At 47.6% G+C, this 72,089-nt stretch overlaps 1 protein-coding gene across 1 annotated transcript; it reads right to left on the bottom strand.

Moving 5' to 3' along the window:
• Positions 1–35,959: 35,959 nt before the first annotated feature.
• LOC102857952 (cytochrome P450 3A9-like) lies at positions 35,960–61,387 on the bottom strand. The gene is made up of 13 exons (XM_006889745.1): positions 61,317–61,387; positions 57,782–57,875; positions 56,116–56,168; positions 53,658–53,757; positions 51,933–52,046; positions 46,812–46,900; positions 46,192–46,340; positions 44,715–44,842; positions 43,233–43,317; positions 42,128–42,288; positions 38,948–39,174; positions 37,009–37,171; positions 35,960–36,046 (listed from the first exon to the last, which is right to left on the bottom strand). Exons 1-13 carry the CDS (start codon positions 61,385–61,387, stop codon positions 35,960–35,962), a joined length of 1,521 nt encoding a protein of 506 aa, XP_006889807.1.
• Between the last annotated feature and the right edge of the window lie 10,702 nt (positions 61,388–72,089).

The raw sequence follows: 72,089 nt of genomic DNA, 5'->3' as shown, positions 1-72,089 counted from the left end.
ACTGACAACCCAAAGGCACATGGTTCAAACCCACCAGCTGCTCCGTGGGAAGAAGATGGGTGGTCTCCTTCTGTGCCGTTTTCTAACTGAACACCGGCTGGAGAGTCAGCAGTGAGCCAGGTTCTGACTTGACGACACCGTCACCATCACAGCAGCAGTGAGAGGTGGAGCATCGTGTCCACGCTGTGGGGAGTCCCTTCCATCCTGTTAGGGTTGTGATGGGATTAAGCGGTGTTGCATCCCACCCTCCACCCTTTTATATCCATTCAATGTATCAGATCATGGAGAATCAGGATGTAGATTCCACATTCTGTCATTACGTATGAGTATTTTAGGGGACATTATTATGAACAGTACATGTGTGTATTTTACATGTAAAATACACATGTGCATTTTAGGGGCTAGTATTCAAACATAAGCAATAACACCTAAAGTCACAGAGAAGGAAATTCAGAATTTCTACCAACTTTTGTAGTCCTAAACTGACCAAACATGCAATCAAGATGCATTAATAATTATTGGTGACTGGAACGCGAAAGCCATTGTTCAGTAAGGAAAGAGTGGTAGTCAGAAAGCATGATTTGTTGTTGTTGTTGTTATGTGCCGTCGAGTCGCCTGCGACTCATAGCGACCCTATGTACAACAGCCCTAAACTCCGCTCTGTCCTGTGCCAATCGCACTGTCTCTGACACTCCCATCCCAATTATCCCAGTCACTGAATCAATCCACCTCATAGAGGGCCTTCCTCTCCTGCGCCGTCCCTCCACCCTCCCAAGCATGATGACCCTCTCTAAGGACCGGTCTCTCCTCACAACATGTCCAAAGTATGTTAGACGGAGCCTCAGAATCCTTGCCTCCAAGGAGCCACCCGGTTTAACCCTCTCCAGGACAAATCTGTTTGTTTTCCTAGCAGTCCATGGTATTCTCAATACTCTTCTCCAGCACAAAGGCATCAATTCTCCTTCTATCCTCCTTGGTCATTGTCCAACTCTCTGATGCATAACAGGTGATTGCGAAGACCATGGCCTGTATCAGACGCACCTTAATCTCCAGAGAGCATGGTTTACATTAAAACAAAAGCATGGTTTGGGCCCAGGTCTTGGGAACAAGAGCTCCTTTGGGTCCCTGGTAACAAACTTTCCCTCAAAAGAAAAAAAGTACAGTCTTGGTGACATAACTGAGACTGGGAATTGAATGATTGAGTTTTGTATGTTCAATAATTTATTCCTCACAAACAACTTTTTTAAAAAACACAAGCTTGTGACTTTCCCTATGGACCTTATCTGATAAACTGCACAGGAATCAGACTGCCTGCATCTGGGAAGGAATCGCTGGAGAAGCTCAACATCAGTAGTCAAAACCAGGCGAAGTGCTGATTGTAGAGCGGACCATCAATTACTTACGAGCGAGTTCAAATTGATGAAAATGAAAACAAGTCTACAGGACCCAAAATACAGCCTTGAGTCTATTCCTCCTGAATTTAAAAATTATCTGCAGAGTAGACGGGAGGTCTTGAGCACTAGTGATCCTAGGCCAGATGAATTATGGGATGACATCAGAGATATTCATGAGCACAAGGTCGTTGCAAAGACCTAAATGGATGTCAGAACAGACTCTAGAAATCTCACTAGAGTGTTGAGAAGCCAAAACGAAGGGAAGAAATGCCTCAGTGAAAAACCAGAGATTTCAAAGAAAGCTTGAGAAGACAAAACAAAGTACTATAGTAGAATGTGCAAAAAGCTGGAGTCAGAGGAAAAAAATAAAAGGGAAGGGCTCACTCAGCATTTTCTGACCTGAAAGAACTGAAAAAACCCAAATTCCAAAGCCTGAAATTGCAATACTGAGAGATGCTATGGGCAAAATCTTAAGTGATCCAGGAAGCATCAAAAGATGAAAGGAGTACATGGGTTAACATCAGGAAGTGTGTGTGAGGGTTGTATCTGTTCTCCATACCTCTTCAATCTGTATGCTGGACTAATCATTTGAGAAGCTGGACTCTTTGAAGGAGAATGTGGCATCAGGAAAAATTTTAAATTGTCAACAATTTCATTTTGCTTAGATTCTTAATCAACACTCTTGGTATCAGCAGTCAGGAGATCAGGAGATAGAAATACATTGAACAAGTCTGCTGTCAGACACCTTTACAAACTTCTGAGGAGCAATGATGTCAGTTTGAAGACTAAGGTGCACCTGATTCAGGTCATGATCTTTTCAGTCACTTGCTATGCATCTCAAAACTGGACAATGACTAAGGATGACAGTGGAAGAACTGATGAGCTGTGATTTGGGAGAAGAGTACTGACTATCTCACGGACTGCCAGAACAACAAACAGATATGTCCTGAAGAAGGTGTAGCCAGAGTTCTCCTTGAAGACAATACCAAAGTTTCGTACCATATACTTTGGGCATGTTGCTAGGAGGGGCTGTTTGTTGGAGAGAGCCGTTATGCTTGGAGAGGTGGAAGGTCAGAGAAAGAGAAGAAGGTCCCCGACAAGATGCTTCGACACAGTGAATGTAGCAATGGGCTCAAATGTGCCAGTTGAGGAGGATGGTACAAGACAGGCAGCGTTCAGACCTGTTGTTCATAGGATCGCTGTGAACCATCGCTGGCTCTGTAACACCTAACAAAAACAGCAACAACAACATTTCAGGGGAACACAGTTAATTCCACGACACTCTGTTCTGTAAAACATGGTGTCCAAGATCCGGGTCATCTTGACAGCAAGCGACATCAAGGGAAGCATCAAAGGTGGAGTTCGGGGGTTTTTAAAAAAGTGAGTCAGTCCTCCACGTTTCTATGCATCTTTTCCCACAAATCATTTAGTTGAAAATTTGTAATCAAAATAATCATAGGGTATAAAAAAAAATCTTGAATCCCTGAAGATTTTTAGCAAAATGCGATTATTGAAAATAAGGTCTGCAATCAAGAAGGCATTGAAATTTGTCCCTATAAAAACGAGGTGGAAGCAAACAAAGTAAATGTTAAGAGTTCAAGCCATATACAAGATCTAATCTCGTAATTCTAAAGCTGTGTTCAGGAGTACCTGGTCTCATTGAAGACTCTTTTGAACCAGCTGCTATTTTTAATTTAACAAATTGACATTCGGTGCTCACAATTTCTGTGATTGGCAAAACATTCAACAGAATCATAAATGGGGCAAATTTATTTCACAAGTTTTTTATTCATGACCATTTCAGGAAGGGAAGGTATTCTGAATGGAAATGAAAAGACAGCATCTGGGAAGACACGGGTGGGGATGTTTACACGGTTTAACACAAAGAGAATAGAATAGATGATAACCTCCAGTTAGCAAGATTGCTGTGAGCTTTCTTGGAGAGAAAAATGTGACCCCAATTTTCAGTGATCCAAATATCATATTTAAATAATACTAAAGAATGCGTATTATATATATTACTATGTTTATAATGCTTTATATATATGTATTTCGTTGACATCAAATCTCTTCAGACTCACAGCAAACCTGAGGACAGAGTGGAGCTGCCCCATGGGTTCTGAGGCTATAAATCTTTATGAGGTAAACTGCCTCCTCTTCCTCTCCGGAAAGGTTGGTGAGATCAAATCATTGACCTTTGGTTAGGAGCAGAATTTTTTAACCCCTGTACCACCAGGTATATGCTATCATAGATGATGCATATTTATATATGGTGTTGAAACCGCCTCAAATTCATTGCTGGCGAGTCTGTCCCACTTAGAGCTCACCATTCAGTAGATTCCCAGGTTTGTTGATCACAGACGAGGGGCCACAGCCTTCTCCCACTGAGCCACGGTGGACTAGGACCGTCAGGAAAGGGGGTCTCGGGCTAACAGGCAACTTGCCACCAAGTTCATGCCACCAGAGTTCCCTGTTACAGAAACAGATACCAAAAAAGGCTTATTTTTTTAAATATATATTCAGTCATTTCAAATTGCTTTAGAATGATTTAAGTATCACGATTAACTGAGAAGAATCAACACACAATGATAACTATTTAAAATTCTTAAATATAGAGCAATATTTTAAGAAGATTTCAGGCAGTTTTATAGGAGGAAAAGTTTGGCGTGTGTGGGTTTTTGTTTTTTTTTGTTGTTGTTTTTGGTAGTTCTTCCATCCCCAGAACTACCAATGATGTATTAAAATTAAGTGTAGCTAAGAAATGGAAAGATACAAATATAGGCCAAGAAAAATTGTTCCATTTACTATTTTCTATTGTTCAGATAATTAATATGAAGATTTTTTTGGTTTTCAAATAATGTGTATGTAAGTTTAGATTATTTCAGGAACTTTTGGAAAAATTAGACCTTGAAAAGAACTATTTTATAGATTTGCTAATAAAATTAACCCTTTGTCAGCCAATCATTTTCAATTATACACACACACACACACACACACACACACACACACACACGTATGTGTATGTTGTTGTGTACCATCAAGTCAGAACCGACTCAACTGACCCTCCAGTGGGTTTTCAGAGGTTGCAAACTACATAGGAGGAGAGTGTCCGTCTTTCTTCTACAGAGCAGTTGGCGGGTTTGAACCACATGCCTTTGGGTTGGCAGCCCCAATTCCTTACCACGAAGCCTTCTTTTTCCACAAGAAAATTCAGGTGACATACCAAGACCCGGGCCATCCCAGACGTTAACTCACTAGATCGTTCTGGTGCAGGCAGGGGGGTCTGGGAAATTGGAGGCTCTCAGGTGGAGCGCAGAAGCAAGGCCTGGCCGCCTGCTTTTGAAAACCCTGTGTGCACTTCCACTCTGATACACACGGGGGCACCACACAACAACTGGTTTTAAACCTGATTTCATCTTTGTCTTGTTTAAAGTTGAAGAGACCAGCTTTTCCTTCTTTCCGTCTTTTTACTTTTTATCATGAGTGTAAGTTTGTCGAGGAAATCCATTTCCCATGCACAAATGTATCCACAGTTTGTTTCATGACACGGCTGAGGCCTCATGTTGTAACAACACTCATCCCACCTCCTCCCTGTATTTCTTGTTTCCTCACCACCTCCTTCTCTATTCCTTCTGCACTTTATTCCTGGGCAGCTGCTGCCCTGTCGGTCTTGTATCGTTGATTTCTCTATAGAATGTGTGTCTCCCTGGGGTGAGCGGTCAGTTTATAGGCCGGTCTGTTGTTTGGATGAAAGTTGGACCATAGGGGTCGGGCCTGGGGTCAGATGACACAAGCTCAGTTCCAGGCATGGAGGGTGGTTGAGGACCTTAGCCTCAGTCAGGACAGTGAGTCTGGTAAAAGAACCACTTTCAAGTCAGAGTGATTTCAGCTTGATTAGCTTTTGTTTCTATTAAAATTGTTGCTGATGTGAGGTGGACCATGTCTCAGACCTCATGACAACAGACCCAAACCCTGCCCTGCCCTCACTGTCCTCGTCATCTGATACACTTGAGTCCAGTGTTAGAGTCACTGGGGGCGTCCTTCCTGCTAAGAGTCACTCAAGGATGGGCTGCCTCTTCCCACGGAGGCTGCGCCCCAGCACCTTGATGGGGGGCGGGGTCACTAAGAGGTGGGACCCACAGCAATGAGTTTGAGTTTGATGAGTTTTGAGTCTGGTTGACCTTATGAACTGGAGCCAATGGTAATGAAGGAGGAAGTGGAAGCTGCATTGAAGGCACTGGCAAAAAAATTAAAATAAGGCCCCAGGAACTGATGGGCTACCAATTGACTGTATCAATTAACAGATGCAGCCTTGGATGCACTCACCAGTCTATGCCAGGAAATTTGGAGGACGGCTGTCTGGCCAATGGATTAGAAGAGGTCCATGTTTGCTCCCATTCCCAAGAAAGGTGATCCAACTGAATGTGGAAACTATTGAACAATATCATTAATATCACAAGCAAGAAAAATACTGCTGAAGGTCATTAAAAAATGGCTAGAACAGTGCATAGACAGGGAACTGCCAGAAGTTCAAGCGGGATTTAGAAGAGGCCGTGGCACCAGGGATATCATTGCTGATGTCAGATGGATCCTGGCTGGAAGTAAAGAAGACCAGAAGAATGTCTATCTGTGCTTTATTGACTATGCAAAGGCATTTGACTGTGTGGATCATGACAAGTTGTGACTGACATTGAGAAGAATGAGAATCCCAGAGCGCTTGATCATGCCCACGTGGAACCTATACCGGGACTGGGAGGCTGTTGTGCAAACAGAGAAGGGGGTGCATCAGGGTGGTATTCTCTCTCCATTCCTATTCAACCTGTATTCTAAACAAATTATCTGAGAGGCTGGACTTTTGAAGCAGAGTGTGGCATCAGGTTTGAAGAAAGACTCATCAGTAACCTGTGTTATGCAGGTGACACCATCTTGCTTGCTGAAAGTGAGGAGAACTTGAAGCACTTGCTGCAGAAGATCATGGAATTCAGCCTTCAGCATGGATCACTTCTCAATGTCAAGAAAAAAAGATTCTGACCACTGGACCGATAGGCAGCATCATGATGGACGGAGACGAGATTGAAACTGTCAATAGCTTCACCTTGCTTGAATCCACCACATTCTTGGTACCAGCAGTCAGGAAGTAAGGTGACAGACACATTGCACTGGGAAAATCTGCGCTTAGGAACATCTCCAAATTATTGAAGAGTAATGATGTCTGTTTGGGGACTAAAGTGCATCTGATTTAGGCCGTGGTCTTTCCAATTACTTGCTCTGCATCTGAGAGCTGGACAATGAGTAAGGATGACAGAAAAAGAATTGACGTCTTTGAGCTGTGGTGATGGAGAAGGGACACTGACCATCCTGTGGGTGGCTGAGAGAACAGATATGTCTTGGGGAGGGTGCAGACAGAGTGCTCTTTTGAGGCAAGAATGATGAGGCTTGGTCTCACGTACTTTGGACATGTTGCTAGGAGGTGCTATTCCTTAGAGAGGCAGATGATGCTGGGAAGGGTGGAGGGTCAGTGAGGGAGAGGAAGCCCCTCAGCCTGGTGGATTGATACGGTGACGGCTGCAGTGGGCTCTGGTGTGTCAGGAAGTGTGAGGACACAGCAGGGTTCAGATCTTTTGTTCACAGGGTTGCTATGAGTCATTCAACTCGATGACACCTAACAATAGCAACAAAACAAGAAAACCCTATGTACATGCATGTGAGGTGCTTAAAAAGACTCAGTGTTCCTGAGCTCCTCCCACAGAACACAGTGACCTGATAATCCGTAAGGGCATTATGTTGCTTGGTGCCTCAGGTTGGCTATGACTCACAGCCACAGAGGAGCAGCAGGGTGAAGTTTGCCCTAATCGGCACCATCTTCACCTTGTTAGCCTGCGCAGGCCCATCGTTCGGGCCACTTGGCCTTGTGAGCCGCCCAAGGGTCTCTGTCACAACCACTTCAATGCATTGCCTTCAACAATGGTGCTCACAGATGGTGTGTAACAAATGAGCATGGCTGGGTTCCAATAAAACTTTATTTACAAAAAAATGAGGCACAGTTTGCTGATTCCTGTTTTAAAAGACGTCGTATTCAGACATTGCATTTCTCTCAGGACTTGTTCTGTTACAAGTGAGACAGATTTATCCACGCAGGGCGGGATGGCTGCAGGAAAGGTACCTATGACTGATCTAAGCTTTATTTCCTAAACCTTGAACTTTAGCCCAAATGAAGAATGATGGCTTTCTTTATGGTCAGGTACGACGCACTGTCTTTGAGGAAAAGGCTTCGAGTGTGTTCATTTTTATTGCTCAAGAAACTCTTTCGTTATGGTGGCTAGCTTTCCCATTTATGAAATAGATACGGTTTTTATTACACTGGAATAGAAATTCATATATATTTTTATGATTGCCCAAATGTCGGCAAAAAAAACAATAACTTGGAACCTCGTTTAGTGGCAAATAGAAAACACAATGGGGCAGAGACTCAGTGACAATTGCATGACCCTTCGGAAAGCCCAGGGACTGGCTGTGTCTGTGGGAGGGGCCGCAGCTGTGCTTGTTGCTGTTGGCAGTGGGGGCTGCCCGGTCACCTCCAACTCAGAGCCACCCTCAGGACAAAGGAACAGCCCAGTCCCGCCCGTCCAGGCCTGCCCTGTCCCGTCCCGCCCCATCCTACACAGGCCTCCCCGAGCCGGGCACGTTCCCTGCCTTGTCACACACCGTCCCGCCTTGTCTCCCAAGGTCCTCACACATTGTTGTGCTTGATCACACGGCTGCAGCCATTATGCCCCGAGGGTCTTTGTCCAGCTGTAGCAACACCAACCCAGGCGATTGGAGACCAGAAACAGCACATTTTTTTGCAGCAGCCATTAACCACAGTCAGTGGAGTCCTTGAGCAACACAAGTGGATAAGCGCTTGACTCCTCGCCGGGAGGCTGGCAGTTTGAACCCACCTGCAGGCACATGCATTCTTGTCACCAGTTTCTAAAGGTCACCACCTTTGAAGCCACGTGGAGCAGTCTTCTCTGTGCACGTGGAGGTGCCACGAGTTGGCATTGTCTCAACAGCGACTCATGACCATAAGCCCTGGGTGGGCGCTGTCGTGAACATGGAAGCTGGAAGGGAACCGGGACTTACCCTTGGGCACGCCCATGTACATCCCCAAAACCGAACTCACTGCTATCAAATCAATTTCAACTCATATGACCTGATCGGTCAGAGGAAAGCCACCCCGCATGGCCTCCGCAGCTATAGGTGTTTACAGAAGCTCACTGCTCTCTACCTTCCTCTGTGGGCCGGCTGCTGGCCACACACCAGTGACCCTCTGGCTTCCAGTCCAGTGCTTAACCCACTGCCTCCCTTGCTGAAGGTAATTTCAGTATTTCCTTCAGGGGTTTCCAGTTGCTGATTATGAAGACGCACGCTTCTGAAGAATGTCCTTTCTACACTTACCTTTTAGAAACTTGCTTTGAGGATCTCTTTCAGCACCAGGAAGACCAGGGAGACTCTGGAGGTGTCTGCACAGGGAGCTGTGGTGCTAAGACAGCACCCCTCAAACCTGGAGCTTTGAGTCCACCAGCACTTTGTGGAAGAAGGCTGGGCAGTCTCCTTCTGGGTGATTTACTGCCTCAGAAACCGCCGGAGACCAGCTGAGTCAGTTAGGATTGGATGGAGTTGAGTTCCAACGTGGGAAACGGTTCCTCGAAGCCTTCGGTACGGGAGCTCTGGTGGCTTAGGGGTGAAGAGTTGCACTGTCGACCCAGACGCACGTGGTTTAATGCACCAGCTGCTCCTTGAGGGAGAGACGGCAATTGATCTCCTCCTGTGTCATTTACTGACCCTGAAAGCCCGCGAGAGGGTCTGCTGGGAGTCCGTCTGACCCGATGGTGTGTAACAACAACACGAGTCTATGCTGTTAGACGTCTTCCCCTAGGATTGGCTTCCACCTCCCAGGTACCCCAGGAACAAGAGAGGAAACCTGACCTGATCCCTGCCACACGCATGGTCATTGATGTGCCTGGGCCCACTGCAGCCGCTGTGTCAACTGTCCCCTTCCAAGTCTATTGTAGGTCAAGTGCATACAACCAGCCAGGCTGGGCTACCTGCATCAGTCCCCTCCAAGGGCCAGACAGTATAGGAAGCAGAGGGAAGCATTTGTAACTGGAGCATTTAGGAGCTGGTCTAAGCTCTAGTGACCCGTCCTAGGTGGAGGACTCCAGCACGGCAGGGGACCTCGCTGGACTCTCAGTGCTGTTGTTCACGCTGATGGGTCTGTTTTGACTCAGGGATCTCATGTGTTATAGAATCGAACTGCCTTATAGAGTTTTTAGGCCGTGACATGGAATGGGGGTCCTTGTGGCATAGTGGTCAAAATGCTCACCTGTTAACCAAAAGGTTAGTGGTTTGCAGCCACCAGCTACTGCTAGAGAGAAAGATAGTCTCATTCGGTAAAGCTTCAGAGCCTTGGGGACCCTGTAGGTCAGGGTTGCCCTGTCCCACAAGGCCACTCAGAGCTGGAGTCATCTCAGCAGCAGTGGGGTTTGTTTGGGGACCTTAACAGGATCAGATCGTCAGGTTTTCTCACCGGCAGCTGGTGGGGAGGTTTCCATCGTACCACTTAACTCAAAATAATGTTAAGAATGAAATAGACTGTACTTGCCGGTTACCTCACACACAGTTGACTTGAATCGCGACGCCACAACTCCTATGCACGTCACAGATATGACCACGTTGTAGCATTTAATTACCCATAACGAATCAGTTATAATAAATTGTCCGTCTTCCTCTCTGGGCACCAGTGCTCCGCTGTCACACCTGCTTTATCTCAAAGGCAGGGGCTGTGTGTTATCTGCATTCCTGTGCCCGGGTCCCCACCTGTCCTTGTTGCGCGTACTGTGGTGGATGGTGGAGCTGCTGAACACCTCACCAAGAGTCCTTCAGTGACCAGCAAGTCACCCCTGCTGGCAGGTTTCAGTGGAGCTTCTAGACCAAGACTAGGAAGAACGGGCTGCCAGTCGACTTGTGGAAAAGCCAGTGAAACCCTCTCAGATCCGAGAGGACTGGTGCTTGATCCCAGACTCCAGCCACCTTTCCCCTACAGGGAGCAGAGGCAGTTTGAAGACAGCTGATGGGCCCCTACCTTGCTTTGTCTGTTGCAGGCGTACATAAAGACATGTATGCATGGAGGCCGAATGACCGTTTAAATAGCAATATCTACTTTGAGGAAAATAAAGGGGAATAATGAGGTAGGGCGAGAAGCAGAAATACGAAGAACTCCAGCTGAAATACAAAATAATATTTGTAAAAAGCTTTACCTAGCTACACTGGAGACTAAGCGTTTCCCCCCAGAACCAGGTAGCCCTCTAATTGAAAGCGATGCTGTGACTTGGCTCCCCCCCTGAGAGCGCACTTATTCGCTACTGGAAATATTCCTTTCATTTAAACAAAGTTTCCGAGGCTCTTCTACTCGGCGGGAGAACGCCTGGTGTAGCCCGATTTCCGAACTCATTTCATTCTCATTACTCACTTAACAACTTTTGTTTCCTCTCCCCCAGGAGCCCTGCTAACCACGCAGGCACCTTTTTGACGATTTCCTTCCGCTCTGCTTCTTGATCCTGTGATCCAGCTGAGTACTTCTCTGGGGAGTTGGTTTGTATCCATCATTTAGAAGGGGTGTTGTGAGTGCCCACAGTTGTCAAAAGAGGAACACCGTGCTCGCTTCGGCAGCACATATACTAAAATTGGAACGATACAGAGAAGATTAGCATGGCCCCTGCGCAAGGATGACACACATATTCATGAAGTGTTCCATAAAAAGAAAAAAAAAGAGGAACACCGCTGCCCAGACCCACAGACCCCTGTGCTGCACAGCCGCGCCCCTGGTCCTGTCGCTGCTGCTCCGGAGAGGAAGCTCTGGGGACTCCTCTTTCAAGCTGCCCTTCTGACTCTAAGCCGCATCTCTCTGGAGGTTCTAACCCACCAGCCGCTCAGAGGGAGAGAGGGGCCTTCTCTTCCCTCTGATTACAGCCTCCAGAACTCAGGGGAGGGCCGGCTCCCGGTGGGCTCTGACCCAGCAGCCCTGAGGGTTTGTAATTGTCCTGAAGAGCCTGGTGGTACAGTGCGTGGAGCATTGGGCTGCTAGCCAAACACTCTGAACCCTTGGGTGCTCTGCAGGAGGAAGATGAGGCAGTTTGCTCCGGTTTAGATTTACAGCCTCTGAAACCAGGGGAGGGTCACCGTGGCAGTGGACTTGGTTTTGGGTTTTGGTACAGCTGTCATAGGAGCCCTAGTGGTGAAATGCTTAGGCAATCAGCTGTGAACCACAAGGCTGGGGGTTTGAATTCACCCAGCAGCTCTACAGGACAGAGTTCTGGTGACCAATCTGCCATCACAGATAACACAGCGTAGGACACCCTTTGGGGCAAGTCTCTGTCCTACGGGTCTCTCTGAGTTGATAGTTGACTCCAGAGCGCCTAAAATAATGGCATAATTGCTCTCCATCATGTCTGCATTTGTTCAGTGTGGGAACCTGTGTGTGTGTGTGTGTGTGTACACGCACACACATGTGCACCTATGTCCTTCCATCTTTCTGTCCTGAATCAGATCGTTCCCGTAGCTGACCCTCCACTGGATCTTTGGGAGGCTGTAAATCGCACAGGAGGAGATTGCCCATCTTCCTCCCACGGAGCCGCCGGTGGATTTGAACCATCGGAGGAGAGGTGTCATCTGCGGGTTGGCAGCACAACTCTGTGGCCTGTGCCACCAGAAGTCAGTGCAGATGGGAGTGAACAATGGAACAGTCATGAGGGAAAGCAGTTTGGTGGCTCCTTAAAGAGCTGAAGATGAAGCTGCCATGTTGTTGTTGTTGTTGTGTACCGTCGAGTCAGAATTGACCCAGAATCTAGCCTCCAGTGGGTTTCCAGAGGCAGTAAATTGCTGGGGCTGGGAAGAGGTAGGACGGGGAGAGTGGGAGTTGCCGGTTCTCCTGCAGAGCAGCTGGTGGATTCAAACCTCCTGCCTCTCGGTTTGCGGTGCAGATTTTTACCACTGGGCTACAGAGAACTGAAGGCAGGAACACAAAGACCCACCTGTACATTCATGTTCCTTACAGCACTCCTTACAAGAACCAAAAGGTGGGAATAGCAAAAGTGTCATCAACAGATTAGTAAATAACATGCAGTGTGTGCACCCCCCACACCCACACCCACGCCCGTGGAGTATCACCCACACAGAGCAGTAAAGTCCCGGTCCAGGCCACCACATGGGTGAGCCTTCGAAATGTGTGCAGAGCACAGCAGATGCAGAAGGCCGGTGATTTTATGATTTCATTTGTATGGAATAGACAGATAGATACAACCGAGAGCTGATTAGTGGTTACCTGAGATGGGAATAGATGAGGGAAGGGGGAGTTTTCCCCAGGGGCGTCAAGTTCATGGTGGTGGAATAATTTGGAGAAGGATGGTGAGAATATTGCATGACTTGATGACTGTAACCAGCGTTATTGAATGGACTATGTAGAAATTGTTGAGATGGTCTAGGTTTTGTATCTATTTTCATCCCAATTTTTAATAAAAATCCATGGTGGAATGAATGCTAGAATCTCTCAGCTGGAATCGATTTTATGAAACATCCTCCTGTCCTTCCAACTATTGCTGTCGTCCTTAGACAGTGTCCCTGCCACGTGTCCAGCCCGTGAACTGTCACAGGTGGACCATAACTGGGAAGGACCGTCCCTGTCAGAAAGCACCATCCTTCAGTCCTAGCACTGCCTCTGCACGCTCCTCTCATCTCGCCACATCTGCTTGTTTGTTTTGCTTGTGGTGTAACAGCATTAGTAGGCACCACTGAGTTGGTCCCAATTCACAGTGACCTTATGCACAACCGGCCAAGAACTGACTGGCCCTGCACCGTTCCATCATTGCTACCCTGTCTGAACCCATTGGCACGGTGTGTCAGTCTCACTCGTTGAGGACCTTCCTCTGATTAGGGCGGAGCCTCTCCTTTATCAAGCACGGGGTCCCTCTGAAGGACCGGCCCCTCTTGATCAGGTGGCCAAGGCTGCAGGATGAAGTCTGACCATGCTCACGGCCAGGAGCCCGGCTCGGCTTCTCGGACGTGCTGCTATCATCTGCCGCAGCCCCAGCAGAGGCACTCTGCTTCGCCAGAGTCATCTCAGAAGCATCAATTCTTCCCCATCTTCCTCCTTCATCGTCCAGTGTTCACACGGCTATGAGGCAAGAAAAGCTTGTGCTTGGGGTCAGATGCACCGTCGTCATGTTGGGCAAATCTGCTGCAAGAGACCCTTTGAATGCGGAAAAATAGACATAAAATCTGCTGTTCCTCTCCCTGCAGACAGCCCCACACATAAGTCTCTGCTCCTTCCACCATTGCAGACCCCTCAGCTGTACGGAAGCCCCACACAGATAGGGCCAAGCTACAGAGGCCTGATCAACGTCTCCACCTCGTCCGACATGGACCGCAGCTCCTCCCTACCGGGCATGCCTGACGGTAGCCAGGTGTCTAGCAACATGAATGATGTGATGTCCTTTTCAGTGACCGTCACAACCATCCCTGCTGGCCAAGCTAGGAATCCCAATAGCCACGGCCAGACCCTTCCTGTCCAGGCCTTTTCCGAAGAGAACAGCATAGAGGATACACCTTCGAAATGTTACTGCCGATTGAAAGCCATGATCATGTACAAAGGGTGTGGTGCTTTCTGCCACGATGACTGCATTGGCCCCTCTAAACTGTGTGTCTCCAGCCTTGTCGTCCGGTAATGGAACCAGAAAGATCACACTGTAAGGGGAGGGGAAGGGAAGAGTGGACAAGCTGTGGGTTTTGGGGTTTTTTGGTGTCTTTTTGGAATCACAGAAATAAATGCATAGGTTTCAACTGTCTGAAAAAAAAAACAAACCAGCATTTGCCATCCCCACCATTTCTGAGTTACAATGCAAGCATCGCCAGGATCTCTTTTCAAAGCAGTTCATCACCACAGACAGAAGCTCTGCACCTGCTCCACCCTCCACCTCCACGGCCTGATGGTGAGAAGCTGCACCGTGCTCTCGCCGGGTTTTCAGAGTCACTATCCCACTGAAGCTGTGTTTGTCAAGTTGAACACCAGAGCCGTGACGTTCAAGTCAAGGTCGGCTTTCAGGTCTCACTGGATTTGGTCTCTTCCTTTAGATTCCAAGATGCGGCTTTCTGTTTACCTGCCTCCCTGGCCGTCCCTTCTCCTCTGCCCCATGCCTCGTCTCCCGAGTCTCCCCTCTCCTACACGCCCTCTCTAACAACATCCTGCAGATTCGTGACTTCACACGCCACCCACGTGCTGAAAGCTCCTCTCAGCCCCCTTTCCAGAACCTCAGCATCGGAGCCTCGAGCTTTGTTCCCTCGCAGTAACAAGGTGACAGCTATAGCACCAGACATAGGTCCTCACTGGAAGTAATGGGACAGGGAGCTAGGCCATCAGCAGAACGTCCCTTTCCCCAAGTCTTCTCGTCTCTTTTTTCTAGAAAAGACACCTTCATTCTGCATTTATTCTTGGACAGCCTTGTGATGTTTTCCCCAATCACTATACAATCAATAGACATGATACTGATAGTTTTTTCTTCACCTTTAGCTTCCAGAGTCCATTGTGACATTGTTTTTCAGTTTCGTTCTTGTTCTGAACATCAGCATGGCCTTAATTAGGTTAACAGAAAACTTCACGAGGACATTTTATGAAGATAAAAAAATGACACACTCATCTCCCGCCCCCATTTCTATTGTGTGGAAACAGATTTAATAGAACATCTGCTATTTCTACCATTTTCGCATGTACAGCACAGTGATATTAATTCCATGCCCACTATGTTTTAGCCGCGTGTGCACCTCAGATGACTTAGAACTTTATTCTTCCTGACGGAGTTCTTGCAGTCTCTGCCCATCTTTGATACCAGTCCCCATTACATGGTCTACTTTTTCTCCCTCTTTGTATCTCTTTTAAAAATCAGAGCTAACGAGCACTCCCTTGTGCACGGGCCCGTCACGTGGACTTCTGTAGACACATCTTCACTGCGATTTTCATTACCTGCGTTTATAATTGCGTAGCCAGAACGTGATCACTTAGACATTTCTGTTCCTACCAAGTGACGGGCTCTTTTACGGCGACTCCGGATGAGAGCCTGCTTACACACAGTTCCAAACTTCAGAAGAAAACGCCCCCAGTTCTAGGCTGTGTGGGCACGGTGGACCGAGCGCCTGCTGCCCCAGAGTCCAAGGACATCTCTTCTGGTCCAGTTTCATCACATTCATTTCAAATTATTCACAATGCTATTTCTCAAATGGAAAAAAAAATTACCAACTCTGATAGGAACCATCACAAATTGACGTGTGCTGCCCCAAATACATGTATATACTGAGGTAATACGGACATTTCCCATGATTTAATAAACCGAGAAGTACTAAGAGGATTACGGATGGGACCTGCCACGGCTTAATCCCGTCTCAGACTCGACTTGAAGTAAGAGGAGTCTCTCAGGGGTGTGGCCTCTTAAAACATTCTTTCTCCTAAGAAATAAAACGTAAGAGGATGTGCACAAGTGTGGGGCCTCAGCGCCGGGAAGGAAGCCTCTGCAGGGGCGCAGCAGGTCTGTCGGCTCACAGAGCCCTGTGCCCGGAGCTCCCCGACGCCAGGAGGGGCCAGGGCAAGTGCGGATCTGCGAGCAGCGCTGGGCGGGCAGGTGCTGAGGGAAACGAGGCCTTCCTCCAGAGCCAACAGACAGTCTTCTGGCGCAGACACCTTGAATTTGAACTTCCAGCCTCGAGACACTTTGCTAAACCCTCCCTCGTGGCCCCACTGCTGGGGCAGCACCAGAGAACTAAGCCGTGGGGGTCAGCGCCCAGTGGCCAGGCAGAGGCGAGCTCACCAGCCTGCTCGGGAGACGCTCCATCTCCTCCAACCTAGAGCACCCGGAGGGGCAGCCCTGCTCTGTCCCACACCGTCCTCTGTCAGTGTGAGCCGGACTTGCTGTGATGGCAAAGGATTCGGTGCGGTTTGATAAATGCACTGGAAGACATTCTCTGACTTTCCTAGGTAAGGAGGAAAACAAACCACGACCTACACTTACATAGAAGATTACAAGTGTGCAGCCTGTGCTAGGAAACTCCTTGTCCGGGCGGCGGTTGTCAGGCGCGGCTGGGTCGGTTGTGACGCCCAGTGACCGGGCACAGGGCAGGATGTGCTGCTGGGACCTGTGTGGTCTCACAGCTGTTTCCATGTGTGAGCCCATCGCCATCACCACGGTGTCGCCCCTCTCGCCGGGGTCTTCCTTTCTGTTGCCCACACTCTGCTTTACCCTCGTAGGGTCTCTGCGAGAAGAAAATGAGATATCGTTTTAAAATTTAGAAACAGGTCTGAGACGTGCTTCATTCACCGAGGTGCTTCGTTCACCACGGCTCAGGAAGAGCTTCCAGGGCTTCACGTCCGCAGCGTCCTGGAAACGTGTTGGATTCTCACCTTCTCCTTCCAACCCCGCCCCACTCTGGACATCTGTCTGCGCGCTCGCTCTTTATGCTTCTTCCCTTCACCCAGGTCCCGCTGCACCGCACATCCTGCCAGAAAGAGAAACGCTGTGCGCATGGCCACGGAGCAAAACTGGAGGCTGTCGTCTCGGAGTGGCGATGGACGTGGGCCTGTGTCCAGCTGGCTGGGCCACGACTCAGTACCAGGACAGGTATGACACACCTTGGAGGTCATGCAATGCCACCTGGTCCTCGCTCATGGTGACATGTAGGATAAGGCGATCGCCGTTCGATGAGGACGGAGACGGGTCGTTATCTCCCTGTCGTGAGCAGCCAGTGGGCTGAAAGGGAGGCGATCGATCTGCATCCTTGATATCTCTGTGTATTATCTTCCCGACAAGCCCCTTGGCTTTTTGCTCGGTCTGGATCCTGCATCTAGCTGACTGTCTTCTGATACAAATCTTGATACTGAATCAGCTGCCGCTCAGCCAATCTTGGGCTTCACCGACTGCGGCCGGCCGTGAGCTAGCGACCTGCCCTCTGTCCTTCCAGTCTTGCAGACATCAGCTCCTGCGCCGAGGCAAGTCAGGGGGAGCCTTAGCCTGAGGTCTGACTCACCTGCAAATCAGTGTAGTTATTCCCTTGACGGAAACCTCTCCCTACGTGCACATACGTAAGCTTCACTGGGTTTGCTTCACTAGACAACCCAGCCCCAGACAGACAGATGCCATTAACTTCCTTTCCTGCGGTTCTCACTGGCAGGTGCTGGAGTCCGGATGTCTGCAATGGTTTTCCTGTCGTTCATTTGATCCTAAGCTCTCACACCTGTAAAACAGAGGTGTTAGGTAGAAGAGGGAAGCATGTCTGGAAGAGTTCATCTTGGGGTGTAAATCAGTCGATTTATGGGTGTCCATTTTCTTCCTCAGCAATTGTGCATGAACTAATTCCTTTTCTAATTTTTCTAGGAATGATAGTTAATGTACAAATGTTGTTGTTGATTGCCTTCGAGTCGAGCACGACTCATAGCTACCCTATGGTCAAAAGGCCTGAAGCCTCTACAATTATCAACATTTATCAAAGTTCATAGAGTTTCCAGAGGCATGTTATTTAGGAAGTGGATGCCACTCCTGCTTCCGAAATGTACAAATGCATTTTAAAAATATTCTTGATAAAAGAACTGCTTATGTTACTCAAAGAATCAAGATAGACCCTTTATCGCACCTAGTCATTATGGCTATAGCTTGTAGGCGTCAAAGGTTTCGGGTAAGAGGAAAAACAAAACACAAACTGTACTCTTTTGAAGCTCCAGGCAACCCCATCTCATAGACTGAAGACTCTATCCAAGTTCATGATCAATGGGAGGTTGGGCATGGTTTAGGATTTTCAGTGTAACATTCAAATCCATTTTAGGACTGTGAGAGGATGTCAACTGTGTGTGTCTGAAGGGTATAATTTCCATACCAGTGACAGCTGAGGGAAAGCTGCTTAACAGGGGAAATAAAAATAGTTCTGTAAATCTGACCAGGACTCTAGAAATGCCATCAACGACATACGTATGCACTTAGACGTTTGTTGCCAGGCTGCAAGCCAGGGGAGTCATAGTCTTTTATAGCTATTAACTCAATGCTTCCACTTCTGAGAGTTTCTGTGTCAACTCCTCCACACTTTGCTGTCTAGACCACCTGACCAAGCAAAGACTGCTATACAGTATGCCACATGGATTTTTAAAATTCTCGAGAGAGTATAAAAGTTATGTTGATATTATTTTGTAGTCTAGTAAGTGTACAATAGCATTATGAAAAAGTCCAAGGTATTTCCAGAATGACTAAAATGTGACGAGAGACACAAAGTTAATGTATGCTGTTGGGAAAATATCACTGATAGGCTTGCTTAGCATGAGGTCATGACAGATTTTTTTATTTGCAAAAAACAAACAAAAAACTCCCCAAATCCAAAGTAACACAGTATATGTGAGGTACAATAAGCAGGGGTGACACAGTGAATGTGGCCTTTCTAGCTGTGGTCTTTGTAACTCTCAGTAGATGACCAAGTAGGACTATGCAAATGAGAGGTGGTTTTTGGTTCAGAAAAAGGATTGGATAGCTTGTTCATAATGCAACTAACATTCTTGTGGGTGGGGTCATGCAAATAAGGTATGTGAAACACTGGTTTAAGTATTGGGCCATTGTACCATCTTTCTTGGCTTAAAACGAGTCATCCAAGAGGTATAAAATGGGGGTTTCTCATGGCCATCGAGAAAGAAGAGCCAAGATTGTGAACGTAACCTTCTGGGCCTGAGATCCCAGAATGGAAACATCCTCAGTCCGAGACATAGAAAGACCCTGATCACCAGAGGATGACGGGAAGAGGAGGTGAGAAACAGCAGTCAGAGAACATGGCAACCAGCTGGAAACTGGGGGCGTCCAGGTCCCAGGAACGAGAGGCCTGAGCTCCTCTAGACAGGAGCACAGATAATGTTCAGAACACTTGACTGGACAGGGCAGAGGCCAAGGCTATGAGGCTGAAGGTCAGACCAAGGCCTGTCTGTAGGCACATCTGAGAACATGCTGTGCTGAAGAATTGGAGACTGAGTCCTTCTAGATCCATAATTGCAACCTGTTACTTTTCTAGTAAGTCCTGTAATTGTGAGTATAACGTGTGGGGTCTGTGTGGCCCTTGAAACAAATTCTTAAACCCAGCCAAAAAGTCAGCAGTGGCAAGAGGGGGAAGGCTGGTGTCAGAACTGGTCCCAAGGTTGATGGGCAGAGGCAAATCTAACTCCATGGGAATGATTCTTGGACTGATGCCATTGATAGTAGGGGTTTTCCTGCACCATGAAGTTAGAGGGGGTCAGTTGATGACACCCCCATTTTTTACTGCTGCTATTTTTACTGGAGAAATATGCTGTTTTATAGGGTTTTCTTCTTTTCGACAGTAAAGAAGTTTCTCGTACTACTGTAGACTAGTCCTTCTCTCAGGAGATTAAACCAGGACTGGAGAAGCCAAGGGCATTCGTATTTCAGAAAGGTTCATAGCAGCATTCTTTAAGGGAAAAAGTGCGTGTGGTGTGTGTGCGCAGCCATGCTTTTGGCAAAAGTTTTCACAGCAAATTAGGTTCCCATTTAGCAATTTCTGTACATACTCTTCAGTGACATTGGCTAGAATTTCACAATGTGTCATCGTCCTCATTATTTCCACTCTGCGCGCCCTGTTTCTATTAATTCCGCTCCTCCGCTTCCCCCGCTCTCCTTATCGTACCATTTTTTCATTAGGGTAAATGCTGACCATTTGGTGACAGGTTCATTCTTATCATTTCTTTTTTGTTAAAAAAATATGCGTTTTTCAGCCTGTTCATTTTCTCACTAATGTGTGCTCTGAGAACACTCTCTTCAATGTTTATTACAGGGTGACATCAACCCTGTCCCCCTAGAAACCAACCCAACAAGGAATTTTTAATAATACAGTAACATGACAGGACTAGAAATAAGGAAGTAGAGAGGTCGATCTGTAAACAAAGCCTACAAAACAAAACAAAAAGAATAATTGATACAATTACCTAATTTCCAAACAGAGAGGCTATCTAGATAGAACAGGCTGTTTGAGCTGTTTGTTGCTTTTAGGTGCTATCGAGTCACCTCCAACCCTTCGTGCTCCCCTGGACAACAGAACGCTGTCCAGTCCTTGTCAGCCTCCCACTCACCTTGCTGAGGACCTTCCTCTTTTTGTTGACCCCATATCTTACCAAGCAGGATGTCCTCCTCCAGGGACGGGCCCCTCCTGATAACAGGAACAGAGTGTCAAGGTCTCACCCCCTGACTTCTAAGGAGCGCTCCCAACCTCAGTTTGATTGTATGTCTTTCAAGACAAATTTGTTTAAATTTATAACAACAACAATAACGTATAGCTGCCACTTCAGAATCAGCTTATAGCTGACCCTCAGCAGGTGTTGGGGGCTCTGAGTCGCCCCGGAGGACACTGCTGGCCTTCCTCCCACAGAGTGGCTGTAGAATTAGAACCACTTGCCTTTGTGTTAGCAGAACCACTCCTTGCCACTTGACGTGGATGAAAGGGTCCCTGGAAGAGTGTGTCGGAGGAGATATTCAATCCAAACCACATGTTCATTTCTTAACCAGATGTCGCTATATCAATAATCGAGCTCTGGCCTAGTGGTAAGAAGCTGCACTGCAATCCCTAAGGTATACGGTTCAAATCCACTGGCTGCTCCATGGGAGAAAGATGGACTGTCTCCTCCTGTGCAATTGGCTGCCTCTGAAAACCCACCAGAGGGTCAGCTATGGTTGGTTCCCCGTTGACGGTTCTCAACACAGGAACATATCGGTAGTTAGGAGCTCAGGGACCTTGTCCTCGGGGAGTCGAGGGGCTAATCCCACTGCAGTCTGAATGGACAATCTCCTCTCCTGCAACTTATAACCTTAGAAGCCCACAGGAGGGTCAGCGATGAGCAGATTCGGACCCAACGATGACGACTCCTTCCAGCTGACTCTTGGCTGGTTTCCGAGGCTGTAACTGGCCTGGGAGGAGATTGTCTCTCTTTCTCCCCAGGTGGATCTGACCCACCGGCCAGGGGTCACCTAAGTTGGCAACACAACTCCCCGTGAGTGAGCGGAGGGAGGGGATGGTCTGCGAGCCTTTACAGTTTCAGGATTCCACGTGGACTCTGTCCTGCAGGATGACCACGAGTCAGAAGGGACTTGATGGCAGTAGATGGGGATCAGCTGATGACAGAGAGCCCGGAGGGTGCAGTGGTTAAGTACTTCTAACCAAAAAACCTGGGGTTCAACTCCACCAGCTTCTTCACAGGAGAAGGATGTGGTCGTTTTGGGTCCATCAAATTCCAGCTTGGAAGCCCGGTGGGTACTTCTACTCTGCCCTGCACGCTCAGAAGGCCGGTGAACGGGCTCAACAGCACTGAGTTCAGGGTTCGGATAAACTACCAGGATTAATTATGTGTCTTTCATTTCAAATGGATTAATGTTTTTTTTTTGCGAGGTCAAGTTGATTATCATCTTTTCCTGTCTTTGGTTTATCCTTGAACATTATAAGCAACTTGACCAAAGTTGCTTATAAATAAATACACTTGTGTTATAAATACCCTTAGGAGGCGAATGTCGTTATATTGCATATTCCTGGTGCAAGCACAGTTTTGCTTTCAGAGTTGAATCAAAAGTTGAATTTATACAATAGGGATTTTCCCCCCAACACTTAAAAACAGACATAGAAAGAATCAGTGAGTTCTCTCTGAGAGAGAAAGCTGAGCAGGTTACGACCTTGTTCTCAAGCAAACCGTCCAAAACATTCTAATTGGGGAAAACAGCCACGAGGAGATGGTGTTCCTGGCACAAAGGTGCCCCAGCAGCACAACTCTTTGTTCTCACCTGGTCCTCTCACTTTCGAGGACGTGAGGTGCACTGGGAGCAGGGGCTTTGAAAAGGCAGAAGCAGGGGCTTTTCTGGGCGTGAACGTGCCTGGTGCTAAGAACAAACCCTGTGTATGAAGCTGGAGCTCCCCGCTGGGGGCAGTGGTGGCTCAGTGGTAGAAGCCTCACCTTCCACACAGGGGAGCCTGGTTCAATTCCAGGCCAAGGCACCTCATGCCCAGCCACCACCTGGCTGTCCGTGGAGGCTGTTGCAGCACTGTGACGCTCACCAGGTTTCAGAAGCTTCCAGTCAACATAAACTGGCGGGAAGTCTGGCAATCACCTGAAAAGAAGTCAGTGAAGTGCAAAGGCTCACACTGGCCCCACGCACAGCCGACCGTGGGCATGTGACTGGACAGCTTTCTTTTTGGTTAATTTGTGTGGTGTTGTGTGTGTATTGTTTTGCTTTGTTTGTTTTCTAGAAACTATGCAGAAAATGTTCTAGAAATTATTGATAGTGAATGACACTCAAGAAAGGCACTGATTGGAAATTTGATTGGATTTTCTTTGACAGTTTACCAGTTTTCTGGAGCAGGGTTTGAAGGTACTTTTCAAGTTGAGGGGAACACACATTCTGATTCATACATCCATGTCACACACTCACGTAAACATGCTTACATATACATGCAGGTATGATGCTGTTGTTAGGTGCCATCGAGTTAGGTACGACTCACAGCGACCCTGTGAACAAAAGATCTGAACCCTGTTCTGTCCTGTGCCTTCCTCACACTTCCTGACACACAGGAGCCCGTTGCGGCAGTCACTGTGTCAATCCACCTGGTTGAGGGTCTCTCTCCTTTGCTGACCCTCCACCCTTCCCAGCATTGGGTCTTCCTCCAAGGAATAGCCTCTCCTAGAAACATGTCCAAAGTATGTGAGTCAAAGCCTCATTATTCTTGCCTCCAAAGAGCACTCCAGTTGCACCCTCTCCTAGGTATATCTGTTTGTTTTTCTGGCTCTCCATGGGTTGTTCGGTGCTCTTCTCCAACACCACAGTTTGAAGGTATCAATTATTTTTCTGTCATCTTTATTCACTGTCTAGCTTGCAGATGCAGAGCAAATGATTGGAAAGACTATGACCTGAGTCAGACAGACACACCTTAGTCCTCAAATGGACGTCATTACTCCTCAGTACTTTGGAGAGGTCTCTAACTGCATATTCCCAGTTCAGTGCATCTCCTGATTTCCTGACTGCTGGTACCAAGGGCAGTAATTGTGGATCTAAGTAAGATGAAGTTGTTGACAGTTTCAATTTTTTATCCATCTGTTGTGATGTTGCTTATTGGTCCAGTGGTTAGAATCTTTGTCTTCTTGACACTGAGATGCAATCCATACTGAAGGCTGCATTCCTCGATCTTCTGCAGCAAGTGCTTCAAGTCCTCCTCACATTTATAAGTAAGGTTGTGTCATCTGAATAACACAGGTTATTGATGAGTCTCCTTCCAGTCCTGATGCCACCCTCCTCTTCACAGAGTCCAGCTTCTCGAACAATTTGCTCAGCATACGGATTAGAGAGGAATGGAGAGAGAACACAACCCTGACGCACTCCCCTCTGAATTTTAAACCACGCAGCGTCCGCGCTCTGTTTGCACAGGAGCCTCTTGGTCCTGATGCACGTGTACAATCATAGCGGGTTTTACAGAATTACACACATGGTCTTTCTTCCAAAGTGTCTGTGAGGGACTCAAACCATCAACCTTCCAGTTGCCGGTCAACAGCATGCATCGTCTGGACCACACAGGTTGGCGTGCTGGTTGTCACTGCGGGCTCTGGGGAGTCCACTCCACCTCATAGTGACATCTCACACAGCAGAGGAAGCGCTTCCTGGTTTTCTACGTTTGCACCCGTGGTTGCAGCCACGTGGAGGTGGACCCATCTGGTCAGGGACCTTCCTTTCCGACTCTCTACTTTTACCAAGCGTGGTGTCCTTTCCCAAGGACTGGTCCCTCCTTATAATACATCCAAAGTTCACGAGAAGAAGTCTCCCATCCTTGCGTGAAGAAACATTCTGGCTGCGTTTCCACATCGTGTTTCTATGGATTGAGACCATGCTTGATGAATAATATTATTAACGATATGAAGTTCTCTTTCAAGTGCTGCTTTGGTTTCTTTCTGGAGACCCCAGTGTCTCCCATTACTACACCTGTTAATGACAAAGCAGCCGTTCTGGTCACACACACAGTGGCCAGAAACGATGGCTGCTTTATTTCCACTGACCTCAGGTTCAGAAGACATTCTCGTAATTATTTACTTATATATTCACCTCCTCTGGTGTTCCTAAAAGGGATTTGGGCACCACCGAGCACTGTACCCTCATAAATTAATGAAGGCCTTATAAATGGGTGATGTTAAATCTTTAACTATAAACCATAAGACCCTGGGGCAGGTTATTAATTTGATTTCCTTTTCTTTCTAACACTGAGACCAGAGAATAATTCACGCTGGTAAGAGCCAAAGGTGGCCTTGCCAGTTTTCTCGTCACGCACCCGCAGGTTCTGACAAAGTGTTGACAACTTATTTCCAAAACCATGTCCTAATCATTGCTGGGTGCTTTCCCCGCGAGAGCAAATTATTTGAGAGCTACGAAGATCACCGAGCTCCAGGCTTACACGCAGGACAGCGCACAGCTACAGGAGACATTCGGCTATGAGCACGCATTCCTTCAGAAGGTTTCCTGCCACCACTTCTGCCTCTGTGTTAAGGCTGTAGGAAATCACGCTGTGATCTGTCTCAGGACCTTCACATTGCTTTCCTCCTCATCAGAAGACTTGAGATTCGCTCTTCCTCCCCCTGCAGGTCCTGCTCTGCAGCACCTTCCCTGACCACTGTGGTGTTTGCCATCAAGTTGTCTCCAATCCCTAGCATCTCCACACACACAGAACAAAATACAGCCTGCCCTGCTCCGTCTCGCCTCTGCCGTGCTCGAGTCTATGCTGCAGCCGATAGGTCAGCCTCTCTCACAGAGGACCTTCCTTTTTTGTGTTGACCTGTACTTTACAAAGCATGATGTCCTTCACCAGGGAGTGACCTGTTTGGATAGTGTGTCCAAAGTACGTGAGATGAAGTCTCACTGAAATGCTTCCGAGGAGCAGTGTGGCTGCACTTCCTCGAAGACCAATGTATGGATTCTCCTGGCATTTCACAATATCCTCAATTCCTCACCAACCCACCATAATTCTGAGGCATCAGTCGGATCGTGAGAAATGGAGGAAACATTTCACAAGAAGAGACCATGGCTTCATCTTCTTTCTTTTTCTTCACAACAAGTTTTGTAAGCTCTTTCCTCCTTTTTCTCCCGGAATCCAAGTCCTTACTGGCAAATGTTACTGGTCTAAGTCTCCAGGCCTTGAGAATACCAAGATACACAGGAAGACGCGTGGAGGGATCCTACTCCGTAAAACGTGGGTCGACAGGAGGTGGAGCAGCCCGGAGAGGCATCCTGCCCCGTCCTTTCTGCACCCCTACCGGATTCAGGATGTCGAGACTTCATTTCACATACTTTGGACATGTTTTCAGGAGGGCCTCGTCCCTGAGAAGGACACCACGCTTTGTAAAGCAGAGGGTGAGCAGAAGTGGGAAAGACCCCCAGTGAGCTGGACTAACCCACGCACGACGACAGGGGCCCGGATCCAGCAACGTGTGGGCCCCGCAGAGTCTCAGCACAGGGTTACTAACGGTTACGGCATCTAACAAGGTGTCCTCTTCAGAATCTGAACTTCCCCTGTTTTCTGCCATTTTGTTCTGAATCTCCTCATTCAAACTGGGCTAAAAAAATTTAATAAATTGGGGATGCTTTTTCTCCATTGCAGTGGGCCTGTAATGTGCTCCAAGGTCATGTCCGTAATTGTCACTCTGCTAATTGAACAGATGGTAGCCACCAAGTCAAAGTGTTCCCACCAGTTGGCATCTCTGTAGCTAATTTGCCTTCATGCCTGGACAAGGATTCTAACTAGATTATAGTTTGTGAGAGCCACTTGGATTCTTGGCATCTCAGGGTGCCCGAGAAGCTGGGTCCCTGTCCGACCTCCAGAAGCTGTGGAGGTTGCCATGGACCCAGAGTTCTACCTGTAGCCGCTTGAGATATCACGGTTGTCCTCAACCACCTTTTCACTCAGCCTCTGTGCATCTCCAACCACTCCGCCACGGTGCAGAATAAAAGCCGTCTGTCATCAAGCCAAGCCCATCAAGTCGATTTATAGAAGGAGCTCTGACGGCACAGGGTTAATGCTCACCGCTAATAAGGTTGGCAGTTCAAGCTCTCCCAGCTCCTCTGCAGAGAAAGAAGACGCCACCTGCTTCTGCGAAGACTGGAGCCAAGGAAACACCACAGGGAAGGTCTACCCTGTCGTGGGACGTCGCTGTGAGTCAACTCAGTGATAACGCACAGAGCAATCTTCAAAGAAGCAGACTGTCGGGTGCTCGGTGGTGCCGCACTGAGGGCGCACACCAAGTCATTCCCTCAGCGGCTGAGTGCGGATCACTTGTACCCTGAAGGGACCCTCCTACTTGGGGAGTAGGTTTATAAGAATCATAATGGGGCTGCCTGCACCGTGACAGTCTACCTCTCCGGGAGGCCAGCCATCCACATTAGGAGTTGATTACCTCATACCTATTTTTAAATTGGCTTTCATGCAGTCATTAATATACATTGTGCTTTGCTCCTATACATGTGGGTTTTTTTAGTTATTTTTAAAAAATTTTTATTATTTTGTGAGTGTGTGTGTGTGTGTGTGTACCATCAAATCAGATCTGACTGGTTCAGGAGGAGATTGTTCCTCCTTCTCCAGCAGAGCATCTGGTGGATTTGAACCGTGCACCTCTGGTATTGCAGTACACCTTCTTGCCACTAGGTCACCAGAGCTCGCCCCTATACATGTGTTTTATGCTGTCATTTGTAAACCTTGGGCTTTGGATAATCTATTACTACTGACAATACCTTTGATGTCCACTCACGTGCTGTTTTATACACTCCCTCACGTACCTTGTGTTTGATGTAATTAATTACTATTTCCCCTCCCTCCTAGTGTCTCCCTTCTCCCCTTTCCCTTCTATACATGTCTTGCTCCTCCTGTTTGCTAATTGCAATACTCATATTGTTCTTTGATCAAGTCTTCCCAGGTTGGTCCTCTCTTGTTCTGATCCTTTACTCATTCACTGTACATTGTATCCCTGATCTTCTGATTCTGCCCACCCCCCTGGTCACTCTCATATTTCTGCAGTAATGGTCTTATACAGTAGTTGTCCTTCTGTGACGGAGTTACTTCACTCAGCATGATGGTCTCCGGCCTTGTACATGTCGCATGGTGTTCTGTAAATCGGTTGGTCCTTAGTACATGACTGCACCGTCATTTCTCTAACCAATGAATGGGTTCTTTCTAGTGGAAGGGATTTGGGTTTACTTTAAAGATGACACAGAGAGGATGGTGACAGCAGCACAGAATCACGTAAAGTGGAGCAGATCCAGGAATGGACATGCTATTGTGCAATGGATTGGCAGACATCCGACTAGGTGTGCCCCCTAATGTGATATGATATAATCATCTTCCACAGCCTGTTTTGATGTGAACAAGCCGTCAGTTGACAGAGCTCTGGTGGCTTAGTGGCAAGAAGCTGTGCTGCAATCAGAAGGCACATGGTTCGAGGCCGCTGGCTGCTCCATGGGAGAAAGATGGACAATTTCCCCTCGTGTGATTAGCTGCCTCTGAAAACCTGCTGGAGGGTCAGCTATGGGTCAGTCCTGACTCTAAGGTGCACAACAACATATAAAGAGATATGCTGTCAATGTCACCCCCCAATCCTCTCCCCTTCCCTCCACTTCTCTCCTCCCCCCGCCTTTCTTCTCTCCACCCTGCTGTCCTCTCTCCCTCCTTCAGTTTTACACTCGCCATAGTCCACAGCCTGCAGAAGCTAAATTCTAACCATTTTGCTCCACATTAGTTACAGGCCAGTGTGTTCTCCTGGAAATCCTGGGGGGTCAGTTATACTTTGGAATCTCAACTTTAGGTAGTTAACAAATGGCAAACATCTTAACAACCAGAGGGACTCGGGGCAGAATCCTGTGATCAAACCCATTAATATCACTGCAGCAAAATGCATGAATATTTAGATGAAGTGGAGAAAATAATGATTATAAATGGTGTTTTATCCATTTGGGTCAAGTTTTGCAGCCAAAAAAGGTCAAAGAAACTTTGTACATGCAAAACTTTTGAATTTTGGAGTTGCTTGTAAGGATTATGGGCAGCCTTACTTGCATATGAATCACAGAAAATGACAAGTTGTCAAAAATTAAATGGAACTCTTGAAGATCGATCACCTAGGCATTAGTGAGCTGAAATGGACTGGCTTTGGACAGTTTTAGTCTGACAATCATGTGGTCTACTAGGCCAGGAATGACAAATTGAAGATGAATGGTGTCACATTCATTGTGTAAAAGAACATTTCAAGATATATCCTAAAGTCCAGAGCTGTCGGGGGTGGGGGTGGGGGATACGCCTACATACTCATACAAGGAAGACCGGTCAACACAACTGTTACTCAAATTTATACACGAACTACTGAAAGTAAATATGCAGAAATTTAAGATTTTTAAGAACTCCTACGATCTAAAATTGATAAACCAAGATGCATAAAATACTGACGGTGATTGCAATACAAAAACTGGAAACAAATAAGAGTCATTAGTTGGAAAATACAGCCTTGATGCTGTGGATTTCAAGACAGAGTTTTGCAACGCTAACAACTTATCAGCTGTTCCTATTTTCAACAACACAAAGGATAGTTACACATCTAGACCTCACCATGCAGAATCCATAAGAATAAAAGAAACATTTTTCTATGAAAGGAGAAAATAGAGAAGCTCAGTATTATTGGGGACTGCAGAAACAGGCCATCAGTTGCTCATGTACAAATTCAAATTGAAGCTGAAGAAAATGAAAAATCCATGAGAGCCATATTTCAGCCACAGATATATCCTGGTTTAATTTACAGTCCAACTTAAGACTAGATTTGACCCACTGAACGCTAACGACTGAAGATCTGATGAGTTATGGAACGACATCAAGGATAACATTTGCAAATAAAGTAAAAGGTCAGTGAAAAGATGAGGAACAAAAATAGAATGGATATCACAAGAGACTGAAGCTTGTTCTTGAGCATGCCGTAGCTAAAGCAAGAAGAAAAAGAAAAGACGACCTACAAGAACAGAACAGAAGGTTTCAAAGGCAGCTAAGAAGCCAGGGTAACGCATTACAGTGAAATGTGGGCGGAAAACCCCTTGAGTTAGAAACACAAAAGGAAGAAATCACTTGAAAATCTTAAAGCTGAAATAACAACGTAAAAATTCAGTCCTCAAGTTTCGGTAATAAGGGATTCTACAGCTAAATAACTGAATGAAGCAATAAGCACCAAAGAAAATGGAAGGCATACCAAATCACTTTACTCAAAATACACACTCAATCGTAAAAATAATTCAGGGGGTTGTTTATGACCAAAAGCTGATGGTGTTGAAGGAAGTTCAAGTTACATTGAAGGTATTGGTGAAAACAGGACTTCGAGACTTGGTGGAAAACCAACAGACATGCTTCAAAAATGGACACAATACTCACAAGCCTATGCCTGAAATTTGGAAGACAGCTATATGAGCATCTGACTGGCAGAAGTAAATATCTGTGCCCATTTCAAAGAAAAATGATGAAAAAGAAGACAGAATTTATCAAACATTGTTATTACTATAATAGTCAATTAAAATGTTACATAACTCAAAACTGCTGTGGTTGTTCATGGACATGGGCTGCTAGAAACTGGACCCAGAAAATGACAAAGAATGAGGGATATTGCTGAAACAGAGAATGTCAGAAACATGTCTATTACTGTGCAGACATTCAAATGTGTTGTGTTGTTAGATGTCATTGAGTTGATTCTCATTCACAGCAATCACATGAACAAGAGATGGTAATTTCCGCCCTAACCTGCACCGTCCTGAGGCTAAAGTTCATCGCTGCAGCCACTATGTTAATCCGTGTTCTTGAGAGTCTTCTTCCCTTGATCCTCTACCTTCCCCATAATCGTGTCTCTTTCCAAGGACTGGCCCCTCAAACCAACCTGCCCGAAGCCTGTCAGACGAAGTCTCATCATCCTCGCCTCTAAGGAGCACCCTATTGCATTTCTTCCAAGACTGATTTTTTGTTCTTTCAATATTCCATGGGATATTCAATATTCTTAGCTAACATCACAATTCAAAGGCATCAATTCTTCTTCAGTCTTCCTTATTCATTGTCCAACTGTCAGATGCATAAGAAGCAACTGAAAAGACAATTGCTTGTGCACCTTACTCTTTAAATAAACATCTTAGCTCTTTATAACTCGGGGAAAGCCCTTGACAGCAGATTTTTCCAAGGCACCACAGCTTTTGCTTTCTTGACTGCCGCTGCCATGAGATTGATCGTGGAGTCAAGTAAAATTAAAGCATCGACAACTTAAATCTTTTCTCCAATCTCATGGTGTTGCCTACTAGTCCAGTGGTGATGATTTTTGTTTTCTCGATGTTGCAATGCAGTCCATATTGAGAATTGTGTTCTTTGGCCTTCTGTAGTAGGTGGTTTACGTCTTCTTGACTTTCTGCAGAGTTGTGTCACTAGCACAACATAGATTATTGAGGAGTTTTTCTTCAATTCTGATGCCACTGTGTAGATCATATGATCAACTGTGTGTATTATAACTAAACACAGATCAAATTGTAAAAGATAGTAATTCCAGAATGGTGCTCTTGTACCATTTACACAGATAAAGAGGCAGTCAGTAAATTTTTTTTCTAAAAGAGGCTATTTCATGCTTTAAAATAAGAAAAAGGAAGTGTGTGTTAGAGTTGTATCTTTTTTTTTTAGAGTTGTATCTTTTTATCATACTGTCTGAGCAAATAATTCAAGAAGCTGATGCTGTGAAGAAGAACATGACATCAGAACTGGAGGAAGATTAATGGTCATTGATATAAAGATGAAGCAGTCTTTACTTACTGCAAGTGAAAAGGGGACGCAGACCCTGCTGATGAATATCAGATAGTGCAGCTCGCAGATTTAACCAGGACGGTTCCTAACTGGACCACTAAGCAAATATCATGACAAATGCAGAGAAGACTGACATTGTCAAGGGTCGTATTTTGTTGAGATAAACCATCAACATGCAGTCAAGAAATCAACCTATTACACCAGGCAAACTGACTGTAGAAGACGTCCCTAGATTTTTAAAAGGCAAAGGTACCACTTTGATGACCCAGGTGCTACTGATGGAGGCGATGATCTTTTCAAGCGATTCATATGCATGCAAATGTTCAACGATGTCCAAGGAAGATCTAAGAGGGAGCGACCCCCCTGAATCGTGATGTCGGCACAGGTTGGATAGCTTGTACCACCTATTTTTCTTTTTTTTTGTACGGCTTACAATGTAGCACATAATTTGATGTGACCACTAGTGGAGGTCCAATGCTGTGATTTAATGTTAAGATCACTCTCCAGTAGCCGGCTACAAGCAGGTCTACACGGAAGTTGACGTCAGTGTTGGGAGTTGTAACAGAAAGTTGGGTGATGCCCCATCCTATTTCCAGAGGACACCTGAACTGTGAACACACGACACAGCAGGCTTTAGGGTTACAACACTGTCATGAGCTGGGGTCCCCCAAGCCCCTGCAGTCATGATGTGATACGCTATGATACAGTCTATCATATCGCATCTCATGTCGTGAGGAGTTGTGCTGTGACATGAATGTATTCAGTTCAAATCCACCGACCGCTCCACAGCAGAAAGATGGACAGTCTCCTCCTGTAAGATTCCTGCCTCTGAGAACTTGCTGGAGGGCGCAGAACACCGCAGCATGATGTCACGCAATACCAGGGAATACGGAGCTGTGGAGGCTCAGAAGGAGCTGTGCTGTCAATCCAAAGCCACGAGGCTCAGATCCACCGGCCACTCAGTGGAGGGCTCATGGGAAAAATCTCCTCCCATGCAAATCCCTGCCTCTGAGAACCTGCTAGAGCTCAGCTGAGTCGGTTCTGACTTGATGGTACATAACAATGATGCAAGTCGGAAGCTATGCAATGCAATGATTCCTCATAAACTGATAAACCAAATAGTTGTGAAAGGATTATTAAGGTTGAACCCCACCGCAGGCCTGCTCTGGTGGAGGGTGTAATATCTTAATCTCACTACAGGTGGAAAGGGCCTCAGTACCACCAAGGAACAGCTGCTGGTAGTGGACTGTGTCCTCTCGCACTTGGGTCTCTGTGTGAGGAAGCCCATGACACTGGGAAAGGCCAGTACACACAGGGGTCTCCACAGTACGCTTGACCCAAAGATGCTGAAACAAGGTTTTAGCTCCACCAGTGACACAGAGAATGCACTTTCCCTGAGAGCTGACACCCTGACTCTGGACTTATAGTCTTGTAAACAATAGAAGACGTTTCTGTTTGTTAAAGCCACACTTGTGTAGTCTTGGTGTAGCAACGCTAGACAGCCAAGATTGGTGTCCACCTCCTAGTGGGCCAGGACCATTGGACGATCTCATCCAGAGCTGGGTCATGTTTAAGAAGTGTCAGTTAATTAGAAGCAAAGTTGCTCATGTTCTGCTAACCCTAACACCCATGTCCAGCAGAGGAAGTCCCATCAGTGAAAGTTCTAATAACAAAAAGAAGCCAAGCAAGCCAGGCACAGAACGAAGACGAGGCTATTAAAGCCTGTAGATATCGGAAAAGAAATTGTCAAAATGGGTCTAAGAAGTGATTGTCTTATTGGACCTTTTCAATAGTTTTAAGGCTTAAATCAAGATTTTTAAATGCAGTTTAAAAGGCAATTATAACTGAGCAAGACATGTAAAAATTTCAGAAGGAAAAAGAATGCCGAGGACAGCAGGGTGTGGATGAGGTGTGAAGGAGTATCCAAGGAGAGATCCAGCGGGAACTGGAGAGATGTGATAACAGGCACAGATCAACAGGGAAAAAGTACATACAAAGGTGTGAATGATTGTATACACCGTGATATACATAAAGGAAGCACAATGTATACAAATGTGTGTATGCAAATTCCTTGCTCCCTAGATTTCGGAGGAGGAGGGGAGAAGGGATTCAATTAGCATACAATGGATGATTTTAACAAAGGCCAGGCAAAGGTCAGTACATGAGACAGAGAAACTATTGATTTGTTTGGAAGACCAAATCCGGAAAAGGATTGCTGTGAGTTTCCTGGCAGTTTAACAGAAGCACACTGCAGTCTTTTAGAAAACCAAGAAGAACACAGGCTGGCTTGATAGCTTCCGTTGTAGATTGGGTTTCCAGGAGACACACAGAGGTAGAGAAGCAGGGCGTGCCAGGGTTAATGTCAACAAAAATATCAAGGGTGAGGCAGACAAGATGGTTGGAAGGAAAGCTGTCATATCTTCCCTCCCACGAAAGGATTAGCTGGGATTGTTTGCATTACTAAAGTTGACGTGCAGATTCAGGAAGTCAGATGAAGAGAAAACAAAACCGCCATAAAGCTAACTCTTACTAATTCTCTACAAATTCTCAGGGAAAATCTAGACGATTCACAACTTCTACGAGTGGACTTATTAGCACTAATAACAAGATTTCAGTGTTAGGTTTTTATATCTCATACTATAGAAATTGAAGTTATTTTAAGCGTTATTAAGAATTATCAGGCCCACATTCACTGACTACGTCCAAAGGATGAGAGCAGCCCTGGATTCCATACAGCAAAACTCATGAAGAAAGGTGTCTGTGGGAGACACACAGACTCAAGGAGCTAGTGCGACCTCTGAATCATCACTGTGATTTCTGACAATTTGTAATTTTCCACCTGGTAAGAGGTGGGCATACACACACACCCCCGCCCTCCCCGCCCCCAGACCTAAGCAGAGGGAGGCATCTAAGAGCTAAGGTCAAGCTAAAGTCACCTGGCTCCTTGATTCCCTGAATGGCCAGCACCTGCACTGGTTGCCGCTGGGCTCCACCTCCATGGCAGCTCACCTGGGTGAAGTTCACCTCCACCTGCCTGCTCCCAGCACGGTGCATCACCAGGCCCTCTGACCAGCGTAGATGCTCTGCTCCGGGGCCAGGTGCAGCTTCTCCCTCTCCGCAGCCTCGGAACCCTAGTGAAGCTGCATCGCCCCCGTCGCTTCGGTTATTATTAACTGTGAGTCGTTACCAAGGCTCTGCTAGCCTGGTAAGACGGCACGGAGCGTGCCAGAGTCCTCGTCAGCCAAGTTCACACGAGGGGACTCAAAACTCAAATGACGCTGTGGTCGAGTGTCACTCTGAGGGTCTTATTTAAAAGAACAGTTCCTAAACTCCTACCCCTCCTTGCTAAAACTCCTCCAAAATGAAAAACAACAACATTAAAAAAACCAACAAAGGGGAGCTCTGGTGGCCTAGTGGCCAGAAGCTGCACTGCAATCCCAGAGGCGCACAGTTCAAATCCACCAGATGCCCTGCCGAGGAAGGAGGGACAATCTCCTCCTGTACCAGTCAGATCTGATTTGACGGTACACTCACACACAAATAATAATAAAAAAACCCAAAAAACCAACAAAACAACAAACCCAAACACCAAACCAACAAAACCCCAAACCCGCCACCTGGAAACACCAACAATCCCACAAAGCCCCTTTGCTGTAGGGTGCCTTCTGTCTCAGCAGGATCCCATGTACCCCGAAGGGTAGAACTTCCACTAGGGCTGTCGTCTTACCGAGGGGAGCCCCGATGGGGCAGAGGTCAAGGGCTCAACTCTGGGTTTGAAACAGCTGTTCCTCTGAAGGAAAAAACCCCAACAAATGAACCAACGCTCTTAATCTGCCTCTGCACCTGATGCTGCTGAACCGAATTCCAGGGCAGAGCAACCAGCAGACAGCCGGTCTATAGACCTGACGGCCTCCTCTGTCGCCCACAGAAAGTCTGACGGGTTCCGAACACGAACGGTTCTGTTCACATATGACTGACTTGGCCAGTGTGCCACTGAGCCTTCTCCTCCGTCACGCGGGGTGCCAATGAGTCAGAACGAGCTGGACAGCATAGACTAATGGTAAAGCTGAGCTCCCGAGGCCTTTGTGTGGAGACCCCAAAGGCGGATTGGAAATACCAACCTTTGGTCAGTTGTTACGTGTCGTCCAGCCGGAACCAGCTCCCAGCTGGGCCTCCAGCATGTTTTCAGTGACTGTGAATCTCACGGGAGAATGCCCATCTTTCTCACACGACACAGCTGGTGGATTCAAACTGCTCACCTTTGAGTTAGCAGCAAAACTCCTTATCCGCTAGTCCACCAGAGCACCTTCCTAGGTTAGCAGTTATTGCCCCTCCTTCTCCAGCGAGCATCCAGTGGATTCGAACCTCACACCTTTGGGATTGCAGTGCAGCTTCTTGCCATTAGGCCACCTGAGCTCCCTCAGAGCAGTTCTTTTTAATAAGAACGAAGTGCTGGGAGTCAGATTAGGCTTTATTTTCATGTGTATTTTATTTCATGGCTTGTCCAGGCACTGATTATGGCAGTGAGGGGGGCAGAGGCCAGCAGACGGCTCCAGCCAAGCCAGGCAGCTCGCTGTTCCCTGGAGCACAGACCCCGGCTCCCAGAGCGAGGAGGATGAAGGTGCCCTGCTCCGCGCTCCTCAGGCGCAGCGTCTCCTGGGGGTCAGCTTCAGCAGGATGCGTTTTTTGGGCTGCATCAGGAGGTTGGTGCTCAGTTCCAGGGGGATCTGTGGAGGAAGCAGACAGAACCTGGAGGAGGACGGGACAGAGCCTCTGCTGCAAAGCGGCTAAGTGTCAGGCCCCAAGGACCCAAGCTGGGGGTCTTCCAGTTGGCAAGTCTCACGGCGACCCTACTGTTTCAGACAGAGAAACTCCACCGTGTTCCCCACGGCCGTGTGCTTCAGAGATAGAGCACCAGGACCCGGGTGCCCGGGCAGAATCCAGCCTCCGACCTTTCATTTCCCAGTGGCACGTGTCAGCCCTTCCCGCGGCCCAGGAGTCAGGACCAAGGACCCAGACCAGAACCCGACACGCTGCTGTGGGGGTGGCGTAGAGGGACCCTCCAGGACAGGGTGGGAAGGCTCCCCGGGACTGAAGGCTGAGGGGGAGGATGACCCGTGTCCTCCCCTGATGGTCAGCGCCCTGGGAACTTGGTGGCGTGTCGCTGAGTCAGAATCGCCTCCCAGGCGTGGGATGAGCCTTTCTAGGTGTACAGAGCCGCTCTCCCTCCCAAAGGTCAGACGGTGAATCTGTGTCACCACCCATTCGGTGAGCAGCCCAAAGCTTACCCACCGCCGAGGACCCAGCTGTCAGCCCCTCCCACGCAGAGAGCACTTGATGGGTGCTCACAACGAGCCTCCCCCTTCACAATGGTGTCCAAGGTCCTTCACCTCTGCACTGACAGGAAGGACCTGAGTAAAAAGATGAGAACCCACGTAACCAAACCTCACGAGGAAGGAACCAATAAGCTACAAGTAGAATTGGAGAGAAGACCATGCTGAAAGGCACCGTGCATCTGGGGTCCAAACCTTAGAGGGGGGAGTCTGAGCCCCCAAGTTAATGGCTGGGGAATTCTCAGGTTTTCCAGGCTCCCTACAGAACTCACTTGGCTTCCTGGCTTCCGGCAGACCCACCCAAAGACCAAGAACTTTCCAGCGAAACACATGAAAAGGAGAGAGGGCCGACTCACTGTAGTCTCCGTGCAGGTCTCCAAGGAGAAGTTCTGCAGGAGCGAGACGAGGGCGGCCTTCATGGAGAGGACAACAAACCTCATGCCCACGCAGTTCCGGGGCCCGGCCCCGAAGGGGAGGAACACGTAGGGGTCCCTCGCCCGCTCGTTCTCCTTGCTGAACCTGGTCCAGACAGAGCGTTCTCAGGTCAGAGAGAAGCAGCCCCTTTGCCATCCTTTACCTTCCCATAGATCCCCACGAATGAAGGGAATGACTAGGTGCATAGTTCATGCCTTCACTCCCAGCACCCGGTGCTTACGACCACTGCCTTTGTGTCTTGTCGGGTTGATTCCAACTCCTAGTGACCCTGTCTGTCTTGGTGGATGGGTGAACGAAGTGCATGAAGGAATTCAACAAAAACTCGTGTTTTCTTTATGTTAAGGTATAATCCACACCAAAGCGAACAGTCTTTGAGCTTCCCTTCACTTTCAGCAGTCACAGTGGTTCTATAGTGCACGTGGAGCTTCTGTGGTGCACATGGAGCTTCTGTGGCACGCATGCACCCTCTGTGGCACACGTGAACCCTCTGTGACATGCATGTACCCTCTGGCACGCATGTCCCTCTGTGGCATGCATGAACCCTCTGTGGCATGCATGAACCCTCTGTGGCATGCATGAAGCTTCTGTGGCACACATAGAGCTTCTGTGGCACGAGTGAGCTCTCTGTGGCATGCATGCATAGACCCTCTGTGGCACGCATGCACCCTCTGTGGCACGCATGCACCCTCTGTGGCATGCACGCACCCTCTGTGACACGCATGAACCCTCTGTGACACGCATGAACCCTCTGTGGCACGCATGAACCCTCTGTGGCATGCATGAACCTGGATCTTCCGCAGTGGACATGGAGCTTGCCTCCATCTCTCTCATTGTCGAGTCATGACCGACTCACAGCTGACCCTCTGTGCGGTTTCCAAGCCTATTAACAGCATGAAACAGAGAATGCACATCTTCTCTCCAATGGGTATTGACTGTTGTTGTTATGTGCGGTTGAGTTGCTTGAGGCTCATAGCAACCCTATGTACAACAGCCCTAAACTCTGCTCTGTCCTGTGTCAATCGCACTGCCTCTGACACTCCCAACCCGATTACCCCAAGGGGCCAAAAGAGACTTTGTAGGATAATGAAAACATTCTACTTTTATTGCAATGGTGGTTACGTGCATATATGAACTCTGGGAGGTGTGCACTTTGCACCTGTGTGTTTAACTGCAGGCAAACGTGTTTTCATTATAATCAGTTGCCAGTCAGGGAAGGTCCGACTCATGCAAGCTTGTAGCAGAGCAGACTACTCCGTGCAGGATTCTTGGAGGTATTCTCTAGGGGTGCAGGACACTAGGTGAGACAAACCATCACCCTGTAGGCTAACAGCTGAGTACTTCATTATTATGTCAAAACGTCAAATCATCACTGAATTCAGACTACTGAAGTCACTCAGACTAGATGAGTCTCCAAGATAATTGTCCTAAGATAATGGTCAAACCTGAAGTAAACAATATCCCCTAAGTTCTTCTTTAAGCCAGGCAACACCTCCACTTAACTGGTGAAGACTATCTGCCTTGAGCATTGTGTCCGTTAAGAACTATCTCTGTGGCCTCAAACCGACAGCAGCCACAAAGGGTAAGTAGGAGTCTTAGAGTTCATGTTCAGGAAGGAGGGACAAGGCAGAAAACGTGGAGGAGAGTGGGTGCCGTCAAAGACTACTCTCCAATTTCCAGAACGAATCATCCACGTGGACATTGTTGAGTTAGATTCATGCTCTACTGTGTAAATGTTCAACAACAGAAGGCAGACACATTATTACTTTAGTGCATACAGAACTTACAGTGTATATAGAACTCGAGTTCTATACTGACACAACCCTGAAAGTTCTCCAAAGTTGAAACTCAGAACCCCCTTACCTCTCGGGCCGGAACTCCTCCGGCTCGGGCCAGTACTCAGGGTCTCGGTGCAGCACGTAGGTGGGGACTATCACCACTGTTCCCTTGGGGATGGTCACTCCGTGGATCTCAATGGTCTTCTTGCACATTCTCTCCAGACGCCCTCCCACAGGGAAGAGCCGGAGGGTCTCGTTTATCACCATGTCCAGATACTCCATCTTGAGGAGAACCTCATAGGTGGGGTTTGCCTGCAGCAGAAAAGAATTTAGTTAGCTTTCTCCAGTCATTTAACAAAATCTGGCGATAATATACAGCCCCACCATTTGAACAACTCTTACTCTGATAACTCGGTGACAATGTTTGAGTTCTTCAAGCTGTGCAAACCTTCTTGCTGGTTTTCTGTAGATTGTTCGACCTACTTTGACTCACACCCATGACCCCCTAAGCTTTTCATTGAACCTTTCTGGTCCTGTTTTCCATGGCTCACACACAGATAAGTCTGAAATTCTGCATTGCTCAAGGGAGAGATATTTTACTTGGTTGTTACTATGTTTTGGAGGAACATTCTTCTAAGCGGTACAGCACTCTTCTGTCAATATGCTGTACTGAGGTAACCTCAGGTTGTGTCATATTCTGGGGTGTCAAATGCAATAACAGTTACCCCTGGTGGACAGTGTTTGGTGGAGTTTCCAGTTTAAGACATGTTTGGAAGCAGGAGTGGCATCCACTTCCTATACCACATGCCTCTGCAAACTCTATGAACTTGGTAGGTATCATTTGACAGGTATAGGACGGCTTCAGGCCTTCTGTTCATAGAGTTGCTATGAGTCATGTTTGACTTGACAGCAGTTAACAACAGGCAAACTAGTTTTTTATTCAAAGAAACCTTCAGAGAACAGGGTTTTAAAATAGTTCATGCTTAAAGATTAGCTCAAAGCAATAGTTTCAATGGATTAACAAGCCTCAATGGCTACAGAAATTCTGCCTTCCATTAAGAATTTGAAATTCTGTTCTCTAATTTTCTCCCTTCTGTTATAGGATCATTGACCAAAACAATTAGCAATGGTCAACTAGTATCATCGGTTTTCCTGTCATACAACAAAGGCAGAAGTTGTTTATGGAGATAAACATAACTCGTTCCCTTTCCTATTCCTGATTATCAGAAGGGTGTGTGTTAAGTGTTGGGTATGAAGGAAAAGAAGGGCTTTTCCTTGCCTGGGTCATCTAGAGTAGATTCGGTGACCCTCAGTCGTGGTGTGATTGAAGGGTCTGTAGTTCATCGAAGATCACCAAGTGCGTGCACAGGAGCAGTTCCTTCATTGAGTGAAGACGGGTCAGGTGTGAGAGGGTAGCCGGCTCGACAGCGTACTTGTAGACCTGACTCACCTTTCCTTTGTCAGGGCTCGAGTACTGACAGTCTGCGCCAGTGTGTGTTGGCCACCCTGGGGTGACCGACTCTGTCCCCCAGTGCGTCTCTCGTTTTGGGTGATGCTTCTCCAGCCCACCCCAATTCTCGAGCCCACACCTAGTTGGCCTTGGTTTTGGCCTTGCCTTTTTGCTCTCCACCTCTCCTCCCTCCTCCCCTTTCTTTTTAAACACATCCTGTCTGACACATCAACAAGACCCACTGGAACGTCTGCCCAAATTTCTCTGATTCTGGTGACTTTTAAAAATCCCTCTTGCTATTCTCTTTTCTTTATGGCTCTCACACAACTCTGCCCTTTATACACATCCCAGTGTAGTACCCCCTGTTTAGAAGACCTCTGTGATTTCTCCATTCCATGTTACACTACAGCTCGTCTGATCTGGTCCCTGCAGCCTGGCCACCTTTCTCTCTCCATTCATCAAAGTCTAGCTACTACTCTGGGGTCTCCTAGTCCCGGATTTACTAAACTCATCCTTGCCTTGGGATCTTGGCTCTTCTGTTCCTCGTGCCTGTAACACGCACTCTGTTGTAAGTCGACTTCTTCAGATCTTCATTCAAACATCATCTTAGGAGAGGTGCCTTCCAGGAACAGTGGCTCTCAGCCCAGCCACGTTTCCATTCCCTGATCTCTGAACTATTGTCCTCTTGTATATTCTCTGCTGAATTTGTCATCATCTTGCTCACATGTTACTTGCTTGTTCATTGTTTGTCTGCCTCCTTTAACTCCGGAACGGTTACATACCAAGCAGAGGCAGCAAACCCACAAGCATTTGTTTGTCATCACCCACTGTAACAGTAATGACACCTCCTAGCGGTCAGAGTCCTAGTCCAGCAGCTCATGCCATATCCCTGACTTTTAGCTTGCCTATAGTCTGGTCTGCTCTGTTGTTGTTGTTACGTGCCATCAAGTCGCTTGCGACTCATAGTGACCCTACATCCAATAGCCCTGAACTCTGCTCTATCCTGTGCCGACCTTATTGTCTCTGACACACCCACCCCCATGACCCCAGTCACTCCAGGTGGCCGATAGTTGCTGAACACACGATTTCAGGACACTTTTCATTTAGGATATAATTCCAAGACATCTCTACTGGTTTCATATTTTCATTCTCCCTTTTTTAAACGTGTACCATCAAGATCCAACTGGCCCAAAAGGAGATTGCCCCTCCTTCTCCAGCAGATCATTTGGTGGATTCAAACCCTGTACTTTCAGGATTGTAGCACAGCATGTTGCCAGTAGGCCACCAGAGCTCCACCAGAGTATTGAATGTACCCTGGACTGTCAAGAAAACAAGCAGGTTCGTCCTGGAGAGGGTTAAACCAGGCTGCTCCTTGGAGGCAAGGATTCTGGGGCTTCGTCTGACACATTTTGGGCATGTTGTAAGGAGGGACAGGTCCTTGGAGAGGGACATCATACTTGGAAGGGTGGAGGGACGGCGCAGGAAGGGAAAACCCTCTATGAGATGGATTGATTCAGTGACTGGGGTAATCAGGATGGGTGTATCGGAGACGGTGCGATTGGCACAGGACAGAGCAGAGTTTAGGGCTGTTGTACATAGGGTCGCTATGAGTCGCAAGTGACTCAACAGCATATAACAACAATAACAATTTTTTAAATAATTAGTTCTTAAGAGGCAGGCTTTATATTTTGTCCCACTCTTCTTTGATCCTGGATTAGTATCTGCTGTCAGGGCCTTTAAGCATTTAGTCTGAAATTTAAACTGTGAGATGAAGAAGCCATGACTGTGTCCCCCCGGGGCTCCCAGATCACAAACCTTGCTGGGGCAGGCACGGTCTATCTCCTCCTGAAGCCTCGCTTGTGTCTCAGGGTGAGTAGCCAGGTTGTAAGCCACATAGCTCAGGGCTAAGCTCGAGGTCTCATATCCAGCAAAAATGAAGGTGATGGCTTGAGCAGAAATCTCCTCGTCAGTCAAAGCTTTGAGAGGGAAAACAGCACCATAAACAGACGCAGAGACTCCAGTCAAGTGTGTGGGGAGTTCCCTGACTGTGGACTTGAAGCGATGCTTCCTTTTGGCGCGCTCCTGACTGCTTGGTCTCAAGACTTCTACCGTCCACCCCTCGTAAGTTGTGAAATGTGAACAATGAAAGAGGAAAGAGGCAGAGCCCAGAGAAGCGGCTAACAAGGGCTAGACGGCCCCCAAGTTTAGTTGGAAGTGGATGATTCTGAGACGTTTCCGATGGGAATATAGCAATAGAAAAAGAGCAAGTGTTAGAGGGATTTTATCTAAGGTAATAGAAAGTCTGCTCGTTCATTTTACAGATGAGAATGAGGAAATCAGACGCAGGTAGTGGCTTGGTCAAGGGCATGATCAAGTGGCTAGACGCTGAGCAGATCTCTCAGTATGTGGTATGTTTTTAACAGGTGACCTGGGTGGTGCACGGTCTTAATCACTCAACAAATGGCCGGAAGTTTGACATGTTGAACCCGCCCAAGGACGCCTCCAAAGACAAGCCCAGCAGCGAGCCCCTGAAAGGCCACAGCCACGAAAAACCTGCACAGCAGCTCTGCTCAGCACGGAGGCGGGTGGGGGAGCTGAGATGGGGTGAACCTACGGTTTGCACTGAATGAGGTTTGCATGACTGCATTGGGTTTACTTGCAAGTTTGGGGTTGACAATTTCCCATGGGGTTCCCCACAGCTTTGATACGATGGGGGCTGGTGAAATTGTCCACTGCAGATTGGTGGGAAGGCCCTACTGGACCCATGAGTTCAAACCAGGCTTACTGGCTACTGAGGGTCCACTGACAACTAGCGGTAACAGTGAGGTGTTCCTGGATGTTCCTGACGGTCTCTCGGAGGCAGGCTTTGAGGATGACCTCGAGCTCACGCTACGGCCCTTAAGGACCTCTAGGACATTACCTCTCAGCGACTGGCTTGCCTCACTGTGTTCTGAGCCGACCTCAGCCTGGGAATCAATCATCAGCTGTAGAAAATCCACACGGTCCTGGAACAGAGAGGCGGGGGGGAGAAGTGAGCCTTCCCCAACAGCAACTCAGTGTGATGTCACTCGTGACGCCCTCTGGACGAGACACCAAGCTTCCGCTTGTGCCACCTCAGGGTACGTGCCAACACAAAGCTGCACACCAGTCACCTCCTGCTCTGATCTGCGTCTCAGCCACTCCCGCTCCCACCGCAGTCATTGGTGGAGCTGGCCATGGGCAAAATAACAGTTTGTTGTTGTTTGTTGGTGTCTAGTGCCCGAGACTCATCGTGACCCTCTGAATGCATAAATGCATGCAAATTAGACTTTTATACTTAGGTATATTTTTGACAATTGAGAAAGGTGACACAGTAAAGAAAGAATAAGCCGTGTTCCATGGGGCTTTCAGGGCCCTGATCTTTCAGAAGCAGATTGCCAGCTGTTTCTTACAGATATGAACCACCAACCTTGGGGGGGCTGCCAGCATTTAAGTTGATAGAGAATAGGGAAATGGCAAAAGAAGTTATTTTTGCATCACGAGATAAAAATGACTGGAAATGCCTTAACTGGTGGCATCCAAGGACACGTGCATTTAAGTAAACCACCCCAGTCTAGTCTGGAGGACTCTTGTGCAGTAACGGACAGGACACAGTGGCAGGCGGCAGAGGGGTTCAGAGACGGAGTCCCCCAAGTCTGAGATGATTCTGAGAAAGCACCATTGATGTCGTGGGTCTCCACGTTAATAACAACTCAAGTCTCCCCACAGCTCAGTGTTTTCGCTCCTTCACACTTCACCTGCTCTCTCTGCTCCTAGTCAAAGTCTGAGCAGTGAGGAACCGTGGGGACCAAGAAGGCATGTCTCCTCTCTGAGGACACGGTTAGCCCAGGAACCTTGCCAGCGCCCTAGGGATCTCGACTGTCGGAGGCTTTGGGAAAGTCAGAGCTCAGCCCACCTCGATCTTCTGTCTTGTTGGTTCCAGCCCGCCTTTCTACCTGGTCCCAGGAGAGGCGCACAGGCCACCCGGCCACCATGGTGTCTTTATCTTTGGTTTTGACCAAACACTTCCTACAAAAGTGACTGGGGTTATATTCAATTGTTTCCTGCTTAATCCAGCATCACAACCACATCTCCTTCAACTCTAGACAGTCTGACTGTGTCTGCTTCTCCGGTTCTTGGCCTGCTACCCTTGGGACTGGGCTGCTTGGAACACTCAGATTCTACCTGGATCATGAGCATTTAGGTTCATTCTGTTCCAGACTCTTCGAAGGCTCTGGGAGAAGTCAAGGGCTAACCCTTAAAGCGTGTCCCCTGAGTAGAGCGGGGATGTGACCCCACCCGGGCAGAGGGGCCTCCTCTGTGACTCAGTCCGGGTCTGCATAATGCAGTCAGTGGCCTGGCAGGCAAAGAGTCGTTGACTTACCCTGCATCCACTTTCTTGCCTTTGTTCCTTAAGACGCTTGGTTACACTTGCAAAAAAATTCAACTCCTTCCGTGGAAATATGGTCACATTCATCCTTTCCATCAGTGGCTTCAGAAAAGGGAATATTGCTGGGAGGAGGCGTGGGGGGGGGGGAGGAGAACGTCAGTCCACTGCAGGCCGATCCTCACACCCCAATGGGACTCAGGGGTCCTCAGTGGGAAAGCTTTTAGGGATGTGGGATTTCGGAAACCACTCTCACCCCCCAAAACAACAGAATGTGAATAAATGCCTATAAAAAGAAGAATATCCTATCGGCCATTCCTAAAACCACTATCACCATCGCATTAATTTCTAATTTAACAATTGGATTTCCAAGGTTGTGGACATTTTGGGGAGGAAACTCCACCTTTTATCAGAAGCTGCTGGGTTCCAGCCACTGGCATTTCCACCAGCATTTCAACGTGTAACACACTATTACTTAACTAAGACTCCTCTATAATGTCTGTAAATTGGGGTTTTAGTGTATGTTATAAGCCAAGGTTTCCTATGCTCCAGTTCATTCAATACCTCCAAATCTCAGAAGGCATTTCCACTTTACCATCCATTTTACAGATGAAGAAACTGAGGTGAGAACATGGCTAAGGTTAGAGTGAGCAGGAGGTGGGGCTAGGCCTCACGGCCAGAGGTCTGAATCCAGAGTTCACCTGGAAGCTCGAGGCCTCTCGTGCCCTCTCTCCTCTCCACCGCGTCTAATCCCAGTTCCCACCTCTGTGACTGGGCAGAGTGATAGGCTGTCAGGGCTTCAGATAAGATCTTGGCAAGGGCAGAATTCAGGCTACCATGCAAATCCTCTGGAAGCGAACAGGTCTCTCAGGATCAACAAGCTACTAATTAACATGTTATTAACTAACATGCTATTAACACCTTTCCTCTGTCCTAACAGTCCTTACTCACCACGGATATCGCCTCTTGTAAATCAATCACGTACATTTCTCTGCATTAAGGGGTATTTATGACAATCTATAGTGAACTCTTCTTCTGAAGAGTCTTCAGAGCTTCTCTCTACAGCACTTTTATTTTATCTTTTGACATTATCTACTAGAGCCATGTTTTAGTATGAATATAATATACCAGCACGGTAGAAGTATGCATGTTTAATCAATGAATAGACATCTAATGGTGCTCATGTCAGCATGCAAACAAAAGGTCTTAGGGACACTGGGGCTCACTGGGCTTGCTCTCATTAAAAACAATATTTTAAATATAACCTTGAAAAATGGAAATGTGTTAAACAGAGAAAGAAATATTCCTGATGATTTAGATGCCTCCTGTGCTTGTTCGTGGCTTCTAACACAACTTAGATCGTCTGATTTTCTCAACAACCTCGTATTTGCAGGGTACTGGGGACTATCGTCTGCTCACAGATGACCAGGGGCCAACCTGATGTGGCCTTTGAGAGGAAGAGAGGTCGTTGTACCTGCAAAGAAGATCATAGGGGTGAAGACATTGATGGAGAGCAGCTTCTTAATTCGTTGGAGAAGAACGTCCTCAGGGTTGTTGATGGAGTCAGTGTCCACACCAAAGGAAGTGCTGGTGATGACATCCAGACTGTAGGCCCCAAAAATCCTGGAAAAGTGGAAAAGAGTATTAAACTGGAAAGAAAGAAAATGGAGCTAGCCAAGGACTTGTGCTCACGAATACCCTAGCCCAGCACGATGACCCTGACCTCACTGAGCAAACACTGTACCATCACTGAGCATGAGTTCCTGGGGTGGAAAGGTCTGCCGGGGATGGAGAGGGCATGGACACCGAGATCATAAACACCAGTGCATCTGCTAGAGCACAGCAAACATTTCGTCTGCAGTGTGAACGGCCAGCCTCTCAGGTAACAGCTGAGGTCACCCTCAGCCAGCGTAGGTCTCCATTGCCTCGTGTCACCCTCTGTTAACGGGGTGTAAGGGTCTACCACCTCGCGTATTCACGTCTGGGGCTCCAGCTCTGACTCGCCTTACACTCCTGTTGCTGCCGTCCGTCCGTCTGTCCCAGGGGCTTGCAGCACCACGGATGCCCTCCCCTCCCCGCCAGGGCCGGACTCACTCCTTCACGTCCACCAACTCGTCCCGAGCCACTTTCTTCTCAAGATTTTTCACCAAAATATCTCCATGATGGTTAATGAGGGAAAACATCTGGAAAACAAGGGCCGACAGCGGTACTCAGTCATGGGAGTGTCCTCATGTATCCAAACCAGAACCCAAGCCTGTTGTCCCATTGATTTAAAGAGTAGAAACTACTTCACGAATTTTGTCAGGTGGCATCGTGCTAAAGTGTTTGTTTACTGATTCAAAGGTCACTTGTTCAAACCCACCAAGCACTCCAGGGAAGAGAGCTAAGGCGGTCTGTTGCGTAAAGATTACAGCCTTGAAAACTGCACAGGGCACTTGCACTCTGTCCTGCAGAATCTCCACGAATCAAAATTGACTTGACGACACTGTTTTGGTCTGGAATCCTCACAGAAGCAAATCTCCAGGACTTTTTTCCATGAAGCCTTTGTATGGGTTTGAACTCCCACCTTTTGAATTAGCAACCAAGCACGGACCCCTTTCACCGCCCAGGGATCTATCAGGAAGTAGCCCTGACATGAACACTCGTGTGTATCTGGAAGGACTCGCCGATCAGGTGTGCAGAAACGAAGGAGGGTTCAGGCGAAGAGGAAGGAGGAGTGCTGAGTAACAGGATGGAGAGAAAAAGCCTTGCGTTACCTCAGCTCTTCACACGCTTCTGGAAGTCGCCTTTATTGTTTTTGGAAAATTGGTCTGTGAATAGCAATTGCACCTGAGTGTAGGATTTAAGAGTCATCTTACTTTTGCAATCACGATGCAGGAGGGGAATTGAGTTCTGGATGGGGCTGCAGACGGCTGGTAAATGTTTAACAGCTGACTTGGGAGGGTAAACATCCTGATTGGTAGTGTTTATCTATTTCAGTGGCTTGGACGCTCTACTGTGGTTAATATCAAGCTACCAACAGCGAAATTCCAAGGTGGAGTTGGGGAGGGAAGTGTCCACTTCAGTCTCACTAGTGGCATAGATCAATTCCGGCTCATCATGGAGCACAGTTCTCCACGATTTCTTCCTTTTTTTTAAAAAAAAGAGATGTTATATTGTTTTGTTTCCCCACTCCTTATTTTCCTTTCTCCTGAGAAGAATTGCACTGAACACCCTCTCCAGCGGGTTCTCTAAGCCCACAGCTCTTCTCAGCGTGGGCAGGACGTGGGACCCTCTTCTCCCCAACTCCAGGCTGTTCTCACTGCACACTTTCCTGTGTCCTTCATATTGTTGTTGTTTGTTGTTTATTGCTGTCGAGTCGAGCATGGCTCATAGTGACCCTATGGACTAAAGGCCTGAAGACTTTCTATTATTATCGTCGTTTCTCCAAGTTCATAGAGTTTTCAGAGGCATGTGATTTAGGAAGTGGATGCCACTCGTGCTTCCAAACCTGTCTTAAAGTGGGAGTTCCACCAAACACTGTCCACCAGGGGTAACCATTACGGCATTTGACCCCCCATGGCACAAAGTTCAGCATCACAGCGAACCCAGATTACCTCAGTGCAGCAAATTGACAGAGAAGTGCTGTACAATTTAGAAGGTTCCGGTACACGCCCACAAAAATAATAAAATAAAATTTAAAAAAAATTTTTTTTTAAAAAAAAGAAGGTTCCTCCAAAATAAAATAACACTAGACCCTTGGGCCCAACTGACTTTTTAATACAAGGGAGATTAGATAGATAGATAGATAGATAGATAGATAGATAGATAGATAGATAGATAGATTAGATTTGTTGTTATGTACCGTCAAGTTGTTTGCGACTCATAGTGACCCTATGTACAACAGCCCTAAACCCTGCTCTATCTCTTGTCAATTTTATTGTCTCCGACACACCTAATCCCATTACCCCATTGAGTCAATCCATTTCATTGAGGGTCTTCCTCTCCTGCGCTGTCCCTCCACCCTCCCAAGCATTATGTCCCTCTCCCAAGACTGGTTTCTCCTAGCAACATGTCCAAAGTATGTCAGACAGAGTTTCAGAATCCTTGCCTCCAAGGAGCAGCCTGGCTCCACCCTCTCCAGGACGAACCTGTTTGTTCTCCTAGCAGTCGATGGTATATTCAACACTCTTCTTCAGCACCACAGCTCAAAGGCATCAACTCCCCTTCTACCATCCCTAGTCACTGTCCAGCTCTCTGATGCATAGCAAGTAATGGCAAAGACCATGGCCTGACTGACATTGTTGCTCCTCAGTGCCTTGGAAAGGTCTCTGACAGGAGACTTTCCCAATGCACTTTGTCTTTAATTTCCTGGCTGCTGGTGCCAAGAGTGTTGATTGTAAAGCCAAGTAAACAGAAGCCGTCAACAATCTCTTCCTCATCCATCATGAGGCTGTCAATCAGCCCAGTGGTGAGAATCATTGTTTTTTTGATGCTGAGCTTCAATCCATATTGGAGGCTGCGGTCCTTGACCTTCTGCAGCAGGCGCTTCAGGTCCTCCTCAGTTTCAGCAAGCAGGGTTGTGTCATCTGCATAACGTCATGTGCATAGGACACATCCTTGATTGATGCACACCCTTCCCCATTTTGAACCATGCAGTGTTCCCTTGCTCTGTTCTCACGACTGCCTCCTGGTCCAAGTACAGGATTCATATACAAATAATCAAGTGTTTTGGGATCCCATTCTTCTGAGAGTCAACCACAGTTTGTTGTGATCCACTCAGTCAAATGCCTTTGCATAGTCAATGAAACACAGATAGACATTCCTCTGGTATTCCCTGCTTTCAGCCAAGATCCATCTGATATTAGCTATAATATCCCTGATGCCACGGTGTCTTCTAAATCCAGCCTGCACTTCAGGCAGTTCTCTGTTGATGTGCTGTTCCAGTTGGTTTTGGATAATCTTCAGCAGAATCTTGCTGGCATGTGATATCACCTTTCTTTGGAATGGAAACAAACATAGATCTCTTCCAGTCAGTAGGCCAAGTGGTTGTCCTCCAGATTTCTTGGCACAAGTTGGTGAGCACATACAGGGCAGCATCTGTTTGTTGAAATATGTCAGTTGGTATGCCATCAATTCCTGGGGCCTTGTTTTTTGCCAATTCTTTCCGAGCAGCTTGAACTTCTTCCTTTATTACTACAGGCTCTTGCTCATATGTTGTTTCATGAAATTCTTGTGTGTCCACCAGTTCCTTTTGGTACAATGACTCTGTATACTCTTTCTATCTTCTTTTAATGCTTCCTGGATAATTTAATATTCTGCCCAAAGCATCCTTAAGTATTGAAACTCGAGGTTTGATTTTGCTCTTCAGTTCCTTCAGCTTATGAAATGCTGAATTCAGCCCTTTTGATTTTCTGACTCCAGCTCCTTGCACATTTCATTGTAATACTTTATATTGTCTTCCCCTGCTGCCCTCTGGGATCTTCTGTTCAGCTCCTTAATATCTTGATTTGTTCTCTTTGCTTTGGCTTCTCTGCGCTCCAGTGCAATATTTAGAGTTTCTTCTGACATCCAACTTTTCTTCCTCCTCTGTCTTTGTAATGACCTTTTGCATTCTTCCTAAATAATATTCATGATATCTTCTCACAGCTCATCTGGTCTTCATTCAGTAATGTCCAAGACCTTAAACCTGTCCCTGAGATGGTTTTGAAATTCAGGTGGGATAGTAAAATTTTTGTTCCTGTGGACTTGATTTAATTTTCCTCAGCTTTAGTGTGAACTTGCATATAAGGAGTTAGTGGTCTGTTCCACAATTAGCACCTGGCCTGGTTTTCACAGCTAATATTGAGCTTCTCCAGCAGTTCTTTCCACAGATGTAATCGATCTTATTCCTATGCATACCATCAGGTGAAATCCATGTGTATAGCCTGCATTTGTGTTTCTTATAAAATGTATTTGCAATGAATAAGTCATTGTGCAAAATGCTCTATGTCCGGCTTCATTTCTGTCACCAAGTCCATGTTTTCCAACAGCTGATCCTTCTTCTCTATTCCCAACTTTTGCATTCCAGTCACCCATTATTATTATTAATCCGTCTTGATTGCATGTTCGATCAATCTCTAACTGCAAAAGTTGGTAGAAATCTTCCATTTCCTCCTCTTTGCCTCTGGTTGTTGGTGCATATATTTGAAGGATGGTGGTATTCACTGTACTTTCTTGTATGCGTTTGGATATCATCCTGTCACTCACAACACTGTATTTCAAGATGGATCTACAAATGACTCTTTTAAACTATGAAAGCAATATATATTAAATTATATATTACTATTTATTAACTATTAAATTATATATTTTTAGAAAAGATTATATGAAAAATATGTTAAAATGATATATATCATTAATTATATATCATTAGTTATATATTATTAATTAGACATTTTAAATTCTATATAATTACATATTATAAATTATATACATATTAAAATATAATTCCTCTGGCACAGTATTTAAAAAGAAGGGTCCCAGTCCTTCAATGTGCCTTCATGTTGGAGCCCATGATTCCAAGGAAGTCTACCCAGCTCTCCCGGTGTAATCGACGGTAAACACTCACAGTGAGGGCGTCTTCATTAGACTAATGGTCTGAATGTTGTCAGCATGCTTTTTGTTTTGTTTGCTTTTTTTATTCATAGTTGCACATTTGCTTCCCTTGCCCTCCCCTCCCCCAGCCCACCCTGCAGTGCACCCCCTGTTCAGATTGTTTGCGTACATGTAATGCCTAATCAGATATGCCTTCAGACAGTTCCTCCCTCCTCCGTTCTCGTGGTGCTCCTCAGCTCTCCGCTCTTTCCCCATTCCCTCCTCAGCCCCTCCATTTCTGTCCTATTTTATAACAGCTATGGTATGCGGTATTTGTCCTTTTGCGACTTCGCATAATGTCCTCAAGCTCCCCCGTGTTGTTTTGTACTGTTTTACTATTTCACTGGGTTTTCAACGCTGTGTGATTTTCCATTGTGTGAACATACCATAGTTTTTTATTTGGTTGGTTGTTGATGGGCACTTGGGTTGCATCCATCTCTTTGCTATTGTGAATAATTCAGCCATAAATGTGAGTGTGCATGCATCTGCTTGAGTCCCTTTCCTCCCACCCCCGGGACAGCCTCCTCCAAGCACCTGTCGCCTCCCACCCCCAGGACCACCTCCTCCCTCCCACTCACGGCCCGGCTTGCTCACACGTACTTCCTTGAGCTTCCCACTGGTGAAGGTCGGGGAGATCGTGGCTCTGATCCACTTCCACCTTTCATCCTCTGCAAAGATGATAGCAGATTCCAAGTCTCCATTTAAGCCGAAGTTCTAAAGAGAATGAAGTGAACAAAACCGGGCACTGCTCAGGCTGGAGAACAGGACCACGAGCTTTTCCCAACAGGCCATTAGACATATTATCCAACTAGGAAAAGAGAATGGAGTCAGAAAGGAGGCCTTGCCTCTTTCGAGAAGGTTCAGCAGTGTTGCTAACATGAGCTGTCAGAGAAGTGGGAGTGCAACAGTAGATTTCAGGGGCTGTGCATCAGAGAGCAGGATAATGACTGAGGAGGAGAGAAGAAGAATCGATGCCTTTAAGCTCTGGTGCTGGAGAAAAGGGTTGAACGTGCCATGGACTGCTAAGAGAATGAACAAGTTCATCCTGGAAATGGTGAAACTGAGCTGCTCCTTGGAGGCAAGGATTTTGAAGCTCTGTTTCACATACTATGGGCATGTTGCCTGGAGGGACTAGTCCTTGGACAAGGACGCCATGATTGGAAGAGTGGAGGGACGGTGCAGGAGAGGAAGACCCTGGATGAGATGAACAGACTCAGTGACTGGGGAAATGGAGGTAGGTGCGTCGGAGACAGTGAAATCAGCTCAGGATAGAGCAGAGTTCAGAGCTGTTGCACGTAGGCTGTCTAGGAGTCACAGACAACTTGATGGCACACAACAGCTAACAACTGAGATCTAACACACAAGAGGACATCACAGAGAACATTACAAAGTCAATGCTCCTGTCATAGGGTAGGTGGTTTTCAAGTGACTTCTTGTGCAGAACTAGCTAATCTGTCTGTTTCTTTACTGCAGTCAAGCCAAGAAAGAGAATCATGCATGGATGTTTGGGAAGGATTCTTTTTCTAAATCAAATATAATGAATGCATCGTACAGAACAATGCTAAAATCTTGCGTGAAATGTCTCTGACATTTCCTCAACTCCCACCGCCATCTTTGGAATGTGAAGAAACTCAGGTACTTAAAGGGGTCTCAGTGTAGGGGACGTGGCTGGTTTGAGTAAAAGTGGTGCCAGACATTTACTGCTTATAACAGATTGAGGAGAGTAGAGGAGAACGCTCCAGAAAATGTGTGTCCATCAAGTTTTGGTGTTATTGTGCTTTGAGTAAACAGAAAAGTGATCATGAAATTGTTTAAAACATAAACTTGACCTAAAAGTCGCTGACGGATTTGCCTCTGGTGGTAGACCGGCTGTTATTGTGACAGGTAGGAGTGGGAGAGAGGTAGAGCGATCTCCAATTGGCAAGGCTCTCCACCCGTTATAATCAGTCGGATCCTGGCTGCCGGGACATAAGGCCGCTTTCCTTTTCAAGAGGATAAATAATGTGACTTTGGATGCCACCTTTGGACGGATCTAGTAATTTCCACAGTAACAGGCCTTCATTTTCAGGAAATCAACACCAATTCCAGGCAGCTGCCATGCTACCTCCATTCTGGCAGAATGTTAAAAACTTGAGGCCCATGTATCAAAGCTAGAAGACTGGGAAACGATGTATGAATATGGAAAAGGGTTTCAAGTGTGTCAGGCATGATTCATTCGCACGGAGCATTCGGAGGGAGGACAAGGGCATGGCCAGGGCAGACCGCCCACCCGCGCCGGCTGCCTCTCCGGAGCAGGCTTGTGGAAGCAGGAGTGTTAGAACCTACTTGGCGGTTGGTGAAGAGGGTGTAGAACTCCTTCACCAGAATGGTCTTGATGATGGCAGCGTCCAAGATGGCCAAGACGGGCTGTCTGCCTTCATAGATGCTATTTCAACGTCAGCAGCAAACAAAACAAAACAAAACAAAACAAAACAAAGCAAGAGGTCAACTGACTCCCTGTCTCTTCATGAACAAGCCCAGACTGCACACTGTGTGGGAGGCTGGCAGTTTGAGCCATCAGCCCTTTACTGGAGGGAGAACGGGAACCTGGGAGGGCGGCCGGGCGGCCGTGAGTCGGAATAAACGCCATGGGAGTGGCTCATCTTGATTCATTTTTCACTTGTCCAATTCAGTAACTGCATGAATCCTGTTGGAATGACCACCGATAAGCATTGCCAAACTTCCCATCGTCACGAACAGAAACAAATCACTGTCTAAGCCACAGCTCCCCTTCTCCCATAGCCTGGTTGTTAAAGTCGGGCCTTGGGGTCAATGTCAGCTCCTGGTGAGCTTTACGGAAGTCATTGCCAAGCCTTGCCTTGTGCATACCTGCTGAGCAGGTTCAAAGCACCAACTTCTCGACCAGCAACTGGGCACAAGCTGTGGCAGCCAGGGCAACCATGACAAAATGTGGTCTCTCCACATTCACCTCTTCAAGTTATAGGGGTGAGATCATGCAGTATATGTCTTTTGATTGACCATTTCACTGTTGTTAAAAAAATGTTCCTCAGCACATCACTTCCTAGTTCGTAAGCACAGCTGTTTGGTTACTTTATTTCTAGGAAATAGAGCAAAGCTTTATTAAGAAAGCTCTTTGCCCCTCCCACCCTCGCCTCTATGGAGTAAATAAAAATCTAAGTCTCCAATTGCAAGAGCATGGCCCAATAATATTTCCCCCCCCCATCACCCTTACTTATTGCCAGATGGGTTTTTTGGTTTCTTTTTTATCAAGTCCTATCTTTTAGCCATATTGAAATCTTGAATTTGCATTTTTTCCCATGGGATACTTGAGAATCTTTTGAGAATGTGCAATCGTAACAGTTCTAATAAGATACAGGACATCCACCCACTCATCTCCCATCACAGACTGTCCTGTGTGTATTCCTTCATGTTTAGCTTCTGTCGCTCCAAGTGACACTGAGCTGTACGCACACTGGGGCAGAGTTTGTGTCTTCTCACTGCGTCCTGGGACGTATAGTCCATTATATGTGGGGTGGCGAACCAAAAGGTCGGTGGTTTCAAAGCACCAGTCACCCTGGAGGAGAAAGGTGAGGTACCCCCTCCCACAAGGCTTCACGGCGTCCGAGACACGATGGATGGTCACCAGGGCTTGGAATCGACGTGGGGTACAGGGTGTAGTTTTGGGTATCTTCAGTCCACCCTGGTACGGATGTGCCACAGTTCATTTGCAAAGTTTCTGCTGATAAGAATTGGGATTATGAATAAGGAGGTTGTTGGGAATTGAATGCTAACACCTGTACTAGTGAATCGGACCTTGTTTGGTTACAATATGTCTTCGGTATGAGCAGTTATGTTAGCAAGGTCATGTCAGAGTTGGGGTCCCTTCTGCATTACGTCTTATTAAGGGAGAAAGCCGGAGACATGATCAAATGGGGGAAAGACAGCACTTCAAGGTGCATCAACAAACAGAGAACCCCAGGGATGACCGCTAGAGGCTCGGACTAGCCGCAGGGAGCTCCTGTCTCAGGACCCGCACAAGGAACCAGTGTGACCAGAACCTTGATGCGGACTTTCGCTCACAAAGCGCATTGCTGTAGAGTTGGAACTGACTCATGGCTGACCGTCCAGTGGTTTCCAAGGCTCCGAATCACAGGAGGAGGTCCTCGACCCCAGAAAAAGAAAAGTGTGCTCTTTACAGCCGCTCAGTCTCTTGGTAATCGGTTAGGAAGCTAAAACAGGTGCTAGAACTTTCTAGAGCAAATAGCGCTGCGGACAGGTTCTTCTGCTTGGAAGTAAATGCCTAGGAGCGGAACCCCTGGGCTGCAGGCTAAGTGCGTGGCAATGTTAGAGGAACACGGGCCATTCTGCAGGGGGCGGGTTCTCCTGTGGGTTCACCAGCGACACATGAGTGCGCCAGCTGCCCCAGAGACTCACGGCCGTTTTGTCAAGAACCAGCTCTGATGTTAGCATTTCCGGGGGGCTCAGGAGGGGTGAGTCCTTGCCATGTGCACGACTCAGGACCTTGAGTGCATAATTGTGACGTGAATACTTGCTGATTAATTTTTACGTTGACCATAGAACTGTTCTCCTAACTGTGCTTTGAGGGGTCAGTACTGACGGTCAGTGGTGTTAGACAACGAAGGCAGCAGTGGGCACTGGGCCTGGCTGCCTTATTTCAGGCTGACTGGGGGGCTGGGCGTTTATACAGGAGGGCACTGCTGAAAGCCCCCCCTTCCTTATGTTACTGTACGGGCAGGAAACGGTCGAGTTGTGAGGTCCTTACCCCCATATTTTGCCATACTTGTTAAAACATTCAAGTTCAAATTGAAAAATTCCCTGTAAAAAAAAAAAAAAAAAGAAGTCTGTTAGGACCTAAGAACAGTCACATGACATGTCTGGTCGGTATTGATCAGCTGTCCGAAGGATTATACACCCACAGACCCATTTCCCCCATTTGGACACAAGATTATTAAGGAAGTCCAGGCAAAAGCTTTTGTTAGGACAATATTCACCATTTTAAGGTGAATAAGTGAAAAGCGTAACTTTATAAAGCCAATACATCAACTGTAACACATTTGAATCTAGACTTTTTAAGATATTATTTCCCAAGTCTAAGCTATATTGTCTTTCTCTGCCGTTATATGGAGCATGGTAATATTCCAAAGGCTTCCTCAGCTGTGATTTTTGTGAAAGCAGTTCTCCAAGCCTTCCTTCTGCAGGGCCATGGAATGGGTTTGAACCATCAGCCTTCAGTTTAGTTGTTGTTAAGTGCTGTCGGAGTCATAAATGACCCATAGCGACCCTATGAATGAACTTCCTGAACACAAAATTTTCATCTTTTCTCCAAGTTCATAGTTTCCAGAAGCTTTTCTTTCTTTTTCTTTTGGAAGTGGATGCCACTCCTTTCTTCCAAGCCTGTTTTATTTGCGAGATACACAAAAACCAGGCCCGAGGGCACAGGAGCCTTTTTAAATACAAGGCCAAACCCAGTAAACTCACACCCTGTGGTGAGCAAAGCCACACCCTAGTCTCAACCCCAAATCAGAAAACACACCTTTGCAGAATCTGACCATTCTATTCATCTTCCCAGCTTGGAAATAGCCCCAGGCTGGCAGCCAAATGCCTTTTAAAATTTGAGGCCAAATCTAATCAGCTCACACCCTGTTGCGAGCAAAGCCACACCCTAGTGAAGACAAGCGGAACAGCTGGAGCTGGATTCTGCAAAGGTGTGTTTTCAGTTTAGTAATCAGGTATAAATCACTGTGCTGGGGCTTAATAGGAATGAGTAAACAAGAAAGGGGAGTGTGTGTTGAAAAAAAATCATTAAGTGAGTAACAGCAGAGACGTATGTGGCTGTGAGCAAGCCTGGGTGGACAACACCGGTCTGACTCAGTGTCTTCACGCGTGTGGAGGAAACCACGCAGGAGTTCCGATCATTAGCCATGGCCTCGTGCGGTTCCCACCCAGGGTGTGGAGTGGAAGCGTGCAAAGCCTCATGTCCCACGCCGCCACACTCCAGCCTGAGCTGTCAACCTGGTGTGCATCTGCCTCTCAAACTAGCCCACCCAGTGCACTGGACCTGTCATAAACAGTGTCCAAAGTACTGGCTTCTTCCACCTGGTGCTGAGAGCTGTTGGACATGGGAATGAAACTCCTACCTCCCCAGAGTACAAGGAGAAAGGACATCTCCCAGGAAACTGGGAAAATCCATGGTGGGAAATCATCTGGGCCAGGGGCTTGGGAACAGTGGTCATGTCCACCTTCAGTCAAACCTTTTCCCGTGGAGACTAAGGAAAAGGCTTCTCCACTTTGCCACCTCCTTCCTGTGTTGTTCTAACATGACCTCTTCATTCCACGAGAGAACACAAACAAATTAGCATTTGTTGAACAGATTCAAGCTCTCAGGGGGATGGTGGTGGCGAAGGAAAATGGCTCTGATGTCCACTCACCTTTCGACATCCCAGATATGTCCCAAGGAATGGCAGGGGCCTGGGTCCAGGAATGCCCAGCTTCTTAAAAACAGTATAGGGCCATATCCCATACCTGTGACGGAAAGAGAGGCTGCGTGTGAAGACGCCCCGTCCTGGAGGCCTTTGCCGTCAGGAATCTGCCCCATGATGCACTTGTCCACCATGGTAGCCACATCCACACAAGATTACCTATCTTGAAATGTGGCCCGTGTGACCGGAGATTTGAATCCATTTAAGGGCTGGGTAGGTGGTGAAATGGGTCAACACACCCTTCTGTTCACCCATCTCGTACTTCTCTTGTGGGCACTAAGGAAGGAAGGGGAGTCTCCGAGGGTGCAGCTGATGCACTCGGCTGCTGACTGAGAGCTCAGACTTCAGTCCAGGGAGGTGTCTGAAGAAATGTCCTACTTATTACTCCCTGAAATGAACCTTTGGGGACTTCCTGGGCTCTACTTTGTCTCATGTGAGAGCCACAAGTCATAATTGCCTTGAAGGATGACTACTTTTGATTTCATCTTACTTGGATCCACAGTCAACACCCTTGGCACCAGCAGTCAGATGAGAAGGAGACATTTTGGTTTGGGCAAGTCCACTGTCAAGGATATCTTCAAAATACAGAGGAACAATGACGATGTCAGGGTGAAGAACAAGGTGTACCTCATTCATGTTGTGGTCTTTTCAACCACTTGTTATGCATCTGATAGTTGGACAATGAATAAGGATGACAGAAGAACTGATGTCTTTGAGTTGTGATGTTGGAGAAGGTACTGAACATCACGTGGACAGCCAAAACAACAAACAGGTATGTCAAAGAAGAGGTGTAGCAAGAAGGCTCCTTGCAGGCGAGGATGGAAAAGCTTCATCTCTTCTACTTTGGACATGTGGCTAGGAGACACTTTCCTGGGAAAGGACATCACGCTTGGAAAGATAGGCAGTCAGCGAAGGAGAGGAAGACCCCCAGTGAGGTGGACTGACAAGGTGACTGCAGCAATGCCGTCAAGTGCATCAGAGCTTGTGAGGACGACACAGGACAGGACAGGTCTGTTGTTCACAGGTTTGCCGTGAATCTCACTCAAGTGGCACTGAACGATAGCAACAATGGTTTTCATTAGAAATGGATTTGAGTCATGAGTAAAGTTTGCATAAGGAAAAGCAGGGCCAGTTAGGCGGTGAGGTAGGGGATGCCAGTTTCATGAAAGCAAGGCTGGTCTTTTCAGTGGTTGAAATGATTTCACCTGCTCAGGACCGTGAGGTCCCAAGCGCACTGCCGCCGAGCTGACTCTGACACAGAGAGCAGGCAGGACAGAGAACAAATGCTTCACGGCTTTCCAAAGCCAAAGCGTTAAGAACACAGACTGTTTCCTCTTTCTCTAGCTGAATGCCTGTCAACATTGAGTTCAATACCTAAGCATTTTACCCACTACACCACTCTGGAGAGAGAGAAAAACCTACATTACACAACATCACGTCTCTCAAAAGAGGTTAACATGTGGTTCCACTCATAGAACTCTCTTAAAATGACAGAGACGGAGAACACATAGATGTTCTGATCTCGGGGGTGAAGATGTTGAAGGTAGGCATGAGTGTGACGTGGAGAAGACGCAGGAGGGAGAACTCTGTGTTGAGGGAACAGCTCTGTGTTCTGAGTGATGGAGTCACAGAGATGTCGGCCTGAGATGTGCTTTTCGGGATGTTACACACCTGTCACGTGTCCATGTGAGTTTCCCGTATGTAAAATACACACATGGGGGACCTAAGGGGAGGAGAACAAGCATGTCCCAGGATAATGGAACCCTTGTAACTTTACTTGAAATAACCAGTGGTCACACTTGGCCTGCATGTCCATTTACAGGAGAACAGATAGATAAGCCGTGTTACCGGGAGCCTTGCGGCCAGCGTGCGTGCATCTTAGAAGCCTGGACGAGGAGACTTGATTTGGCCGTGTCATCAGACGGGGCTGGTCCCCGGAGAAGGACGGCACAGTTGGTAAGAGGGTCAGTTAAAAAGAGGAGGAGATGGATTGATGCCGTGGCTGTGACAATGACCCCAGCACAGCAGTGGTCCTGCAGACGCACAGGACGAGGCAGGGTTTGCCTCACTAAACGTGGGGTGTCTCTGAGTCAGAATGACGCTTCGGCGCCTGATGCCAACAGTGAGCGCCCCTGTGGTGCAAACACTGAACTACTGCACTGATTGACACAAGGTTGGATGTTCAAGGCCCGATGACCTGCGTCCAAAAGGTCACAACCTTGGAAACCCTGCAGAGCGGTCGACTCAGCACCCTGCGGGTCTCCAGGCCCAGCAGTCTTCTTTGCACCCTGCGGGTCTCCAGGAGTCAGAGCCAATTTGATGGCAACTAACAACAACACGCTGTGGAATCCGTGTGGAACCTCAAAACACAAGCAGTGCCGTGCATCCTAACATGATAACACGTCCAGATCAAACCCGCTGCCCTACCAAGCTGGTTTTGACTCCTAGAGACCGTGCAGGGCAGCATAGGACTGCCCCGTATGGTTTGGGCTGCTGCAATCCTTACAGAGACAGACGGTGGGTTTAAATAGTCAACCTGTGGTTAAGCTGCTTTACCCACTAGACACTGGGTCTGTGCCGCCCTGACGGCCCAGGAGTCGGGGCCAACTCACAGCACCCCCCCCCCCCCCCCCCCATGGGCATTTAGTCAGAAAAGCATCTTCCTTTCTGGAAGGACACTGCACGTCTTTCTAGGAGTGACTGGTGGATTTGAACCACAAACCGCTAATCTTTCAGATAGCGGCAAGATTCATTCCACCTGGGCACCGAAATTCCCGTCCGTCACGGCAAAGTCCCAGAATCATTATGTTACTTGAAAAATGAGCCACAGAAAACATCTATGTATCCACACCTATGTCGTCACATCTGCATGATTTCATACATTTTTTTTAATTGGTTCATCGTATTTTCTTAAAAATTCACCACAACAAATGAGAAGGGAATGCACCAATCAAGAAAATAATTAGAAATGTTACATATATACTGAGACACTTCTGAGGGAAAAATTAATTGTGATGGACTGAACCATGTTCCCCAATGGTATGCTGATGTCCGAACCCTCAATATCTGTGCTCGTGACCTTATCTGGGAACAGGGCCCTTAGGAGGCAGATTCTGTGCTGGGAATTCAAGTCCAGCTGCCCTGCCCTGGGCAGTGTCCACCGTGTGGGGTGGGCACTTAGGGACCACATCTACCCTCCCTGGGAGCAGTCCCCGGCTTTCTCAGAGAGGCAGGCTGAGGCCAGATGGCAAAGCCCATGACTGAGGTTGGTCCCAGGCTGGGGCCACCATAACCTCCCCCCATCAGGTCCCTCCACACCCTCCTCTTCCTCCCCTTGTCAGTTCCCTCCACACCTCTCTCCCTACCCACCTAGTCCTTCACCTTTCCCGTCCTCCACACCCCACCAGCCATCCCAGAGCCTGAGTTCTCAGGGTGTCCAGGTCTCCCCCCCACCTTGTAAGCCCCTTCTTGGGTGGGGACTCACAGCAATAGCAGGACGCTGCAGGCCACTAGGAGGGTCCAAGTCTCCGGCCCCAGGCTGGGCAAGAGCTCCATGCTGCCCGTCTGACCTCCAGCCAGTGCAGGGCTCGCCCGGGTCGTCTGGGTTTGGCAGATCAGCTGTGGTCACATGGTCCCTGACCCATCCATCCGCTCGTAGGATGCCTTTTGCACAAAGTCCCACTCTAATCAGGAAGCTACCTCCCCGAGTGACCTGTGGTTTGGTGTCCTGGTCACTAGCCAGCTCTCTGATAGACAGGACAGTCCCCAACTCCCCAAACAGCTACTCGGCCTCCTTGGGGTTCAAATGTAGCTTCCAATATGGCAGCCAGAAGGAGCCCTTTCTGTACCTGGCCCCGCTTTGCACAAGCTCACATGCTCTCGGGTCGGGGTCCTGCTTTCCTCAGGAGCTGTCCTCCCTGAAGCCCCCAGCCAACAGGGCCCCTGGCCTGGCCTGTCTGCCGTCTGTGCTGCCCCTCCAATCCTCCTCCTCCTCTCCCTCCGGGGAGGGACAGGACAACACTCCAGACCCCCTTCACTGGCCGTTTACGGGCCCTGCGACCTTAGTGATCTCCTCTGGTGAGTCTGCTCATGGCCCCCTTGTGACTCAGAACAGAACTGCACCCCACGGGCTTCCAACGCCCCAAACGGGTGCTCACTCAGCAGCACATGTCCTGAAAGGGGACCCACAGGGAATATCAGCACGGCTTCTGAGCAAGAAAGCACGCAGATCTGTGCGGCAGTCCATGGACGTCAGGAAGCTCTGATGGCCTCGTGGTAGGAGACACGCTGTCCACCTAAGAGCAGGAGAATCTACCAGCTGCTCGACGGGAGAGATGGGCAATCTCCTCCAGTGCGACTTACAGCCTCTGAAAAACCTCCCGAAGGGTCAGCTGTGAGTCAACAAAAACGGCACATAACAACAACAACAACACAACTGTCAACTACTTCATCTTACTTGGATCCACAGTCAACATCCAGGTAATAGCAGCAGTCAATCAGTAAAAACACCGTGTTGCCTTGGCCCTGTCAAGGCCTCTCCGAAGAGCTAAAGGCAAGGATGTCGGTTTAAAGGCTAGAACGTGCCTAATCCAAGCCCGACGGTCAGTTGTTTCCCTTGCAACCACGAACTGGATGATTAATAAGGACAACAGAGAACGGGGCCTTTGAATTGTGGTGTTGGATGCTCAATGACTAAGACCCGTCAAGCCGGTCCTGGGGACGTGCCAACAGGGCTCCCTGGAGGCCAGGAAGGTGAAACTCGGCTCACATACTTTGGGCGTGTTGTCAGGAGAGACCCGTGTTTGGAAAAAGACACCATGATAGAAGTGGAGGGTCAGAGAGAAAGAGTACGACCCTCACCAAGGCGGAGCGACACAGTGAAGGTATCAGTGGGCCCAGCCTATCGGGGTGAGGATGGTGCCAGACAGGGCGAGGTTCAGGTGTTGTTCATGGCGTCCTCACAAGTCATTGTTGACTCGACAGCATCTAACAACAGCAGCAACGTCATAGCAACTCTGTGGGTCAGAGCAGAACCCCGTGGGATTTCCACAGGCGGCTGTGCTCTAACCCCAGAAAGACCTCTCTCAGCTTGAATTCCCCAGTGGTTCCTCAGGAGAAGGATGGGAAATCTCCTCCCAGGCAATTCAGAGCCTCTGAAAGCCTGGAGTCGACTGTGATTCAAAGGTAAGAAGTTTGGGTTTTAGGAGGTCTCTGGAAAAGCAGACGTTGCATCCTTCTCCCACAGAGGAGCTTGGGTTTGAGCAGCCGACCTTCTGGAGTCACGGTCACGAATGCAGCCCTGCCTGGTCCTGCTCCCTTTTCACAGCCCCTGCCGTGCGGAAGCCCCATGCCGCAGCCACTGGCCCGTTCCCTCTCCCTGTGGGTCTCCCCCTCATTCTACATCCTGGCACTGCATCCAGCATGTCTTTCTCCGGACACTGTCCAGCTGACCACACCTGTCCAGGTGCCGTGAGGCCTGGCCCCACCAGCCGTCTTTCAAGGAGCACTCTGACTGCACCTGGCGAAGCACATGTTGAAGACGATGTTGTTCGTATCTTCCAAATCTCACATTAACTTTATGACAGCAACTCCAGTGTTTAAACTGACGACATCATTGCTCTTGGGTCCTCTGAAGAGGTTCCTGAGAAAGGAGTTTCCCAATGCAACTCATCGTTTGATTTTTTGACTGCTGATACCAAAGACAGTGATTGTAGACCGAAGGAAGATTAAGTCATGGACAACGTCAACGTTTTCCCACGAGAAATGGAATTTTTAATTAAAATATTGGCATTTAAATGGGATTCAACTCCATCATGTGGGAGTTTGCTTAATGACTAGGGATAATTGTCTTATCAGAAAAAGCAGAGCATTTGAAGACCATAGTGCACAAAATTAACAGCTTAGAACTTCTGCCCAAGTCACTCATTAATTGAGTTAAGCCACTAAAGAGATTGAAGGCTCAGCAAACCGTGAAGTATTTGCACAAGGAAAGCCAGGGGCACGCTCAAATCATTTCTTACATCATTCGAAGCTTCTGCTGAACCAATCATTTTAGAAAAATGGGCCGTTCGGTTGGAAGATCTGTGAAACCTGAGTTCCCCAAGTGATCTGAAAATCATTCCACTTCCAGAACACAACTGTCAAACAACCCACATGCCCATAGGAGAAACCTCTTGTCATCCATCCAGCCAATGGACTGCTCTCCACCTGGGAAGAGACATGAAATCCTGACCCACGGTACCGTGCGTCAGAGATAACCCTGGAAGACAACATGCCGATTGGAGTAAGTCAGGCACTTACGTTGTCGTTAGGGGACATGGAATCTTCACCTCTCATAGCAGCCCTGCCCGGAACAGACCAAGCCCAGGCCCCATCCTCCCCTCTCCTCCGTGCTCGAGGGTATCAGTGCAGTCATTGTCACCACTCATCTCACGCAGTATCCACCTCTTTCCTGTCCCTCTACTGCCCCAAGCATGATGTTAATTTCCAAATGTTAGCACCTCAGGACTACAGCCTTTGAAAAGGATTGTATATATTAATACCAAGAAGACAAAAATTTTCACCACAGGACCAAACGGCAACATCTTTATAGATGGAGAAAAGACTGAAACTGCCAGCGACTGAATTTTTACTTGGATTCACTTGGTACCAGCAGCCAGGAGCTCAGGAGACGCATTGCACTGGGAAGTCTGCAGTCGGGAGCCTCCCCAGATCACTGAGGAGCAATGATGTCAGTCTGGGGACTAAGGTCTTTTCAATCGCTTGCTGTGCATCTGAGGGCTGGACAATAAGTTAGGATGACAGAAGAATTTGTTGCCTTTGAACTGAGGTGTTAGAGTGTTGACTATCCCAGGGCCTGCCAAAGAATAAACCGATGCTGCTTGGAGAAGGAGCAGCCCTGTGCTCCCTGGAGGTGATGAGGGGTAAGGCTGCATCTTGTACACTTTGGGCGTGTTGCTGGGAGAGGTTATTCCTTGGAGAGGGACATCCCGCTTGGAAAGGTGAAAGGGTGAAGGAGAGGAAGACCCTCAACCGGATGGATTGACATAGCGACTTCAGCGATGGGCTCAGGTATGCTAGAGATTGTGAGGGGGCACAGACAGGACAGAGTTCAGACCTGCTGTTCACAGAGTCACTAGGAGTTGCACTCGACTCAACGGCACCTAACAACAACAATAGATGCCATGTCAAAGTATACATCACAAAGTTCCGTCACCCTTGCCCGTAACGAGTACTCTGCTTTACTACATACAGCATAGATTTGTTGGTTCTTCGGAGGCTCATGGCACAGTCAATACTCTACACCAACATTACAGCCCCAAAGAATCCGTTCTTCAGTTTCTTATTCGCTGAACTTGAAATAGGAAGGATACGAAGCAATTGAAAATGCCATGGCTTAGATCATGGGTACCTTAGTCTTTCAACTGACATCCTTTCTCTTTAACTCTTTGAAGAGGTCTCCTCTAACGCCGAACTGGCCAATGCAAACTCACTTTTTACTACTGCTATTCCAAGTCTTGACTGAAGTGAAATGAAATCCTCAGCAAATTCCGGTTCCCCCCCCCCATCTTTCATGATGTTACCTATTGACCAAGGGTGAGGGCTCTTGAATCAGTGATATTGAGGCTAATCCACGTGGACGGCTGTGGTCTGATCTAATCCACGTGGACGGCTGTGGTCTGATCTAATCCACATGGATGGCTGTGGTCTTTGGTCTTTAATAAGTATGTCGAGTCTCCTCCCCCTCTGTAATCAGGGTTGTATCACCCACATGAAGCAGACAGTTGTTGGGTCTTCCAATCTTGATGCCACATTCTTATAGTCCAGCTTCTTGAATTAGTTTCCATTTTTGTTACAAATGTTTATTTTAATCTGTTTGCTTTTTTTTTTACTTTAGATGAGGATGAGGGTTTTACATGAGAAAGAGAGGTCTCTAAGCTGGAAGAGACATCCGGCAGCCAGGGCTGGGCTAAAGTCACCCCTTGAACGACAGTGCCTGGGGTGCACTGCGATGTACCTGTACGGCCTTTCACCTGCGTGAAGTTCACCTCCACCTGCCAGCTCATGGAACAGTGCCCCATTACGCCATCTGGATCTGCCAAAGAAAGCTTCTGCCCCCCTGCTAACGGACCCCTCCCCCCAGAGCAGCCACAGAGCACTCGATAAGCAGATATTGCACTGACCACGTTGGTGATCATTAACTACGGACCATCACCAAAGATCTGGTGGACTGGTGAGTGCCTCCGAACGTGCCAAGTGCCCAGCACCAGGTAAGGAAGCCTCTCTTTCTCGCTGACATTGAGTCAGAACCGATGAACACCTGACCCTCTGGTGGGTCTGCAGAGGCTGTGAATGACACGGGAGGAGATGAACTGTCTTCCTCACAGGCAACGGTGGAGTCAGCCTTCCAGGGAAGTGGTGTCTTTGGGTTAACTGTTTCACTGCCATGGATTACTCCACCCACATGCTCTGGGTAAAGAAGAGACATACAGACAGACTCACCGACAGTGTGGTTGGGTTTTCACTCAAGGGATCTTATTTCAAAGAACCAAAACAAATGAAAACCCTTTGCTATAGGATTGATTCTGACTCACAGTGACCACGTGGTACAGAGTGGAACGGCCCATACGGTCTTCTGTCTGTCCTCTTACTGAGAGGAGCCCTGGTGGTGCATTAGTTAAGCATTCAAATGCTGGCAGGACAAAGTTCCAATTTGTTGTTTTCAGGGTCGCTATGAATTGCAGTGAACTCGGCCCCTAACAACACCAACAACTGCTGGTTTGAATTCACCATGTGTTGCTCAGAAGCAGCTCATTCCCAGAAACCCAGCAGCATGGAGTGGAACTGCCTCCGGGGGGACTTCGAGACTCAACAGTCTGCTGTACCTTTATCCCAAAGAACGCTCCTGGGTTCCAAACACTGGCATTTTATCAGCAACTGAATGCTCTAACGTCTGGGCCATCATGACCCGTTCCTCATTAAGATTACATGTTAGAGACCTCTATCAATTTGTTCACAGTCTTCTAGGTCGTGTAACCCTGGTGTGTCCACATGCCGTACAGAGGTAACTCGTGGTTGCTGTGAAGCCGAACACCATGACACTGATGTGTCAAATGAGATAAAGATTACCCATGGTGGACAGTGTTTGGTGGAGCTCCTCGCTTAAAACAAGCTTAGAAGCAGGAGTGGCATTCACTTCCATAAATAGCTTCCTCTGGAAACCCTATGAACCTGGAGAAAAGACGAAATTCACACAAGTGTTGAGGACTTTCATTCATAGGGTTGCTATGAGTCGCCTACGACTTGACGACACTTAACAACAACAAGCCTTACAGGGCACATGTGCTCTGTCTTCTCAGGTCAGGATGGATCGATGGGACCGCACAGCCCACAAGGATGATACGGAAGCTGATGCCCAGGCCCTTTTCCAGGGCACCACTGGTTGGTTGGAAATATCAACCCTTAGATTCGGATTCTAGTGCAAACCATTCCTACCACTCAGAATGGTTTTTAAGAGAATGGAACTGAGGAATTCAGAGCAGGCTTTATTTTCACACGGGCGTGGAAGTGGGGCTGTCCAGGCAGTGGTTATGGCACTGGGGTGACAGAGGCCAGCAGGTTACGCGGCTCGAGCCCCAGGACCTGGAGTGAGGATCCCTCCCTGCTTCGTCCGGTACTAACAGGGGTGGACGGGGACTCAAGCCTTTGCGGTCACTCCTAAGATGCAGCTCTCATTCTGGAGGTCAGTTTCAGCACCATGAGTTTCTTGGGTGCGTGAATCAGCCGGTGCCCCGTTCTAAAGGAATCTGTGGGAGAAAGCAGAGAGGACTTCGAGGAAGATGGAAGGACTATGTGGCCCCCAGAGCTGCAGGTCTTGTCAGAGAACCCCAGCCCGGGGGTCTTCGAGTTGACTCAGGACACCTGTGTGTTTCAGACAGAAACTGCTCCACAAGGTCTTCAATGGCTGTGCTCTTTCAGAAAGAAATTTCCAGGCCTTTTCTGTGGTACCCCTGGGTGGACTGGAGCCCTCACTATGTTATTTAACAGTAAGGCATGTTAAGCATTTGTGTCAAGTCCAAAAACCAAACACAAACTCACTGTTGTTGAGTGGACATCACCTCATAGGGACCCTGGAGGACAGAGCGGAGACTCAGGTGACCCTGGAGGACAGAGCGGAGACTCAGGTGACCCTGGGCACCGAGGAGAGGTGAGCCATAGGATTTGCAAAGGTTTCTAAGGAGAGCTAGAAGAGCCGTCTCCTCCTAGGAAGAGTTCGAGACCCAGGACAGGGTGGCTATGAACCAGCACGGACTTGAACGGGGAGAACGGAGTTGTTAACGTGAAACTTTCGGGAAGGAGACTGTCTCATTTTTCTCCCAAAGGTCGAACCAGCAATCACACAGTCAGCAGTCCAGCGCTTAATCCACTGCCCAAGCGTTATGTCCAAAACCGCCCTTCATAACCGTGCTGAGCTCCCGTGAGGTCAGAGCGTGGCCTGGCCTGGCCCTCCAGCCCGGTACCCCCACAGCCCGACTGTGGTCTGCTCTACCTCAGACTTTGAACAGAGTTGCTGAACCCACAGGATTTGGGGGTCATTTTGCATGATTTTACATAAATTCACGAATTACGTCATTTTAGTGCATCTTTAACTGTTCCATATTCTTCTTCCCATGTCCAGATTAGCTATTTGTAGGCAGGGTTTGTATTTCACCCCACTCCTTTGAGATCTTGGATTAGAATCTGTTTTCAACACACATTTAGCGTCCAAAGGACTTCAGTGTCCTCTCTGTGGGGAATTTCTAGGGTTAAAGTGGTGACTAAGAAAGTGGGATTGAGGGCCACGTGGAGCCAAGGTCATGTCGCCTTGTTGGGGAAGGTGGTGTCTATTGTTTCTCGAAGCTTCGCTGGCACTTCTGGGTGAGTAGACAGGTTGTAAGCTACGAAGCCGAGGGTTAACTTGAGGTCTCACATCCAGCCAAAAGCAAGGTGAGGCCTTGAGCAGGAATTTCAGCGTCTGTGAGGGCTTTGCGGCAAGACAGGATGGCGTCCTGAACAGCTGTAGAGATTCCAGTCTGGGTTCTGCGTTCTTCCTGCACTGAGGATCCAGGGAGACGTCGACTTCAGCATCTGCCCATTATCTGATCCCAGGAATTCTTCTCTGCCATTCTTGTGGAATGTCAGAGACGGAAAGAAGGAAGGAAGGATCTGTGAAACATCGAACAAGGCAGATGCAGGCTTAATGGGGCTTAGTGGCAAATACTCTGTGAGCAGTTTCACATGAGCTTCCTGACGTCTCCGAGGTGATGGGACAGGTGGCATTGTGCCGATTGGCTGGAAGGCACCACTGGTCTCAGCATACCTTGCCTACTGGGTACTCTAGCCCTGAGGGAAACCAGTACCTGTAATAACACGGTCTTCTCTTTGTTTATGAATATTTACAGGAGCTTGTGTTTGTAGAGAAGTAATTCAGCGACATGTTCTTGGAAATAACCAATGACCTTGGAAATCCCTAATGACCTCTTACATAGAGCTTTTGACGACAGTCAAGTCCACCCTAAGATAGGCCCGTAACGGCCTCCAGGACAGTACCTTGGAGTGACGGGACTGTGGCCTGGAAATTGATCATCAGCTGCAGGAAACCCACGCGGTCCTGGAACAGGGAGACAGAGGAGGAAGAAAACAAGGCTCATTCAGTACAGCAACGACCAGTCTCTGAGAGCTCTGATGGCTCCCACACGCCGAGACACCCTTGTACGGTTCCCAAGCTCTCACCCTGTGTCACCCCTGGGAATGTGTCCCAGAACAACCGGATGTCAAACACCTCCTGCTCTGGTCTGTATTACACCCACTCCCACCTCCCATTGCATTTATTTCAGAATGGGCTTAGGGGAAAATAGTAAAGTAGGAATGTCTACCTTTATTCATACACTCAAATGATATTTTTTAGATTTGGATTTTTTAAAAAAATTCAGAATATTTTGACAGTGACTCATAAACAAATAGAGGCCGACCTTGGAGAAATGTCAGGTTTGGTTTCAGTCTTCCATCACAAAGCAAACATCAAGGCAAAGCACGTTACACAACCTGGGTTTGTTTCTGAGGGCTGATGAAGGTATGTTTACACTCCGTTGGGTTTTTTTTAAAGGTCATGGTACATTCTACTGTAATCGATTGATGGGACCGTGGTGGCGCAGCGTGTAACTAATTAGGTGGCTAACCCAAAGGTCGGCAGTTCATATCCACCGTTACTCATGGGACATACGGGCTGTCCCCTTCCATAAAGACTGTAGCCCCAGAAGCCCAGAGGACGGTCGCTGGGAGTCACACCCACCTCCACAGCAGTGGCTTTATATGGAGTAGTTTAGTAAGCGTGCAACACACGTCATAATAAAAAAAGCACGATTTTTACAACAAAAATGGTCATGCAGGCGAGTCCTTGCTGGGGCAGCACGGCGCCCGGAGGCCAGGCTGCCAACCCTCACTGTGGGAAAAAGTGCAATGAAGCAAGAGGCCACGAACACAAAGGCGCGAGCTGCTGGGCCGGGCGTCGCCTGTGCCGTGGTCGGTGCTTTCTCCAGCCTTGTTTAGGGAGGTAAGCTCTGTACACAATGCTGGACCTGGGTATTCTACACCCCGTATTACATGTCGTAGATCACATCTAGTTCCTGGGAACTCTGGTGGTGAATTCTTACAGAGTTGCACTTCTATCCCAAAGGAACAGCTCTGCCCCGCGTCCCCAAGAGTAATGGAGACAGCACTCTCACCAGGAGAGAACACGCGTCAGTGTACCTGCGTCCAGGAGGTTCCAACTTCAGGCCTTTGCACGCTCTGTTAGAACAGTCGGCTTCGGGGTCTAGAGCTGCCCGGGACATCAGCTGTTCATCGCATTGACTTCCACGCTTCTCCTTTTTTGTTTGTGTTTTGATGCTTTGGTACAATTTTCAGAGTCTCTTCTGTCATATTTTGGTCTTTTCTTCCTCCTCGGTCTTGGTAAGTACTTTTACCCTTTGTCATGGATGATATCTTTGATGTCATTATACCTCATACGGTCTCCAATCAATAGTGTTCAATTCCTCAAACTTCTCAGGGAGATGATTTTTAAATCAGGTGGGATAGCTTCTCGGTCACATTTATGGTTCTACAGACTTGGTTTCACTTTATTTTGACTCAGTTTGAACTTCCACATGAGGAACAGGTGATCTCTTCCACAGTCAGTACCTAATCAGCTTCTCTAATGATTCCGCCCACAGATGGAGTCAGTCTGATTCCCGTGCAGCCCATCAGGTGAGGTCCATGTGTAAAGCAGCTTCCTGCGTATTTTAAAAATCATACTTGCAATGAATAAATCACTGAACACACAAAAGTCGCTCATCCCACGTCTAGCCTCATTCCTGTCACCAAGACTGTTCTTTCCATCCACACTCCTTCCCCATGTTTTTAACTTTTGAATCCCACTAGTGCAAAGAACTAGAGGTGGAGAATCAGAAGGAAGAACTCACTCAGCATTTCTCAGGCTGAAGGAACTGAAAAGCAAGCCCAAGCCTTGGGTTATAATACTGAGAGATGCTATGGGCATAATCTTGAATAATCCAGGAAGCATCAAAAGAAGATAGGAGGAATACACAGTCACTGAATCAAAAAGAATTGGCTGACACTTAAGAATTTCACGAAATAACTGTATGACCAAGAGCTAATGTAGTGAAGGAAGAAGTTTAAGCTGCACTGAAGGCACTGGCAAAAAAATAAGGCCCCAGGAATCAATGGCATACCACTTGGAATGTTCCAGCTAATAGATGCTCACCAGTCTAGTCTATGCCAGGGAATTGGGAGGACACTTACTTGGCCGACTGACTAGAAATAATCCATGTTTGTTCCCATTCCCCAAATAGAATAATATCATATGCAAAAAAAAATTGCTGCAGATCATAAAAAGATGGCTAGAACAGTACATTGAGAGAGAACTTCCAGAAGTTCACGCTGAGTTTATAAGAGGCCATGGCACCAGGGGTTGTCATTGCTGATGTCAGATGCATCCTGGCTAAAAGCTGAGACTAACAGAAGAATGTCTGTTTGTGTTTTACTGACTATAGAAAGGCACTTGACTGTGTGGATTATAACAAACCTTGGGAAGAATGGGAATCCCAGAACAATTATGCTTGGTTCTGAGCTCCCCGCGTCAGCCTCGTTTCTGGGCATTTTGTGGGCCGGGCTTGCCCACACTCACCTCTTTGAGCTTCCTGCTGGTGAAAGTTGGGGA

This window comes from Elephantulus edwardii, unplaced genomic scaffold (assembly GCF_000299155.1).
Source record: "Elephantulus edwardii isolate Elephantulus edwardi_28Jun2011 unplaced genomic scaffold, EleEdw1.0 scaffold00080, whole genome shotgun sequence".
Lineage (NCBI taxonomy): Eukaryota > Metazoa > Chordata > Mammalia > Macroscelidea > Macroscelididae > Elephantulus > Elephantulus edwardii.
Note: the sequence above shows the minus strand (reverse complement) of the source record. Positions and strands in the feature narration are given on the sequence as shown.

Bases quoted from the DNA above. Each gene is read 5' to 3' on its own strand.
- LOC102857952 (XM_006889745.1), bottom strand. From the start codon at position 61,387: ATGGAGCTCTTGCCCAGCCTGGGGCCGGAGACTTGGACCCTCCTAGTG. The intron at 46,341-46,811 runs GTGAGTCCGGCC...CCACTTTTCCAG, and splicing joins GAGTTGGTGGACGTGAAGGA to GATTTTTGGGGCCTACAGTC. The intron at 36,047-37,008 runs GTGAGTCGGCCC...CTTCCTCCACAG, and splicing joins AGACCTGCACGGAGACTACA to ATCCCCCTGGAACTGAGCAC.